This window comes from Helobdella robusta (genome assembly GCF_000326865.2).
Source record: "Helobdella robusta unplaced genomic scaffold HELROscaffold_10, whole genome shotgun sequence".
Classification (NCBI taxonomy): domain Eukaryota; kingdom Metazoa; phylum Annelida; class Clitellata; order Rhynchobdellida; family Glossiphoniidae; genus Helobdella; species Helobdella robusta.
This window is the reverse complement of record NW_008703571.1, coordinates 2,238,887-2,302,298: the sequence shown is the minus strand read 5'-3', so window position 1 is coordinate 2,302,298 and position 63,412 is coordinate 2,238,887. Positions and strand designations below refer to the sequence as shown.

Below are 63,412 nucleotides of genomic sequence, written 5' to 3'. Positions count from 1 at the left end.
TTAAGAAATACATATATGTAGTGCTTTTGGTTTTTTTGAGAAGCATTACAAGAGTTTTTCATTACATGTTAAATTGGATTATAAGGCTGTTAATATTTACAACAAAAATGTAGCGATGATGTTTTGTTGTTGCTTTTTTCTTATTCTTAGTATTAAGCTTGTTGGTCTGTATGCAGTATGATTCCACCATCATCTTCATCATTTTTATCATCATAAAAGTTCTACTCATCTTCACAATTAGCGTTAATCATTCATTATGTTAGCCATTTTTTACTCGTTATCTTATCTTATCATCATCATACCATCGTCGTCATCATCATCATCGTCGTCGTCATCATCACCCATCACCACCACCACCATCATCATCATCATCATCGTCGTTATTGTCATAGTTGTTTTATTCATTGTTATTTGTTGTTTGCTAGCTACTGCGTCCAGGAATTTAATGTAAGTAGAGATTTTTTTGCAGAGTATTATCTATTGCCACCGCGATTAATAACATCGTTAGAGACGGACGAGATGATAATCTATCCATGATTCATCACCATTATTATCCTATTATCATCTTTATTGTCGCCATCTTCATAATCGCCATCTTCATAATCGCCATCTTCATAATCGCCATCTTCTGTTTTTTTTAATCATAATCATCAACGTCATCATCGTCGTCGTCATCATCACCATCATCGTCATACCATCTACTAAATCATCACTATCATTATCATCGCTTCAAAAACTGACAATCTACAATTATTCATCCTATACATGTTTTTTCTTTCTTTTGTTCTTTCTTCTTTCACTTTTTTCTCACTCCTATCTCTCTCTCTCTCTCTCTCTCTCTCTCTCTTACACTCTTTTTCTTTCTCTCTCTTTCTCTCTCTCACTCTACTTTTCTTTTTCACTTGCGACTAAATTTCTCATTCATGTCTTTTTGTTTTTTTTTTATAATTTTTGTTGTTTTATTTTGCTGCTGTTACTCATACTTATTAATTTAGCTAATTTTTCAGTTTATCCAGTTTTGCTTTTGTGCAATCTCTGGCCATCAGCAGGCAAGTAATTTATTTGAATTTCAATTTAATGCTTATTAATGCTCTACATCCGAGTAACATATATATTCATGCTGTGGCAATTACTTCAACGCACAAGCAGGCACGCAGACACACACGCACGCACGCATACACACACGCACGGACACATACATTCACGCGTATATCAATGTTGATCCGCAAGCTCACACACATGCTAGATGCATAAAAATGTCGTTTTTTGAGCAAGTTAGCTTCCGTGTTTTAAATTGCATGCTACTCTGTACAGCTATAGCGTGGTCATTGGGTTCAAACGCTGAATGAACTTTTTTGTCAACATTTTATACAACTATATTCTATACGCCTTATTTTATTAACGGATATTTTACTTTCCACATTCATGAAATTTGTGACATCTTGCATTAACATTAACCTATTAATCAAGATCAGCATTTCGTTTCAGACAACTCCCCGGAATATTCTTCCAATCCAGGTGATCCAGGTGATCCGGGTGATCCAGTTGCATACGTTCTTAAGTGTTTGATTGTTGATCATAGTATTGTAAAGAATAAACCAAGAAAATGAATGAAAACAAAATTAGAACGAATGAGTGCAACAAAACAATAGGCTAAAATTTTGAACATCAAATCCACCTAACATCGTAGCAGCAGCGAAGAAATTACGAAGCACCAACGCCAGTGTGGAAGCAGACATAATTCACGTTGTCACTGCTAACTCCCTGCATAACAAATTAGAGATCACCAGCACCAGCCGGCCGTTAACACCCTATCTCATTTGTTTCTCTAATTCATCATATTTATCCAAGAACACACACACACACACACACACACACACACACGCCTACACACACACACACGCCTAAACACACATATTCACATACACACACAACCACACACATATACACACATAAACTATTATATATACATACATATAATGTATAGAAATATATACATATAAATAGACACTGCGCGAATATATACTTGCTTATAATTTATACCCACAAATGATTTATACATTCGGCTTAGCGTCAGTATTTTTACCAGGATGGTTAAAAACTTCCGGCAGGTCAAAGATTAATTTTAAGACAAGGTAACGATTTTTTGATCGCTAAACATCGAGCTATGATTATGAACTTTACGAGAATTAGTTTGTTTGTGTTCATGTGTGTGTGTTTGTGTGTGTTTGTATGTGTGTTTATGTGTGTGAGCATGTTGTGTGTTCATGCTGAGTGAGTATGAGTGTGTATTTTTGTGTTGTGTTTTGAACATTTAAATAGACGTACATTTTTAAAAAAGCATGTACGATTATGCGTTCATGTTTATTGTTGTATGTATGTGTGCATGCATATTAATTATTTGTATATTTGTGTATATTTGTGTTTGCATATATTATGTATGCTTCTGAGAATGTGTATGCGTGATTAGGTGTTTTTGGTCAGTCTTCGGGTATTCACTATTCACGAGTGTGATATGATGATTGTTGACGTGTCGATTGTTGACGAATAAAGTTGCTCTTACTGAAAAAAGCAACAATAACAATACACTACTACTACTACTACTACTACTACTACTAGTAGTACGACTTCTGTTGATGCTATTGATGCTACTACACTTGCCACTGCTACTATCACTGCGGTTAAAAGTATAAATAAAATAATGAAACAAATGTCTCCTTGCAATTACTTACTCATGTACATTTCTTCGATTAAAGACAATATTTTAACATCTATTAGGATCTTATGAAAATTATAAATAATGAGTACAACGATGAAGACGATGATGATTTGTGATGGTAAAGATGACGACGACGACGAAGTTTGTAAGAGTGACGTCAGCAAAGATGATAATTTACACGTCAGTTCAATTTGTGTCGCAACGGAATCTTAATTATATTCATAGAATGAGTGGAGATAATTTTAGATGCACACACACACACACACACACACACACACACACACACACACGCACACACACACACACACACAAACACGCACACACACACACACACACACACGCACACACACACACGCACGCACGCACAGACACACACACGCACACACACACACACACACACACACATGTATAACACACTCATCTTTTATAAGTACATTAATTTGCCTATTTATTTATAATGTAACTTGAAATGAATGAAACCACAATGTATAATTATTTTTTAAAAAATTTTAAACTCCAAATAGTTTCACTATGGAAAATAGTGATTTTAAAATTAATAGCAATAAAAAGTAATGAAGATTGGCAGAGCAGATTTTGTGAACGTTGAAATAAACGAATAATGGAAAGAAAATTAAAGTTTTCTGACGGGTGTCATCGGATGAACTGCAATGCTTCTACTACAGCAGTTGAAACATTACAAACATCATCAATAACAACAACAACAGCAACGACGACAACAACAATAACAATGACAACAACAACAACAACAACAACGACAGCAACGACAGCAACGACAACAACAACAGCAACGAAAGCAACAATATCAGCAAATTCATCGTCCTCAACAACAACACCATCAACAACAACAACAACAACATCATCTACAACATCAACAACACCATCATCAACAACAAAAATAACACCATCATCAACAACAACAACAACATCATCATCAACAACAACAACAACAACATCATCATCATCATCTACAACATTAATAACAACAACATCAACAACAACAACGACAACTACAACAATAACCGCATCTACAGCACAATCAATAACTTCAGCATCAACATCGGCAGCAACAAGTATCATTGGCCGTCGTTGGAAACAGACAAAAAGAACAAACGCTTGATTAACGCTAATTAAATCGAGGTAAACCCCATAGCGTAGAAACAAACATACAAAAAACACCAAATAATGCAAAAAACGCAATAACAACATAAAAATACAGAAAAATAAACAATGTTTGTATACATAAATAATGCAAAATAGAAACAAACACTGCGTAATGAATGCGCAAACAAAAATAAAAAAAAATATGTATGGATAAAATAGCGAGGAAGAAATTTCTGGTCAGATAGATGGATGGTAAATACGTGTGTGCAACCAATCTTATGCTCATCTGCATATTTTTGCATCACTCCATGTATTAAAAATTTTTGCCAGGAAATTATTTTCGCCAAAAATATAAATGTTAAAATTAAACAATTTATAAAACATTTTTCGTACCTTTTTTTTATAAAATTTAAATTTTTTTAGAAAAAAATGCGTGTGTGCGCATTTAATAACAGCAATTGCATCGTTTTGTTTGTTTTTTTGTTTGTTGGTTGGTTTGTTGGTTGGTCAAGAGGACACGCCATGCTTACAAAACGTTCCATCGAGTTTAATGGCTGCGGGATAAGATGTCTTTTGTTGCTCTGAAGATACAAAGAAGGAATTTGTACTAATGCATGCACTTACTTTGCAATTCTACGCTTTCTTAAGTAGGTTTATTAATTTAATTGCATCTTTTCTTCTCCTATATAGGCAAGCAGGTCATTAACGTTCAGGTCCATCCCGCCCATCTCCTCATCTGCATGCACGCTTCCTCCAAAGGCTCTCTTTTATTAACTCTCTGTTTTTATTCTTCTTTGAAGTATTTAACGTTTTAAAGTTTCGTCTGCCTGCATAGAGAATGTTTGAGTTGTGCTTTGTTTTCATTCTTTTCAGTTTTTTAATAGTTTTGGAGAAGTTTCAGTGGATTATGAAAAAGGAGTTTTGTTGAACTTAAAGCTGATGTATTACATACATTAATAATGATTTTGTACAATGTTTCTAGCTCGCTCCTCGGATTAGCTCACTCTCAATTCTTCTAGTCTGGCAACCGAAACAAAAAAGAAGAAAACTACAACAACAACAACAACGAACGACAACAGCATCAACAACAACAACAGCAACAATAACAACAGTAGCAATGTTATAGACAACAGAAGTAACACGCTGACAAATGAAAATAAAATTAATTTCAATGATAAAAAGACCAAAAACAAATGACGTAAAATAAGAACAATAATAATAACAACAACATTAATAAAAACAACGAGAGTAAGAAGAATAATGAAAATAACAAAGACAGGAAAACTAACGCAGACGCGAACAAACACATTCAGAAGCACAAACGAGCATCATTTCCAAGTCATAACGTTCCGCGAGTTAGCGCCGCAGCTTACGAAATAAAAACAAAAGCAAAAAAAATAAGAAAAAGAATAGAAATATATATAACCAACAAAGTGGAGTAATAATAATAATAATAAACAAAAAAAATAAAATGAAAAAAGTGAAAAAGAAAAATATGGTGACATCCCTTCGGTGGCTCGTCACGACCACCACTCACTAACCATCCGCATAAAAATTCTTCAAAAGTCACATAAAAACGCCGCTAAAATAACACACAGAAACGTTTTACTACCGCGATAATGATAATTTTATGCTACAAACATACATTAAAAGACTTGGATGGGAGCATATGTGCGTGCGTGTGTGTGTGTGCGTGCACGTGTGTGTGTGTGCGGGCATGTACGTGCCTGTGTGTATGTGTTTGTGCATGCATGTATGTGTGCGTGTTTGTGTGTATGTTTACATTGTTAACTTTTTCGCTTATATTTGCAAATTTTTGAGCGGAAAGCAGACAAGATTCTTAAGCTTTGGATTATAATATTAAAAAAGTTGATAATAATCAATGGTTTAAAAAATATATAGGAGGCTAGAGAATGTCCTGATACTGCTTTAATTAGTTAATGCAATTAGAGCTTCCTCAAGGAGGTGACACAACTGTGATTTGTTGCGATTTGTGATTGATTGCATTTTTAGATTTCTAGCTCAGTTCAAAACTAGCAAAAATATCAACATCATGCGAGAGCATTTGATGCTCGTCCAACAAGTGTGGATGTGTGTGTATGTGTGTGTGAGCTCTTTAGGTGCTGTTTATCTAGGTGGACTTGTACATTTATACGGAGATAAAAATGAAAGTATATAATAATGTGCCGGCACGTACATTTGCACGCACTTGTACGCAATAAAGGAATGCGTGTTGTACGCGTTTAAATTTCCATAAAAAATTTTGTGGTTACAAGCGACCCAATGCCACATAACCACTGTGCCTCATGTGCTAGCGTAATTTTTTTAAAAACATTCGAGTAATTTTTTACTTCAAACGAACTAACAAAAACAAACATACAAAGACAAAGCAAATATTAGAATCAAACTGAAAAAGCAGTTAAAGATGCTTGTAAAAAATACGAGCAACCAAACGTACATATAAAGGATATATACATACAAAACCAAACTCGCAAGAAGCAGGTCCATTGTAGACTATATTTCTACAAAAAAAGTCAGACTGCAAGTCTTTAAAATATTGTCACTAGTACGTTCGCGGACACGAGACACATGTGCAAATTCATTCATACATATAAGCTTAAATGGTTGGCGAGCTAGCTGAGTCGGTAAAAGTGCCATGTCTCTTGCAGTTACGAGTTGGCCTGGTTCAAATACGGTCGGTCGAAATCCACAGACTATCATAAGCCATGTGTATGTTCGTCATGTGGTGTTGATAGTACAGTCTTTGTGGCGGAAAAGTTCATACACAGGAATGATATATGAGCGGTTCTGGGTAATGAAAAAAAAGTACATACTGAAAAATGTTCAAGACATCTTTCATACATACATACACATACAAACGTAAGCAACAACAAACATACAAACTTAACAAAACGTACACACATACATACACACACACACACACAAGCAGCTGCCTAGATACACATTCACACAGATATATACAAAACATAAATGTATATGCAAATGTTTACATACATTAGCAAAACAAACAAAAACAGAAACATAAATGGGCGCATACACACAGACAAACCGGAGCAAAATCAAACATATCCAAGCTTTAATATTTTGCAAGCGACAAGGTTAAAATGTCAGCAATACACGATAAATATTTACACACGCACATGCATACAAATTAACCTAGCATTATATGTATTTGAATGTATATATACATTGTATAAGAATTTAAACATTATCATAAAAATATTTCATTTAAATAAATACATAAACATAAAATTTTTATTTTTTATTTAAAGCAAAACTAAAGGCAATAGCAAGAGAAAATGTGATGCGACATGCTAGTGCATGAAGACGTGTTAAAACTACACAAATACATACAATTGACAGATGCAAACACCGTATGAAACGTTCATACAAATACAAATACAGATACAAATACGAATGCTCAGGCAAATGAAAGTGAAAGTGAGGAGGTAAACATGCAAAAAAACATGTTTACAAACTCATACAAAAGCTTACAAACAAACTTACAATCTAAGTGCAAACAGGCATACAAACATACAAACGTAGTACACACAGACATACATACGAAACGAAACGAAATTTTATTTGCTCCATAAATACATACATACATACATACATACATACATACATACATACATACATACATACATACATACATACATACATACATACATACATACATACATACATACATACATACATACATACATACATACATACATACATACATACATACATACATACACACATACATACATACATACATACATACATACATACATACATACATACATACATACATACATACACACATACATACATACACAAAGTTATACAAATCCTACTTTTTATGTAATAATATATCGCCGAGAAAACACGAGATTGTTAGCAAGGCGTTAAGCTTTCTTTACGCCTTCGTAGCTAAGAGGTACTGAAGGATGAATGACTGAATGAATTAAATGAATGAAAGAATGAAAGAGTGAAAGAAAGCGAAAATGAAGAAATGAGTATAAAAATCATCGAGTGAGTAAGCAATTGAATAGACGTTTGAATGAATAGATGAATGAATGAATGAGTGAATGAAAGAATGAATGAATTAATGAATAAGTGAGTGAATGAATGAATGAAAAAATGAGTGAATGAAAGAACAAATAAAGGAATGAATAAATGAATGAATGAACAAGTGTAGGAAGTTTGGAAGATAAATAAAAGTATTAATTAAAAGGTAAAATCAACAATGCAAATAGATGTGTAAAACTGAACATATAGATAGATTATCAGACAGCCAAACAAAAATATAAAAAAGTAATCAAATGTTAAATTATATAGTCGGGTTATTAAATCAAACAAACATAAAAAAATTAGTTGCTATGTGAAATAAAATCCAAAGAAAAATTATCTTTCTAAAAACAAACTTTAATAAAGAACATAACAGAATTTTATATAAAATGGTAAGCAACCCAACAACCATCATCGCTGGAAAATAAACAGACCCAAGATAAAAAAATTTCTCCAAAGATAAACAGACAACACCGGGATATTTTCTTTGGATGTATAAGCGGCCCATCTCTTCCTGGTGGCACCAGCCGATAATAGCTCTGCGCACGCGCCGCGCGGGTCATTGGAGAATTCAACCATTTATCGCTCAATGATTTTGCGCCATGACTGTCTATTGAGTTTCGTTTTGTTTATATGCATGCATGCATCTGCTGCATGCATGCATGTCTACGCTGATGTTGGTGGCGTTTGTGCTGGGTGTGTGCATCGTCGTGGGAAAATGTATGGAAAGTTACAAATTAGTGGTAGTAGTATTAGAAAAGGAAAGGTTAGCAATAAGAAAAGTAGTAGTAGTAGTAGAGGTAATAGTAGCAGCAGCAGCATTGCAAAAGCATTAGCGGTAGTCTCTGCAGTGGCAGTAGATTATGTAATGATGGTGGTAGTAGTAGTAGCAGTAAGTATTAGTATTAGTTGTTGCTGTTGTGAAAGTATGAAGATTTTGTAATAAATGAAGAAAAATGATGAGAAATATAATAAATAATACACATAATATGTACACATATTGGTAATAAATTCAGAATATACGCGTTCCAGCCAGAGTAATATATGATGGAACGTCATTGAAATTAGCTCGCAATAATCCCTAACTCAATTCCATGCATGGAAAGCCAAAAGCGTATTGAGTAAAAGGAAAAGGAAAAATCTTTTTTTTGCGTCCGTGGTGAAAAAGAGAAAAATATGTTTGTGGGCTAGGAAAATGATGACGATGACGAAGAAGATGGTGGTGATAGCAATAATGGTGATAGTAATGGTAATGATGTTGATGATGATTGTTGCGATAATGATGATGATGATTTTAGTGAAGTTGAAAATAATGGTAATGATGATAATGACGTTGACATTTGACAGCATGGAAATGGAAAAGAGAAGAAATTGACTTCATCCTAAGACGCGGTAGATGCATTACGAACTAATAAGTAATTATGACAGTTGGTATAATTTGTAGGGCTATCACTGTTTTGTCTGAGGCACAAATGAGTACAAAATATTAATTTCACCTGGCAACTGCGTATTTATGAGTAGCCACATCACCAACATCATCTCTGCCGTTCGTCATCATCTTCATCAACATGTTTTTGTAATCACTTTTAACACGGCAAACACCATTATCCTCCTCAGAGCAAGAATCATATAAATTATTATCATTATCGCAACTTTCATCATCATCACTAACACCGTTATCATCACCAACGTCTTTATCATTACCATCATCGTCATCATCATCACCACAGACATCATCATTATCATCATCGCCCTGTCGTCATCTTCTTGATAAGCATGTGACGTAACGTAATGAAATCAACATACACAGCGCTCCTTAAGAACCAGACTCACAACAACATCACTCACTCACTCACTCACTTTTGCTCTTTCTCTTTTATTTTTTTTCTGTATTTTCTCATTTTTTCTATTTTTATTTCTATAGCGCTTCATTTCTTAACAGTTTTTCAGTACATCTTTTTTATATTTTTATATTCTTTTCTCCATTTTGATTTTCGTTCTCAAATTTTGTCATATTTTATTACAACACAAAATTTTTCTTCGCAGTCGCATTCATGTTCCTATCTTCAATGCGTTCCAGAAGCTTCCATGATATTTTTTCGGTTTTATTTTATTTTTTTTTTTTTCTTTTTCCCTCTTTCGTTCACGTTTTCATAAGCATCAATTTCCAACGTAATTAAATGCCTTGAGTGGAATAAGAAATATGTGAAATGACTTGATAGATTGAGCGAATAAAGAATGAATGAATGAATGAATGAAAGAATGAATGAATGAATGAATGAATGAATGAATGAATGTATGAATGAATGAATGTATGAATGAATGAACAAATGAATGAATGAATGAATGAATGAATGAAGAAAATTGGTAATTAATGAAAGAATAAATGAAAGATGGATTTAACGAATTAATAATGAACAAACAAACGGATGAATGAAGGAGCGAATGAGGGCAGTAAAAGAAAGAAAGTAGAAGTAAAAACGAGCAAACGAGTGCGTGATTGATTGATAACATGTACCAATCAATCAATCAATCACTTTATCGTTCAATCAATCTATCGGAGGATAGATAAATCGCTTAGGAAATGAATGACTGAATGGAAAAATAAAAGAATGAAGGTAAGTGAAATTTTGACAGAGTTTTTTTTTATAAAACTATTTTTTTCAATCAGTGCAAAAAAATTATTTAATTAAAAAATTGTAGTAGTCATGAAATACTACACATAATAAAAATGCAAAAAATTAAAGCAAAAAATCGACCAAACCTTTGTGGAATCATAATAACTCTATTCATCTGTTCATCTATACTATTCATTCTAACTCATTATCTATCTGTCTATTCGTTCGTTCGTTTGTTGGTTTGTTGGATCGTTCGTTCGTCGTTCATTCATTCATTCATTCGTTCGTTTGTTCGTTTGTTCATTCATTTATTCGTTTGTTCGTTCGTTCGTTCGTTCATTCATTCAATCATGGGTACTCTCTTTCTCTCTCTCTCTCTCTTTCTCTCTCTCTTTCTCTCTCTCTTTCTCTCTCTCTTTCTCTCTCTCTTTTTCTCTCTCTTTCTCTTTTTCTTTCTCGCTCTCTCTCTCTCTCTCGATGGCATTTATAACGAAAGCAGAATATGGAGTGCATCGTGACTTGCACGCCACATGCGGCGACCTCCAAGCATAAAATTTCGCGAAGAAGAAATATGAACAAAATCACGCACACGTACACACGCACGCACACACACGCAAACAAAGTTTTTGATAAAAACAATACACCCTAAGACCACACATAAACACACACACACATAAAAACACACGTGAACATTATTGCAGCCATCATACGCAAATTTAAATACATGCACGCAAACAAATAGTTGAACATATTGATCAACACACATACGCACACACAAACACACACACAAACACACACACACACACAAATAAAACTGTGACACAAACAGACATACATTCGTACATTTGCATAAATGTAAGTGTTACGTTGTTAGTGCGTCATCTTCGTCATACACTGCCTGTATTGTATGAATGAAACATATAAACAGATAAATAAACAAAAGTATGTATATATATATAAACTCATTTGAAATTATTTAAATAATTATTTTTTTCTTAAAAAGAACATTTTCAAAATTTTTTCCCATAAAATATTATGAGTAATGACCATCTGTGACAACCTGTTTCATGGGCATCATAATAAATGAGTATCTTTTTGTATTCAAACCCAGTTTCTGCACATGAAGGGCGAACGCCTTACCCACTACACCACTGCACATAAACAAATACCTCAGTTATGTTATATAAACGTATAGTACATTCAATCGAAGCCTTTGTACTTACGCGCTTGTTTAAGCATTCAAAACACTCATAATTAGAGAAAAAAATATCTATTCAAACACACACGTACATACACACAAACTCACATACACGCAGGCACACACAGACACACTTGTGGACTCACATTTGTCTACAAAAAAAACTCTTAAAAAAGATGTTGAAATGAATGAATGATTGAAGAAGAAAGTGAATGTGGCTCGTTACAAAAAACTTCTCCAGTTTTTTCCATGCAGTCTTTTCAAGATGCCATTTCATAAGCAACACTTGCACTCTTACGCATACACACACACACTTACACACACACACACACGCATACACGTACACACACACACACAAACACACAAGATTTCAAATGTTTGCTTGAGTAAGTACCGTTGTACCAGTATCGCATTATGCGTGAATGCAGACGCTGATGCGTGAAAGCGTATTAACTTTAATACAAAGTGTACTTGGAAAATGTCGGCCCGCGAATCAAAAGTTATAAACGAAATGAATGGGTGTCTTTAAAATGTGTGAATACAGTTTGATGTTATATGAATAATCATTTTTAAATGGCCGTAACGCAATTGGATTATTAGAAATTGTCGTTAGTACAAATTAATATTGCTATTAACTGTGGTATACGTATATACATTTGAAACCAGCCGCAAGATACTCATACAAACAAACAAAAGCACAGATAATCACACAAGCAAACACGTACTTTAAATAATATTCAAATAAAAATTCAATTTTATTTTATTTTTCTGTTAAAACTAATTAAAATCTATTTAAATTTTATAATGTGTATGTACTATATAGTGTATGTTAAAGACATGGTTTGAATTGAAAATGACTAGATGCATGTAGACCAATATATGCTCTATACTATTTTTGTATGTTTGCATATATGTATGTATGTTTGCATTTAAGTATGTGTACAGTACACGTGTGTATTACGTATGTATGCATACGTATAACTTTGCATGCGCAAGTTGTATTTGTGTTTGTAGGTAAAAATGTATATATCTGTGTGAGCATGTACCCATGCTATATGTACGAATGTATAAACCCCAATGCATTTGTATACTCAGTGTCTCTAACGACGCCGGCAAACAAGAGATATGAACGTATTTGGTGAGGGTAGAAGAGCAAATGAGAAATTTAGAGATGATGACGGAGGGAGAGAGTTTGTAGAATAAATTGACGCATTCTAAGAGGACGATTTTATAGGATTTGTGGCTGCTGGAGGTGCTTCTCGTTGTCGCTGATGCAGGTTTGTAGTTGATGTCATCGTTTATGTTGATGACGTCATTGCTTGTGTTGCTGACATTAATGTCTGTACTGTCGATGTTGTCTATTGCAGAAATTGTTGCTTACATTGGGTATATACTTTTGTGTTAATGTTATTGTAACGTTGGTTGAATGTGAAGTGTTTCACACTTTTCTGTACAATTCGTGAAGCCAATGTTTTGTGTTTGACACGCTAAATTATTATTTGATATTTGTTTGTTTGTTTGTACTTAATGTTGGCTGTTGTTTCTTTTCATTGTTGCTACATTGCATAGTTTATAATGTAATGAATTTATCTTCAACGTTTAATGATTCAGCTGTTGTGGTTATCAAATGTTATTTCAAATTTACTAACTTCTACCGATAATTTCTATTGAATTGAATTTAATTTAAAGATACAAAATACTAAATTAATTATAAACACACGCGTAACTAAGACTTAATTTTAGAAACAAAAACGACAATGTCAACGCATTATCATACGTTCATTTAAAATAGGTTTAAACTCGGCCTTCAAATCTTCCTATATAAATATGATCTCATTTCAGTTTATCCATAGGTACAAATGTGTTTTTCTTTCTGTCACATTTTTTGAATCGAATTTTTCAAACTCTATTTCTAAGACAGAAAAAGCACTACTACTACTACTACCACCATCACTACTACTACTACTACTACTACTACTACTACTACTACTACTGCTACTACTACTACTACTACTACAAATACTACTACTACTACTACAAATACTACTACTACTACTGCTGTTACTGCTACTGCTGCTGCTACTGCTACGACTACTACTACTACTACGACTACTACTACTACTACTACTAACAAACAGAACACGAAACACATTGACAACAATATGGCATTATTAATAATAGCATCAACATCCGTAACATAAGCGACACCTTCGACAGCCATGACATTCACAACAGCCATGACATTCACCACAGCCATGACATGACATTCACAACAGCCATGACATCCACAACATCAAGAGAAACAACAGCAGCAACATCAGCAGCATAACAACCAACAATAACATGAAGGAAGACGTGAAAGATTTCTAAGGTTACAGACGAGGCGTGGATTGAAATTAATCATCTTACAATCTTCGCATACAAACAAACGCTTGTTAAAATTTATACCTCGTTATGATCATTATTAGACAAAATGCACTAGAATATATTCAAAATAAATACTTTGTTAATTTGAAAACAACGTTAAATGTAAACTTCTCAGAAACATGAACTCGAAAGGCAAAATTATTTTTTTTATTTCCAACATCTTCGTTATTCAACTTACGTAACAGACAGATAAAAAAATTGTCACAATTAAAAATTAAGTAGAACTACCGAAAATCGCCTTAAAAAAGCTCTCATATAATAAAGAATCGTTGTCAGTAATCATGTTTTATCATAGATTAGGTGATTATTCCTACTAATCCTTAGGTTATAATCATATGCTTTAATGTGTGCATATAAATTACCGACTTCATGTGCTGATGAATTATGAACCGCGGTACAGGTGAGGCAGATAACACTGTTTTGTTCGCTATGTATGTTTTTTTCTGTACTTTTTTGTTTGTTTGTTTGTTTTTGTTTGTTTGTTTATATTGTTTTTTTATATTGGCGTTTGTTTTGTTGTTAATGTTTGTTGATATGTTAATAGTGGTTTGTGTTGTAAAATATTTACTAGCGTCATGTTTGCGTGGTTATGTGGATGTTTTGCTTCAATTTTGTTTCAGTTTGCTGAGTTTTTTGGTTAGTTTTGTAAAAAAAAACATTATTTTTTCTCCTTTCAACAATTTATTTTCGGTGCTTAAAAATGTTTTAATTATACAACATCCCGAGTTGACGGATGCTTACACACGCACGCATGTTGCGCGTGTTTGCGTTTGAAAGGAAATTAAAAATTCTGTGCGTGTTTGCTTATTGTCATGTAAATATAACAGTACAGATGTATGGAAACCTATTTATTTATATTGATTAAATCCTATCAAAAAGTCTTCGTCAACAATCCAAAAAAACAATTAAGGCTTTTTATGAAATTATTTATGCAATCAGCCAACTCGTAATGTTTAAAAGTTGAAATTAGAATTAATAAATTAATTAGATTAATTGATAAATTAAAAATTATTTGAATAATTAAGTTAATAACAAGATTAATAAGGCTTTGTGTATATATTTGATCTTGCAATTATTTTATTTCCACTGTGGTTTTTTGATAAATAATTTTCTTGAAATAATCAAGTTATTTCTGCGTTTTTGTGGACTTTTGTCATTGATTCAATTGGGCATTTAATTGATATTTAATTGATTGTTGTAACCGTTGCTTAACTATTTTTCATAATAAATTGGTTTGTAGGGAAAAAATATGCTGCAAAACATATTGCTAGGCCGACTAATGAAAGAAAGAATGACAAATGAAAGAAATTAAAGAAAGAATGAAGGGATAAATGAATGAATGGTTGAGTGAATGAATGAATAATTAAATGATTAATTGATCAGATCATCAAATGAATAAATAATTTGATCGCCATTCCAAAAACCTTCTCATGAAAAACCTCGGCGTTGTTAATATAACGTCATCGATGTTCTGTTGATTTTATGATCTGTCTATGCGCTTTCATGACGTCATTGTGTTTTGTTTCGCGTTGTTTTATGCATTCTAAATCATTCCATCTATGCATATCACTCTTCCTTTATTGATCTCTCTCTTTCTCCTCTCTCTCTCTCTTTCTTTCTTTTCACCAAAGAGAATTATGCAGGCCAGTCACGTGATACAGAAGCAAAAGAAAAATAACTATTTTTGTTTCTTTGTTTTTATTTCTGTGTTTTTTTAGGTCACTTGTGTTTGATTTTTTATTTTGCAACAAAAACGTTTTGCAGTTTGTGTGTATTTTTATAAGTTGCTTGTGAGTCAGTTTAGGCTATAAAAAATTAAATGCTGCTCTCTTGCCTAAGATGAAAAAAGAAGGTTTCTATTTATTTTTTATTGCTTTTCAATTGTTTTTTTTTATGTGTTTTTGTTTTTTTTCAAATTTGTTTTTAAATGTACTTAAAAAATAAAATTAAAATTAATTGAATTAATAAAAGTAATTAAATTGAAAAGTTTATCAGATTAAACTGTTTTCACAAACATTTATTTTTGAGACAATTTTACTAGATCTGTTTTAACAAAACAACATATATCTTCATTTGTTCAACTGTTTTTAAAATTTGAAACAAAATTAATGCAATGCCAGAAGTGTAGATATATGTACATATGTCCTGATGGCATGCCAAACAACATTACCTCACATGAACATGGATCAGTTGATGTGAAAAAAATTAATTCATACCTATGAAATTTCTACGTGTGTGTTTGTGGTTTGTGTGTGTATATGTTTGTTTGTTTGTGTGTGTATGTATTGTGTGTGTGAGTATGTATGTGTGGTGTGTGTGGTTTTTTTTTGTTAACCAATTTGGTGAATTAGTCGTTATAAATAAAAATAATAAAAATAGATTTCTATTTCGACGAAGACACAAATGATTTTTATGTTTGACAAAGTTATTATGCGAAAACTTCAGAATGGAAAATTCCAAGAAAGATTAAATACTAATCAGATGAAAAACAATTTCTTTAACGGATAATGATAATTGAATTTATTTTCGCATTCCTACATTTAAATATTTAAAATTTTTGTTGGCTTAAATTTTTTTTGGAAATTTAAAATACAGCAAAGAAAATCCAAGATTAGAGAAATGATGCATATTTAAAGCCAAACAATTCAGCAAAGAGGCAGAAAAAATTTTAAATTTTGTAAAAGAAAGTTTGAGAGAAAAAAAAAATCAAAAACATGGTCATCTGTGTGTAAGGAAGATATCTCCTTTCATGTTGAACATACAAAATAGAAAAAAATTGAGGAAAACATTGAGGAACTGAGTGAACAAGGACGAACAAGATGACATTCAAGTTAAATATTTCTTACATTTTCATCTGGTCCCAGCAGGCAAACAGAGTCACGTACGTTTCATCACGTACGAATAAACCAAAAATACACACACAACTACATGTGTATGTTGAGTATACATACATATAACACTTACATATAACACGTACACACCCATAAGTTACCAAGAACATACTGGTTAATTATGAAAGAAGGCAGTTTTTTTAAAACATTTGAAATCCAACATAAATAAATATAAAAGCAGATACTCACACAGGAAGCCCCGACATCTCTAGAAACCAAAGGAAGAAATTTTATTGTATAAACATTAAACACACTCAAGAATGTACAAGTGTAGAAATACATACACATACAAACGTGCATATAAACAAGTACACACACACACGCACACACACACACACACACACACTCCTAGCATCATACGCACGTGTAGAATGCATGGAGGAAAACCCACAACCCACTTCTGTACAGATGTTTTAACGTTGTTGCTAAGGAAACGCAATGCTCACAAACAGTTCACTGGCTATTTGTATGTACTGCACATGTGCACGGACGTGTGCACGCGTATGTTATTAATATTTTGTACTCTTGCATATTCTTTGTCTTCTACGTACACATTCACCCACGTACGTTCTTCTACAAGCATACCTTCTCACACACACATACATCTGTACACACATGCTATAAACACAGTGCACTTATTTTGTCTCATATTTGCTCAAAGAGGATTTGTGTGCTTGCGAATTTGTAAGACATTAAGTGTAACGGTACGTACGTGTGTTTATGTGCCTTGTATTTTTAATAGTTTGCCTGGCATTCTTTTCTCTTGCAAGACGTTAACTTTATGTACGTTTGTGCACGGTTTTGTACCTGGAAATGTTTCCGTCATTGCGATACTTTCTGCATGGATTGGATGATGTGTTTATTTTTACACAAAATGTTCTATTCACATCTTGTCGCATGACTCTACGATAACATTTTTTTAAATTGTAAACCTGTTTGTATATCAGCGCAACTTGTTTTTTTAGCGTTGCGTTGTTGCCCGTGCAGCTGTGTGTTTATCTACATACACAATAGTTAGACGTTTGGTATAGGTAGAGTAGGGTATGGATGTTTTCCTTCTTCCATCTTGGCATGACATCTAATTTTTAGATGAGGCAGATGTTTTCATCAATTTATTTGACTTCAAAGTGCTTGCGAGATGCTTTTCACAAAAACGTTGCACGTGTGTAAGTCTCATGTCATACTTCAGTTTTTTCTTTCATCATAATGCACATCTACGCTTGCATAGTGTGTTCGCAACTGTACGGTGTTGTACGCAGATATGTGTATACGTTTGTTGTACGCATAGATGTGCAGATTTTTGTTGATCGCTTCATGTTTGTAGGCAACTTTTCAATGTGCTCCTCATTGTTTGCGTACTAATTTTCACAAGGGCGACGTTAATCGTTTCTCCTGTCTCACAATGTTTAATATCATTTTTTAAGATATGCACGTGTGTTCCTACGATGCTGAAAAACGCGTTTGTTTTGTTTTTGAAGAAGTTTATTTGTTGAATTGTGAGTGTTGAGCAGGCTCGCTAGTGAGATTTGCACTGAGGAATCGTCCTCTCCGATCGAGTGGTGGGATCAGGTTCATTGAAAATTTAAAATTTCCTCTGCTGATAAAAATATTTGAAGATTTTTTACAAATTGATTGAAATATCGGTCATTTTTCCTGTTACATCCGAGTTTATGGATACTCATTCATTTGGTTTTGACTGACTTGGTGCATGAAAATTTGCTCTCTAATTGCGTTTCTTGTCATTCACATATTTACATGCAATTCAAGTAAATTTGTGAATATTTATAGGCCTGTCTGTACATTTGCATAATTGTATATATGTGTAATCTTATTTGTATTGTTGTACATGTGGTTTATAGGCTGATCTAGTATTGGAGCTTTTTATATGCGAGCCTGTCACAGTATTTAATGCATGCGATGTTGAACAGGTTAAGCTTATGCAGTAGTATTTTATGTTTTGTTTATTCCTCGAGTTTTGCGTTTGCGTCATTGCAACGCTGTCTGTTTGTGGACGTGTTTGTATATATGATTGTTTGTTTCAATGTTTGTGTTTTTGTTTCAATGTTTGCATGCACGTTTTTATTATGTTTGCCCGAATGTTTGTTTGTACGCCCGTCTGTTCTCTTTAACGCATTTGTCTCTGTATATATGTTTGTTTCTTCATCCATTTTTGGCTTACACAAATTAAAACATAACAAAATTACTTAACAACTTTTTGAAATAATTTATTTTAATTTTTTTATGTAAATTTAACGTATTAATAATAATGAATCAAAATTATTGGGCTACTTTCATTACCTAAATACCCTAGATACACAATTAAATACACTTTGCACGTTTAATATTATGGGGAAGGCTTATTTAGCGTTAAGTTTATTTATATTGTAATTTATCTCAGCGCATGCGCTGTGTGTGTGTCTGTGTATGTGTGTGTGTGTCTGTGTCTGTGTATGTGTGTCTGTGCGTGTGTATGTGTGTATCTGTGTCTGTGTGCGTGTGAATCTTGGAAAAAATTCATGTTGTCGTTTTAAGGCCACTGCATTGCACATGTAAGACCTGCTCATTCCCTTTGTGTCACGTGATAAATAGTTTCTTAAGGCGAGGATGACTATGATGATGACGACTATGATGACGACAACTATGATGATGACGACTATGATGATGATGATGATGATGATGATGAGACGACGGCTATGATGATTTTGATGATGAGACGATGATGATGATGATGTTGTTGATGATGATGATGATGTTGTTGATGATGATGATGATGTTGTTGTGATGCTTTTCTTTTCTGATCTCCGTATCATTTTCATTTCTTACAATTGTTTGATTTGAATTGATGAATAAATAAAATATTAAAAAAAATGATGTTGTTGTTGATGATGATGATGATAAGACAATAATGGTGATTAAGTAACGATGATTATGATGATTCTGTGACTATAATTATAATTAAAAATTATCACAATATTATTATTATTATTAATATTGAAAATGTTGCTGACGATGATGATAAGAACAACCAATGATTGTACGACAATGTAAGAAGAAATTTCTTTAGCACAATATCATAATAATAACGATAATGGTTCTGGAGTTGAGGCATGGACTTGAAAACAGTGCCAAAATAGTGTTCAGACTTTTATGACGTCATGGCGTGGGAGAAACATAGAAAGAGTAGTAGCATAGATCTAGATTGTAGTGGTATTAATTAGCAATGTTGAACAAATTGCGAACAGCGTTAGCTGTTCGAATCAGTTCAACTCACAATGTTATTAATTGATTTAAATTTAATCACGTCTATTTAATTACGTCATATCACGTGATATGAGCTATTGTAGTGTCATCATAATCATCGTCCTCATCATCTTCTGAATGCCATTTCAACCACCCACTCACTCACTTCCGGACGCCATATTTGTTTGTCCCTCTGTTTCCATAGACACGAATTGTGGTTGCTGCGGTAGCTCTCTGAAACGGAAGTCACGATTTTGTTGTCACTATCTTTGTTGTCACATCACTATCATCATTGTCGTCGTCCTCATAATTATCACCATCGCCACCCCCACCGTTGCTATCGTCATCATCATCACCATCATTATCATCATTATCATCATCTTCAACATCTTCATCATCATTTAAGTATGGAGTTGATGACGATGATGATGACGACGATGATGACGACGATGATAATAATGACGATGATTATGATTATGATTATGATGGTGATGATTAAGGTGATGATAATTCTCGGCAGAACGTGACAACAGGAATAACGATGTTTGATATTAAAACTCCGTAATAAGAATATATGACGTACTAACGAAATGATGTCATTAAATGACCAAGATGGTGACGATGACGACTAAGAATAAGAATAAGAAGAAGAAGAAGAAGAAGAAGAAGAAGAAGAAGAAGAAGAAGATGCTGCTGCTGATGATGATGGTGATATAGATTACGATGAAAACGATAAGAATAACAATGATGTTTATGATGTTAATTAAAAATGATTATGATAAAGAAAATGATGATGATGACCACAACGATGACAACAATAGAAATATTTAAACTCTGAATAACGATTGTTAGACCAGTTATGAGGACGATGTTAATGATGAAAAGACAATGATAACACAAATTATAGCAGAAACGATGAAAATGATTAACACGACGACAACAACTAAAGAGATGATGAGGATGAAGAAGAAGATGACGATGATGAAGATGATGACGATGATGAAAATGATAGTACAGAGGGTGCTTTATTAAATGCATGCGTGCGCATCATAATATATGCGCGTAAACAAACTGTTTATTTACTTGTTCTTCTGCTTATGTGCGTGTGTAAAAAACTGTGTTTGTGTGTTTGCGATTGTGTGTTTGTGTTTGTATGTTTTCATTTGTATGTTTGTGTTTGAATGTTTGCATATTCTTTCCTTCGTTGTCTAGTTTTTAACATTTGATAGTTTCATAATTGAGAATCCATAATTTGATTTTAAAGGTTTTTTTTACGTATTCTTGGTGTTTGTATTTGGTACATAGGTATGCGTTCGTGGTTGTGTACATACGTATTCGAATACGTTAACGTATTTGTACGGGCATGACGACGTGTGCAAGCAAACACGCTCTGAAATGTTCACCGATGTTTCTTTGAGTGTACGCTTGTGTTTACCTAGGTGCGTGTGAGTACGTACGTACATGTATATAAGGCTTTCTTCACGGATGATTGATTGTTATTATCGTTACCATTGTTGTTGTCCTCGTTGTCTTAATCATCAGCGTCATCATCGTCGTCGTTGTCGTCATCATTATCATCATCGTCGTCATCATCATCGTCGTCATCATCACTGAAATCATCATCATCATCATCATCGTCGTAGTCGTCATCATCATCTCAGGAGAGTTTATTATTAGTTCTGCTTAATTACAATTCAATGCGTGCCATCAATCTTTCTGATGTAGTTGGATGTGAAGTAACGTAAAAAGAAGTATGAATACTGATCAGTAACTACTTGCTACATCATTCTGTTAAGTAACATTAATTATATTTGTCACCATTATTCTTTTAATATGAATAAATATTCAATTACTATTAAATCACTAGGGAAAAATTATTTATTATATACTATTAACAATAAATTATCCTATTTTATTTATTTATTTATTTTATAATTTATTTACTATTACTACTAATATTTATTGCAACGAAAAATACTGTTAAGAAAATACTACTAAAACAAACAAATTGAAAAATTAGTTTTAGTAGAAGCTGTTTAAAGCTAGAAAGTTAATGTATCAATAAAAGTTATCTAATAAACTTCAGTAGCAGTGTAGCGAAAAATGGTGAATCGAAGTTTTAAATAAATAGAAAAATATATAAAAAATTCAAAATACAAAAACAAAAGAGAAACAAAATACAAGATGCAAGATGCAAGATACATTAAAAAATACAAACTACAAATGAAAAATACAAAATACAATATACAATACAAACACTGAAACGTACACCGATTTAACAACTGACAGCACAATCAGAGCCGCAAGCATTAATAATACTCAGTAATCATTTTCAATTACAAGTCTAAGAGATCCAATAAAAACAGGAACGTTACAGAACGTAACGTCCACCCACGCTCGTTGACAGTACGCAACAGACAACGCCACACGACGCCACACGATGCCACACGACGTCACACGACGCCACAAGACGCCACACGACGCGCCGGCCCATGTAATTCAAGTGAATATTGAAACCGCGTAACAACCGAGTTTATACCGACCGGCTCTGTCGAGATCTATATCGATAAATCGTCATTTCATCGCCATTGCTAATGACGTTGGAAATGGTTGTTGTTGTTTGTTTGTTTTGTTGTTGTTTGTTTGTTGTTTTTTGTATCTATTTGTTGTTGTTGATGATGTTGTTTCTGTGGTGTCGTGGTCATTGTCGTTGTGGGTAGGTTGTTATTAATTGCTTTAGTGTTTGTGAAAATTTATTTCATTTTCGTATCTACTCATTAAAAATATCAACAACACAAACAACAATTTTTTTTATCATAGTAACATAGACATAAAAATGCAAACCATGAGCATAGAAAGTCCAGAGCTCGCGAAATTATGGCCTATATACGCTGGGCGATAATGAAGGATTTGTGAGTATTAGTTTTGAAAATTGCCTATACACTATCTATATTAACAATGACGTGGATGCCATGCGTGCGTGTTGTTGTTGTTGCTGTATTGGTTTTGTTGTTGTTGTGTTTGTTGTTGTTGTTGTCTTTGTTCTGTTGTTATTGTCTTTGCAGTGTTGCTGTTATTATTATTATTGTTGTTGCTGTTGTGTTTTTTTATTGTTGTTGTTGTGTTGGTTTTGTTTGTCGTTTTTTCGTTGTTGTTGTTTCACTGTGTTTGGTTGTGTTGTTGAAAATTTTAGGTCTATTCGCTTACGGTCTTATGTTATAAATATAGTTATTACTATTATTGACGTTAATGTTGAGGTTGTGGCTCTGGTTGTGGCAAAACAAGTCACAACATTTTTGATGTTGTGACTTGTTTTGATGTTATTGCAATCAATAACGTTGTTGTAGATGTTGTTATTGTTGTTGTTGCTTCAATTTGTTGATGTGAGTGGTTATAACTGTGTAGTTGTTGAAAGTGGTTGTCGTTTCTAATTTGTTTGAAATTTTGTCAAAAATAGAGTTAACAATGATATCACAGAAAAATTCAATGGAAAAAATTAATGATAATTATGAATGTGATGAAAAGGAAATATTTGTAACAATGAAAACAATGCTGTTTTTGATGATGACGACGATGATGATGTTAGTATTGTTGTGTTGATGATGCTGATGACAATGCTGTTGATGACGATGATGATTAAAAAATGACGTTATTGTTGTTGATGATGACGATGATGATGATGATGAAGAAGAAGATGATGATGGTGAAGATGATGACGATGACGACATTGACGACATTGCTGCTTAATTGCTACATCTGACGAGGCTGCTTCTGACATGCCTTCACACAGCAATGACTCCCTGACGCTCCTGATAATATTAATAATAATAATAACAACAACAATAATGATAATAATAATATTTTTACTTTTACTACTACTACTACTACTACTAATACTACTACTACTACTACTACTATTACTACTACTACTACTACTACCAGTACTACTACTACTACTACTACTACTACTACTACTACTACTACTACTACTACTACTACTACTACTACTATTAGTACTTTTACTTCTACCTCTTCTACTACTACACAACAGCAACAAAACTAATACTTCTACTGCTTATAATAATAATAAAATAATTACATTAATGTTAAAATGATAAAATGTAGAATGAAAAACTTCTTATAATAAAACCGTGCGTTCCATTTAGAAAAATTTCTTAATATGTAACATCACCACATTCCCAATAATGACAACAGCCTCAAGTTTTATTGAGATATACCGTGCAATGCTTACGCTGATTATAGATTCCAAGGCAAACAATATTAAATAGTTGTCCAGTGTAATTCATATTTTGTTAAACACTGTTGCCAGCATTCGAAATACAACTCATACAGTTGTAGCAATTTTTCTAGAGCTGCAGCGAGAGTAGTAGCGGCAGTAGCATCAATAGCAGCAGCAGCAGTCGCGGAAGTAATAGTGGCAGTAATAAAGGCACTAAAGGAAATGACAAACCTTCGTGCTGATTAGAAATGTATGCAACACACTTATGCAGCATATGGGCGGTACTGCTCTGTTCGCTCCTTCCTGCTACTTACTGGTCTGCTTGTTACTCTGCGTTCATTTGCTTGTCTGTGTACTTAGATGTATGCGTGCGTGTGTGTGTGTTTGTTTGCTTTTTTCTCTTTGTTTTCTGACAAACGTACATATGATTGCATTGTTAAATAGCCAACAAACAACGTAAGACATCCAATTAAATAGTTTATAAAGCAAAATATTGATTGTGACCAATATTAAAATTCAATTGAAAACAGAATATAAATCTTCCACCTTTTCATTTGCGCGTAAATTGTTTTTCGTTTCCATTTTGTTGTCTGTTTTGTATGCAGTTTGTGCTAGGTTGGCTAATAAGAAGGCTCATAATTGGTTCATTATGCTATGCATGACGTGAGCCTCTGTTGATTGTTAAAAAGAAAAATAATAAATTGATTTTATCTTCAGAGCAGTGTACGTGCGTCTGTGAGAATGTGCACTTTCAAGTGTATATGTGTGCGCACGTGTGTATATGTGTGCGCACGTGTGTGTGTGTGTGTGTGTGTGTGTGTGTGTGTGTGTGAGAAGTATGAGTGTGTTTATACTTTGTAAGTGTACATGTGTGTCTATCTGTCTGTCTGTCTGTCTGTCTGCGTGCTTGCATGTGAATGCATCTCAAGTGTGCACGTGTGTATGCATTGTGCATTGTCTATGTGCATGTGTATTTGTGTATCTATTTGTGTATCTGTGTATGCATTGTGTATTGTCCATGTGCATGTGTATTTGTGTATCTATGTCTGTATCTGTTTGTTCACAATCCCATTTCCTTATAAAATGTAAGACGCAGAATGTTGGAGTGAAGAGCTCAACATGAAATCGTGACCAATATTTTTTTGAATCTAAAAAAAGCTCTACATGTCGAAGAAATACTACGAAACATTTCACGTTATATTTTAATCATGGAACTGTCTAAAAATATTACTAACCAAAAAGCTAAATTATAAAATTCTTTCTCAAGAACGATGTTCATATGGCCTCAACTTTAAAATCTTTTCAACATCTGAAACATCAAACTCTATTTTTATCATCATTATTTCTTAAAAATTATAAACATTAGCGGGGCACGCCATTATATAGGCTAACATTTTCTTCTAAATAAACATCGGAGTTGGAAAATAACATTACGAACGGCAAAACTATGAACAATGACATTAAAACCAGTAACAACATTACAAACCATATGAAAAAAATCCAGCTTCTACATCAAAAATCTCAATAACATCAATATCAACAAAACAAAAAAAATTCTCAAGAAACAAAACAACATGCCAAACAATCAACAATCAACAACAACTTAAATAAAAACAATTCCATCAACAATGTCTACAAAAAGAAGAAAACAGGCCACAACAGCCACATCAACCACAGCAGCCAGAGTAGCAACAGCTGCTACGACAGCCACATTAACCATAGCAACACACAGCATCTGGAATTCATCGTAAAATTTTCAATTTACCTCGACGAACACAAACGAACAGACATCATTACGTCATTTCTGCATTCATTTATTGACCTACTTTCAATTCATCATTTCTTCATTCACTCCTTGACCTGTTTCCTCCCCAATATTTCTATTCATTACTCAAACTCATTATCTCTCACTCATACACTCATTTTTTTTTATAAAAATCCTTTTTATCTTAATTAACATTGCTATACAAATTTAATCCTGTTATGATTTTTAACGAGAGGTATTTTACTGTTTTTGAAAACTATTCCAAATTATTTATATAAAATTTCATAAAACTATTACAATTAATATTTTTTCCACTTAATTAATGAATAAATAAATTAATAATTAAGTAGAATCAATTAATTGTCTTTAGAATGTGAATGCTAGGGCATAACCTATCACCGCGATTGTATCAATAAAAAAAAGACCGCGTTTTTTGCTTTTTAAGGTCGTTAAATTTATCTATTCAGGCATCCATCATTTTATTCAATTATCCATTTATCTACCTAGTCATTCTTTCTTTTCTTCATTCGTTTCTTCATTTCTTTATTCCTTCCTTTCTTCAGTTTCTTCATTTATCTGTCAGCCGGTCCTTCGATGTAGATATAGTTCGCTTCATTTGAATTATTTTCCTATATTTTATTATTTCATTTGATAAATTGAGTTGTATCATTGTCTTTATTACTTTAAATTTAATTATACTTTAACTTCCATTATCTTTTAGCATTTCCGTTTCATTTGTCGGCGGTTACTAACATAGAAGTTATGGTCATTGCATTGTTTGTTAAAGTTGTTTGTTTGGATGGTTCATTTGTTTTTACATTACTCAGTTCATTTGTTCATTTGTTTGTACAGTGTTCTGTTTATTTGCTTATACAATGTTCAGTTTGTTTGTTCATCCAACCGTCAAAACATGCTTGTTAGTTCCTCAATTATGTTTTCACTTACCCGAACCGAATATGCTGGCAAACATTTCATCCCCTTCACATTGTGTCAGTCTTTTACATCTTTTGTTCACAAAAAATTTTTTATGTTTTTAAAAAAGTTTAAACAATGGAAAACAATAAAGAATAAAAAAAACAAATAATTGAAAAATAAAAAAAATAAACGAAATTGAAAAATGCCTGTTGAATGGAGTGCAGCGTTGGAAACATGGCAGCCAACATGGGAGAGCTCATTTGAAATTGTGCTGCCAACAAGCAAATTATAGAAAGGTTCGTTCAGGTGTCTGCTTGTGTGCGTGCAAGCCACAAATTATCATTTTTATTATTAAAATTAAAAATTTTCATAATAATTATGCAAAAAATTTAATTTAAGACACAACTCGTTCAGACAAAAAGCAGAATTTCCGCATGCAGATAACGTATGAAATCCTACCCTCACGCACTCATTAATATTTCAAATATTACTTTTTCAACTTCTAAATTTATTTCTTTCCTAGACAGGAAAAAAGTTCACACAAAAAACGAACGAAGAAAAAAGGTAGAAAATTAAAACTTGAGACAAGAGAAATAAATTGTTAGGATATTTGTAGCTTTCTGCTGCAACCTGCACTTAAACGATGAAGCGCTAAATAAATTACAGCAAAAGTGAAAAAAAGTGAAAAAAAGGAAATTCATGTGGAAAAACTAGAGAAAAAAATTGAAAAATTGCGAAAGAAAGTTTCAAATATTTAAACTATAAAAAGTGGGATATGTTTTGAAAAAAAAACTTTAAATAATAATTGGATAATTCAAAAATAATTATAATTGAACACACTCAACATAATGTCGTTACAAGCATCTGTAAAATGCAATGGTACATTCTCGCATACACAAATTTCCGTATCATTGTGTTTTGCATACCGGCGTATGTTCGTGTTGTGTACATATCTAAATACCTAATGTAAGAATACGCAAATATATACAATTTGTATACAAATTTTGATTTTTATAAGCATACGTGCGTGTACCAGTACATGTATTTAAAGGCGTACGAACGCTTGTGTAAGTATGTGCGTTTTTGTTGGTAAACAAAAATATGTCTTCTTGTTCTTTCTCTTCGTTTAGAAAATAAATTATGTTACCGCTTGCAGTTAACGCTGTAATTTGCCGTCCGTACCAATGTTGGTTTCATTGCAGGGTTTTGAAGGTCGTTCATGTCTTTTAAATGTTGTTGCTGGTATTGTTGAATAAGTTTTTCGTAGGTTTTCCTATTTCAAATTAATCTCCTATCTATACATGAAAATTTTTGCTTACATAATAACAATGAAGCAACAATATTCTAAAAGATAGTCACAATGTAGTTGTTAATACCAAAAATATTCACCGATCGTTACTGCAAAACACCATACTCATGTGTTCATGCTATTATTTTAGTGAATTTTTCCTTAATTGTTTCACAGATTTATCAACAAAAACAAACTCCGCACATGTAAATACGCATCATCATACACATACATACGCATACAAATCCAGTAACTTCAATAGGCACCATAACCATTAAAAAAACATAAATTAAATGCAATATGCTAAAATGTGGTTACTAAATATCAAGGCCGAGATAGTGTATTAATATGAGTATTATGTATTAATGTATGTATTATGTAATATATGACATATATGTCCGCAATACTAAACATTGTAACGAATAAATAAAATGAAAAAAAAAACGAAAGAAAGAATGAATGAAAGAATGTTGGTATTGATTTTTTGAACAATTGTTGACATTGTGATAGTGCTACGTGTATGGAGAGATGGATTGAACGAGCAGATGAATGATTTAAAGAATGAATATATGAGTAGATAAGTAAATGAATGAGTGACTGAATGAGTGACTGAATGAATGAGTGACTGAACGAATGAACTGATTAATTAATTAATTAATGTATGAATGAACTGCTGAATGAAAAAATGAGCGAATGAAATCAAACGAAAATGCCTTTACAATCCTCAACATACCACACAAGGCAATAAAGCATAGGAAAATAAATTATAAAAGTTACTCATATTATTACATACATTCTTTGACTGAAGGACATGCATTGTGCCTTTCTGAATGCAATATCAAAACTGTCGCCATTATATTTTACTCTACAAACTCGAGTTTGCCATACATTCTCACCATTTATACATTCAGTGAAGATTAATAAAAATATTCTAACATATCAATTTCATTACATCGTCATGGTCATCACCAACGTCATCTTCATTACCATCATCACCACCAACGTCATGATCAACTTCGTCATCACCATCATCATCATCAACTACGTCATCATCGCCATCATCATTAATAAGATGATAATCAATTCAACATCGACAATGACTACAATAATGTCGTGCATTAATCATTAGGTGAAAAACAACTTCATAAATAACAGCATCATCATTCAAAACATATTAAACTTTAAAAATGGGACCGTTATCGTCATCATCATCATTTTAGTCGTCATCATCGTCATCATCATATTCCGCATCATCATCGTTATCACAATCATCATCAACATTACTAACCTTATAAACCTTCACCATTGTCACTATCATAATTGTTATAATTACCATCATCGGTTATTTTCACGAACAGATGTACAAAAAAATTCACATACAAACATTCCTACAAACTAACAAACGCGCAAACAGACAAAACATACATACAAAACATACATACAAACGATCATACAAAAAATATACAAACAGACATACAAGCAAATTCACATACAAACATTCATACAAACTAACAAACGCACAAACATACATACAAACGATCATACAAAAAATATACAAACAGACATACAAACAAACTCACATGCAAACATTCATACAAAGTAACAAACGTGCAAACAGACAAACATACATACATACAAACGATAATGGAAAAAATATACAAACAGACATACAAACAAACATTTGAACAGGTTGTTAGGACTTCAGCAGCGACACAACATCTACCGGCTCCTACCCTACATCAGTCACTCTTCTCTTTCTAATGAATTACAACGAAAACCTAGGACGCCATTAATGTTCCTATCATCATCATCATCTTCCTCATCATCTTCCTTCTCCTCCTCCTCCTCCTCATCATCGCTACCATCATCATCGTCATAACCATTTCTCGTTGATTTTATTTTATCACCATCATCATTATCTTCATTATTGATGATTAGCATCATCATTTCTGTGTTATTAGTGATGTCATCTTCTTAGCATATAATCGTAGACGAAAATATTAACAATGAGTACATAAAAAGTCACTTTTTACATCAAAGAAACTCTACACAACATCATCACTATTACATTATCATTGCCATCATCACTTTCCTCCTCCTCATCATCGTCGTCATCATTCTCAGGACATCATCATCAACGTCATCAGTTTTGACGTCATCGTCAATGTAGCAGTTGTTTAAAAGGACATAACGTTATCTTAGATGTTATTCGGGCTATTAACCATTACTGCAACTGACTCATCTTCATCATCATCATCATCGTCCTCGTCATCGTCATCTTCTTCTTCTTCTCCACCATCATCTTAATCACCATCATCGTCGTCATCATCGTTATTCTTCCCTTCATCTTCAACCTCTTCATCATTGTCCTCACCACAAACAGTTTAAATGCCTCGAAAAGTATTTGGCAGAAGTGACAGACAGGCATCTCAGGAATGATATCATCATCATATGATGAATATGATGAAATGTTAGCACAGATATCTACTTTAAGTAAATAAAAAACCACATCTTACATCAAAGAACTTCTCAACAACATCGCCATCACTATTACGCGACCATTGATATCATCATCAGCGACCTCAGTTTTGACGTCATCGTCATAATTGTCATCATTACCATCATCGCCGTTTCAGTTTTCATCAATTTAATCTCTTTTGTTATTACTTGTATCATTGCCAATATAAGCACTTGCAATAGCATTACTCATTCATTATTATCAGCGTTATCATCGTCATTATCATCGTCATCATCACCATCGTCATCATCACCATCGTCATCGTCATCATCATGTATTCTCGGGCTGGGTTGACGAGATGTACACAGCAGATCAATCTTGTGCTAGCAGGTTTGTATGTGTATGTATGTTTGTATTATGTATTTATATATGTGTGTATGTTTGTTTGTTTATATGTATATACTTGAATATTATATGATAATGATAATGATGATGTTAACAATGATAACAATGAACAGTGTGGTGATAAAAAAATACAATGAATGCAATGATTTCAGTGGTGATGATGAAGATGACCATGAAGAAGATGATGATGAATATGATGATGATGATGACGATGATCCAGGAGACAAAGGTGATAAGCAATAAAATGAAAATTATAGCGGTAAAAAGAATGGTGTGATACCGTCCTATCAATAACTTCATGCTTTGGAAGTCTGTACAATATTCGTACACTGACGTTCAGTGTACATTATGAGCAGATACGTGCACATACACATCGATAAAAATATACTAACGACCATATACAAACTTTATTGTATACAAACATTTTTTGTATGATGTATTTACATACAATAATGTTTAAATAAAATTGTATGTGAATAGTTGTATGAGGAAATGTAGGAGTGAAAATGTTAGTATCTGAATAGAAGAACACATAAAAAAATACAAACAATTGCAAACAAACATAAAAAATATAAACATATATAAACAAACATAAACATACATAAACATATATAGCCACATATAAACACAAATTTAAATATATATGCAAATGTAACGCTGTACACAAAATATACAATACACAGATACATAAAAACAATACAAATACACAGAAAAGCATCGAGTTAATTGAGATAAAAGCTACATGCGTGAAATTTAAGTTTAATCACATTTGCTTCTCTACGAAAGCCTCAATTTGCAACTTACAATTAGCCTGCCATTCTGTGTGTAAGGCACACGTCTATATAATAAAAATAAAATATATATTATTATGCAGATATTTATTATTATGATGATCGCCATCGGTAATAATTATTATGATCATAATTATTTAACAATGATACATATGGGTATTAATATACTGTGTCAATGTCATGTGTCTAATGTGACGTCATTATTATTATCATTATCATCATCATCATCATTATTATTATTATTATTATCATTATTACTACTATGTTTTTTGTCATCATCATCACCAGTTCATCACTAACAATGTGCCATAACCGAGAACATTACCGTGTTAACAAGGTATAATTGGATGAGGAATGTATGTTTAATTTATATCGTCATTATTTTTATCACCAGTGGCTGGTCATTGCATCATAATCATTTTTTAATCATTGTTGTAATTATTATCATTGTCATCTTTTTCTCCTCACCATCATCACTTAGGCTGTCATTGGCGTAAAAACATCATCGTCATCTTTCACATTAACTTCATCATCAACGCCATCATCAACTTCGTCATCATAGAGATCATCATCATTGTTGTCGTCGTCATCATCGTCGTCATCATCATCTCATCTTCAGGTAGCAGGAAATGTATGAGATGTTGTATTCAACCACAGCATAAAGCTTCATTAGCCGCTAATTCACGTTCTAAAATGGACTGAATTACTGACTGACTGACAGAATGGATGGATGAATGAAAAAGTGAATGAGTGAGTGAATGAATGAGAAAATGAACGAACGAATAAATGATGGAAAAATGTATAAATAAATGAATAAATGTATGACTGAATAAAATCAACAAACCAAAAAATTCAACAACTCATAACTTTACAGCATTAAACACTAACTTGAACAAAAAAAATGTGAAAAAAAAATATTTTCTAAATTTTAGAAATAGATTAGAAAGGCAATAGTACAACTTGTAAAATGATACCCCATCATATTATGTATCATTTATTTAATGGTAGCTCTGATGGTAGTGGTGGTGTATGCATGTGCGTATTTAGATTTATCCAACCAAGCAGACATAAACGCATTGACGTATTGATGTGATGTACTGCGGATTACATGGCTTGCTGATGAAAAACTAACAAGCGAGATCAAATAGATTCAGATTGAAAAATTCGCCCTGAGGTCTCAACAACAAAAAAAATGAAAATTTTCAATGAAAAAATTAAGAAATTACAAAATTTTGTGAATTGTTTTGAAGATATAAATATTGAAAAAAGTAAAAAAACAATTTTATGTTAGCTTAATGTTTTTATTTTTGTTTTTCAGAATTGTCATTGTTGTCAACATCCACATCGTCATCATTACATTTATCTTTATATTAATTATTTTCTTATACCCCATCACATCATGTCGTCCCCTTTACAAGCTTAATTCTATAAGTCACCATCATTAAAACTTTTCATTATCAGTTAATCCCAATTTTTCGTATTCAACCCAACAACAGATCGTTATCATTCGACAGTCATGTTTTTTGCAGTAAACATCATTACAGCAGCAACATTATTCGCGACAACAACAGCAACTACCGCTACCACAACAACCGCAACAGCTGCGACAAAATTACCAAATAACGATATAAATATCTATAATGAGAACATAAGAAATATCGACACCATTAGAAACAGTATTATCAAACAGGCTAACTTTCCAGACAACAACGAAAGTAACAACCACAACAATAACAACGGCAACAATATCAGCACCAATACCACAAACAACAACAATATCAACAACAAAAAATCACCTATCACAAACTGGGTGATAAAACCAAAAATAAAACGCAACAGCAAAAACAGCCACACCAGCTACAGCAACAACCACAACAACGACCAACATAACAAATACAGCCACAGCAGCAGCAGTTATCGTCGCAGCCACAACAAAATAGCGAAATCTTGCCTAAGAAGCAGTGATTGCGATACAAGCATCGGCGAATCCTGCTATTTCCTCTACGAAGGATGCTCTGCTGGTCACTGCATGTGTCAAAATGATTACAGACACAATGGAATCATCGATAGATGTCGCAAAAAATTTAGTTAGTTTGGCTTTGTTATCATTTTTTTTATTAATTTCTCACTTGTTGGTAGTTTTTTGAAAATCTATGGTGAGCACCTTTGAGAAAAATATCAGACAATTTTTTTAACATTTAAAAGGAGTTTTTCATATACAACCGTACATTGATCGTGCATCACCAATTCTAAAGGAGTTGCATTGGCTGCGTGTTAAACAAAGAACCATTTTCATTTTGGGTGTAATGGTATTTAAAAGTTTGAATAGTCTGGCTCCAAAATATTTAGAAGATAAATGTAATGGAGTTTAATGTATGTCATCACATGGGCGTCTAAGGTCTGCTGATTCAAACACGCTCTATGTTAGAGATCGGAATCTGAAAACAGCAGATAGAGAATTCGCAGTTGCTGCGCATGTTTTTTGGAACAGCCTACCAATAGAATTACGTTTATTTGGGTTATCATTAACGATTTTTTTTAAATTAAAACCAAAAAATTTTTGTTTATTTTTTTTTAAATCAAAAAAATCATTCAATTTTGGAAAAATTCACGAAAAAAGTTGCCTAAATTAGATTAAAAAATTCAATTGAAAATAAATAACGAATACGTGAATTCATGAAACGCTGCGCTAATTAAAATATTCAAACGCGTTTGTATCAGGGTAAAAAAGGAAAGTAATGAGAAAGAGAGAGAGGCAGATAGACAGAAAGAGAAATGAAGGAAAAAAACTAAGAGTAAGAAATAAAGAGAGGATGACGCAGAAGAAAAAAGAAACAGAACAGAGAAAGAAAGAGAGAGAGAGAGGGAGAAAAAAGTAGAGAGAGAGAAAGAAGGAGAAAGAGAGGGAGAAAGAAGGAAAGAAAGAAAGAAAAGTGAAAGAAGGAAAGAATGAAAAAAAATAGAAAAATGAGAGAGATAGAGAGAAAGAAAGAAAGAAAAATTTAATGTAATTACGAGGCGCATGTTTGTTAATTTAGCCAACATTCACGCTTCCTTTGTGGCTTGATTAACTGAATGTATAAATAGATGGGAGAAGAAAAAATTATCTGAAAAAAAAATAAAATTAAGAAATAAATAAAAAAAGTAGAAAAATGGCAAAAATATCAGGGAAACTTTCAAGATGTAAATAAAAATTGCGTCATAATTATTACATTTTGCTTTTGGCGAACTCTTTGATCAGAATCGACAGTATTACTTTCATTATTAGATTAGTGTCAATGTCACTATGTGAGAAGATGGCTGTTGAAAGTTGATGTAATCACTAATGTCATCACTATTTCATCACTGACTGTGTTTCGTACTTGCTGCAATCATTTGTTTTATTGTAATTGTTACTGTCATCGTTATCATTCCTTGTTCGTCATCATCAACATCAATTTAATCATCATCAATAATATCTTATTTCATCGTCAACACGTCACATATCATCTTTTTCGATCGACACACTCACACACATAACCAGTTAACGAGTCCTGTACTCGCAATGGAGATTGCCACGCCGAAATGATATGTGCACCTGCAACCATCATCAACAACATAAACAGCAACCTAGACAGCAACTTTGACAACAAGTTTCTGGGCAGCAGCAGCAGCAACGACAACAACAACAATAGCCACAACAACAAATTAAACACCATTAACAACTTAAACAACAACAGCAAAGTTTGTCAGTGTCCAGAGAAAACGATAGCGTCAGACGATGGAAGTTTTTGTCTGGTTGGTCAACTGCACAGACTCCTGGGAACAAAATGTCAACCGTCCACTCACGAATGTTTGCAGAAGGCAGGTCTGTCTCTCTCCCTCCCTCTCTTTCTCTCTCTTTCTTTCTCTTTTTCTCTCTGTCTTCTTGTCCATCGATTTCTGCGTCTATCTGTCTATATGTCTCAAAGTTTCTAAGAATGATAGATAGATCGATGCTCATATAAATATGAATATGTATATGAATGAATGAATGAATGAATAAATGAACAAACGAACGAACGAAGGAACGAACGAACGAATGAATGAATGAATAAACGAATGAGTGAATGAATGAACAAATGAGTGAATGAATATCTGGTGGATGAAGATTTTGAATGAGTTTGACAGTTAATTAGGCTGTCCGACTAAAAATATGGACAGATTGATAAATAGATAAACGCTTATGAATATATCGTTTAATATGTATTTATATATATCAATGATATCTCATAAAATTTATATATATATATCATTGATATCTCAAAATTTATACATATATATGTATATCTATATATATATCTTAATAGATACTAATATGTGTATATCAAATAATTTTATGGTTGACCAAATGCGTGGATGATAAGATAGATGTGAAAATATAAACGACTATCATTATCACTATCGGTCAAGTTCATCATCATCATAAACTCCATCATAACATCATAACATCGTTAGCGTCATCACTATCAGAGCCAGCCATCATCATCATTACCAGCAATAACAACATCGTCATCGTTATTATCATCATAGTCATCATCACCATCACTATCATCATCATCATCATTATCAACATCATCATCACCATCAGCATACGGCTATACAAGAACGGACACGGAATGTCATTCGGAGCAGAATATTTGCACGTGTGTGGAAGGGTTCAGGAAGGAGAGAATGGCCTGTCTTAAGAGTTGGTTCTGATGACGGTGACGATGATGATGATGTTTGTACGTTTGCGTGTTTGCATGCGTGTCTGTGTGTCAGTGTATGCCCGTGAGTGTGTGTTCCTGTGATTGTTATGTTGTGTGTGTAATTGTGTGATGAGCATGTGTGTGTGTGTGTGTGTTGTTTGTATGTGTTGTGTGTGCGTGTGTGTTGATTGTGTGTTTGTGTGTGTGTGCGTCGTTCGCTTATAAACAAACACTTGGTATTAAAATGAACGTTTATGACGGGTGTTTAGTCGCATCATTCAACTAAGACATGATCGGATTTAAGCTTCAAGTTGCTTGCGTACAAAGTTTCAGATAACAATGAAGACAATATCAACAAAAACAAAAATACTGATATTACTATGAGAATAATAACAATTCTTATTAGACAGGTTTTGCCAGAAATAATACAACTTATCCAAAAACATCTCCAAAATATTTTACAACATTTATAATTAAACATGTCTTATTTGTCTATTTAGTAATATATATTTGAGTTCAGTGGTTAACAAAAGTTGTAAAATATTTAGAAGATGTAACATATTTTTTGGGAAGTTGTATTATTTCTCGTAAAACTCATTCACAATGAAGATGATTACTGATGACGTTACTGTTGACGTCACCGCTGCTACTAACTATGATAATGATGCTGACGGTCATAACTAAAAGTTTGATGACAATAATATTTTTTTTTTTTAATATTTTATTTATTCATCAATTCAAATCAAACAATTGTAAGAAATGAAAATGATACGGAGATCAGAAAAGAAAAGATCTTATGATAGACCACCGTTAAACAGAAAAATTTCATTTAAAATAAAGAAATAGACATTAATACAAACAGAACTTTAAAATTAGACTTGCGTACAGGCTACAAAAAATATTGGCAATATAATGGATTGAAACAGCATAAAAACATTGACACGTAGTCCAGCGAATAAACCAATAAAAATTCGTTATTGACAAAGTATAAATACAGTTGACAAAGAATACTGTTCAATGATATTATGATGATCGTGTCCACATACAAACACGAGCTTATACATGTTTACATATAAACACATTTATACACATGCACACATATGCGCACATATACACACATTTATACATTCCTAATCCTATAACAACATATATATATAACCCACATATATGTATAATAACATAGCATACCTAAATAGTGATATCATGAATACAGGATAAAAGGAAAGTTTTACAATGATGTTTGAAACAACCCGGTTTGGGGAGAGAAGTGGTAGATTGTGGCAGAAATTTAAACCAAATTTTAAAGGGAATAATGTAAGGAATAAATATGCCGGGTGAAGTTAAAACAATCCGAAGGTTTTTGTATTAAAAAATTAGAAAAGTTAGAAGGTAATCGGTTATTCATAAATTTATACATGAAAAGGGATGCATTAAGAATAAATAATTGAAATATGGTTAGCACGTTTAAAGAGAAAAAGTAATCATCAGCATGGTCAGTTTGTTTAAGATAATATATAAGTTTGATAAATCTTTTTTGCAACTTAAATAATTTTAAAATATAAGTTTTTGGAGAGTGACCACGAATAATATTACAATACGAAAGATGAGGGAAAATAAAAGCGTAGTACAATTGTAAAAACGTAGGAATATTAAGCTTATGCCTAATTTTGTAATACTATCCTAGTGTTTTGCTAATTTGAGACGCCAGCGAATCAATATGTTCAGCCCACGACAAATTATCAGAAACAACGAGACCCAATATTTTGGCACTGGTTTTCCTTTCAATGGAAATGACGATGGAAATGGAAATGACGATAATGACGATGGTGATGTTATGATGACGAGGGTGTTGTTGCTGCTGCTGATGATGATAACAAAGATGAATGAAGATGACGATGACGTCATAAAATATTGACAGGGGACGTTGGAGAGGCGGGCTGCAGGTTTTCATATCAATGCGAGGGCGGGTCGGTGTGCAACGATGGCGTCTGCATATGCCCCACAGGTTTTGAGATCAACAGCAGGTACCCTAACAAGTGTGTCAGTAAGAAAGGTCAGACGATGTGTTGTAATGATGATGTGATGATGATGTGATGGGATGATGTGATGGGATGATGTGATGATGATGTGATGATGTGATGATGATGTTAGGGGATGGTGTAATGATGATGCGATGTGTAATAATAATGCGATGTGATGATGGGAGATAATGAAGGTGATATATTAGTAAAAAAAAGTTAGATAATGATGTGATGTGAAAATGTGATGATGTGTTATTGTGAGTGACAAGTGTAACATGATGCATAATAAACCACACATTATTTCCTACATATTTTTATTTTTCCTCTATTGATGATAAGTTGAAAACGAATTTAAGTTATGACGCACTGAATATAATTTACACGAAACCAATAACATAAAAACTTGAAATCAGACAAACAAGACATCCTAACAAAGAACATTAATAACAACATCGACAAACAAATAAACTACAAACATCATCGGCCAACCATAAAATAATGACGGCGACATCCGTTTCTTAGATCAATCACGTGTCAAGATACGTCACTTCCGCTTTTATGAACCACTTCCGCTTGTGCACGCTCACGTGTTTGAGTAGCGAGGCAGCAATCTAGGACTCATATAAATAGTTTTTTTTGTTTTTTTTCTCGAAATTTATAACAAAACTAATTTTTCTAGCGGAGTTTATGCATGGGTGTTCATAGATTTGATTGAGGGTGTTTGAGTCCAATGGATGAATGGATGTCTGAGTGATTGGTGAAGGAAACATCGCATCTCTTTTCATCAGTCTTTCGTGAACTAGCTGAATATTATATTATGAAACAAATTTTTTTGGAAAGAAATAAAACTTATATTTAACGTTATGACAGATGCAAATGAGCCTATTGAAATAGCGTAACATCATGTGACTCCGTAGTTGTCACCAATAACACACAAAATAATCTCGATAAATTATATGAATATTATTTTTTTGCAATTTGTAATTTAAAATTTTGAAATCATATTAAATTAATAATGATATTAATAGTAATTATTTTACTATTACCTAATAATCAATTTTTTTTATAACCTCAAAATTCACCCAGCTTCAGTAACTGAGGTTATTTTGCACAAATCCATTAAGTCTTTCACTTCGAACTTTGGCACGTCTTTTCATCTTCACCATTTTGCTTTCAATTGGCAGACAATATATATAATTCTTAAAATATTGGCGTCACATAACTTTTCATTTGTACTGTAATCTTTACCGCACGATTTTGTAATGATTGCAGTTCGTTTAAGATCGACTTTGAGCAGCCGCTAAGCAAACTGTGGCAATAATCAACTCAACTGACTACGAAAGCATGTATGAAAGATTTTGTTGCATTCACATCAAGAGAAGTTCTTATGTGGCCAATCTGTCGAAGCTGAAACGAACACTCACCGATGATGCTGATGTTCATTAGTAATAATAATTGCACAAAAAATACATAGACGGTAGGATCGATCATGTATTTTTTTGCTAGTTTGAAAGAAATGGGCGTCTGAGTATGCTGGCGCGTGAGCTAATGAAGAAAAAAAAATGACTTATTGATGGAGTGACGTTGCGGAAAACAAATGGAAAGATGATGGCGATGAAGAGGATGGAAATGGAATGGTGGGAATGATAAGGAAGATGCCGAAGATGATAATACGGTGATGATGGTAATGACGAAGATGAGATGCAGATCATGAAGACGATGATGATGATCAGCAGTACCAGTCAGTCAGAGAGAAAAATAAGACGAAAACAAGCCTAATAATAACAATGATAGCATTGAGATGAGACAGGGCGTGTCATGACGTCACATAATTGACTGATGACGTCATTATTGAGATAGGAACAAGAACTTCGTCGTTGACAGTGACGAAGGTGATGACGTTCCTGATGATAATTATTTTGACGATGATATGATGATGAAGATGACGATAATGATGATGATGACGGTGATAATGAAGATGACTGGGAAGATGAAGATGATGGTGAAGACGACGATGGTGAAGATTACGATGATGATGAAGATGAGTACAATTTATACCGCTCTTTCTACCATAATGATAACGGTGATGAGACAAATGGTGATAGAAGGATGACGCCAGATGATAGAGTGGATGATGAAGAGAGTAACCATCTTGATGTCGTCGTTAAAGTTGTTCCTGCTGGTTTTATTGTCTCAAACAATGCTTACATCTGCTCTCAATGCTGTTGCTGTGATGGCTGTTGCTGTTAATGTAACTGATGTCAGGATTTTGTTGCTATTAATGTTATTGTCGTTGATGTAATTAGTGTTGATGTCATTGGTGTTGATGCCATTAACGTTTTAATCTTTCTTTTGTTCTGGCGTTGATGTTTTCAAATGCTGGAACTTAAATTAACCCATCCATTTGAGTTTGGCGCTAAATGTCAAAGCACTTATTGATATTTCACATTTTGTTGGGTTCTTTATATTTTTTCGTCGTGATTGAATCTAAGAGGCTGTCGTCATCATCATCATCATCATCATCATCATTCTAGTTAACATCATCTTCATCATTATCATCATCATCATCTTTGTTATCATCTCCATTACCATCATCTTTACTATCACCAACAAGCCAGCAACGTCGTAAATGTTGTTCCTGATTTATCTAACAGTTAATCAAAGTCGCCTTTGTTTTTATGTTGTTCAGTTTCTTCTTATTAATGTTTTGCATTTCTTGGCGTTTGTTTGTTGGTCTGTTTGTTTGTTTGTAGTTAGCGTTGTTTAAGTTGTGAATTTGGTTATTTGTTTTGTTGTTTCGGCTGTTGTTTAAGTCGTGGTTTGTGTTGTTGTCTATGAATTGGTTTATGTTGTTGTTTATAAATTGGTTTATGTTGTCGTTTACGTTGTTGTCTTTTTTTTATGCAGGAGTAATTACTTTTATAATTTGTTTTTGTTAAGGCGGTTGGTTGTTGGTTTTACGAGTGGGGTTTCACATTAGGCGCGCAGATTTATGAACAACTGTTGCGTAGTTAAGATTCTCTTCACTGTCTAGCTGCTTTTTTTCAATAAATGAAACTAAAAATCAATAAAAAAAAAAGAAATTAAATCAATCCAAAACGTGTTCATGCGTTTAAAGATGAACTTCGAATTTGAAAAGAAAATCTTGTTGCCACTTTTACATTCTCTAATCATAGGTGGATCCTTAATCAGCCTAATCAACTTCACCATTTTCATTGCAATCATCTTCTTAATCATCGTTATAGTCATCATAATCCTAATAATAATAATAATGAACTTTATTATCTTATGATTTTTATCTTTATAATGTTCACCATCATCATTGTCGCCAAAATTTTAATAAAAAAAAAGAAGTCTGACCATAAAAAGCCGACATATAAAATTAAATATCATTAACATTACTTCTGTAAATTTATTATTATTATCATTATTATTATTATTTCATGTTCATTATTGTTATTGTTGTCAATGATGATGTTATTAATAATGAAGTCTTTTCTTATATACTTACATATTGCCTTAAGGCTTCTATTGTCAACATGAACCATTCATTACCTTAATAAATATCATCTTTGTTTCAAGATCTCAATTGCAATTGGGTATTATTATTATTAATTTTATTCTTATTGCTATTTATGTTGTTATTGTTAGTGCTTTTATTATTATTATTATTGTTGTTGTTGTTTTTGTTATTGTTATTTTTAGTGTTTTTCTAATTAATATAATTGATAGAACACAATTGTTATTATCTGCCCTCTTAATAACGTTGAATTATGCTACCACACAATAGAAATTATAACGATTATATTTTCTTTGTTTCGTAATAATAATAATAATAATAATAACAATGATAAAAATAATAATTATAGATGAAACATCATTGAATTTTGAAAACCAAGAAAGGTTAATGACACAATAGGGGGCCTAAAAAAAAATTTTTTTTTCAAAAATTTTTTTTGGTTGTTATCAATATTTTATTTTTTTCGTATTTATTTTTTGCTATTAATGACGTTATTATATAATTATTTTTCCTTGATATCGTTGATATAGATGATGGATAACAATGACGTAAAACGGATAGATATCTCAAATTTTGTCAGGATATCATATATATGTATAGAAATTGTTAAAAAATTAATATTGAAAAAAGAAAAAAAAAACCAATAATATGTACAAATGTCATATTTTTCATAAAAAATTATTTTTTCCAGTTTCTCATTTCAGCAATGTTTGCCGATTATTATTTTTCTTGTTTGTTTATCTTGAAATACGAGATCTAGTATTTGTAATTATTTCTTTTTTTCGTCCTGGAAAATTGGAAAAAAATTGTTTTAATGTCCTTTCTTGAAAATATTCATTGGTATGTTTTCAAAAAAAATACTAAAAAAACTAACAATCATGTGTTATTTTCTAAGTATGTAGCAATGGTAACAGTATTATATCAATCCCACTTCATTGGTTGCTTTGTTCATGTATTTAAAAATTATAAATGCAACAAACCACTTGTTGGCTAATGTTATTCGCATTGTCTTCTACAGTTACAAAGATAAAATAGTATCAGTCTTATAAAATGTTTTTGATAACAAGGAAATAACATTTTGATGACGTTGATTACTAAAAATATATTTATTTGTATTATTGTTATTATTATTATTAAATTTATTTCTATTTTCATTATTTTTTAATTAAAATAAATCAATCTGTCCTCTATAGAAAAATAATGAAAAGATGAAAGCAATTACTTTTATCTTCCCATCAAAGTACAAAACGATAATGCATCATACATAGTATAATATTAAATGGAGAACTAACAAAGCGGAAAAAAATGGAAAGCCACTTATCTTTAGATAAGCTAAACAAATATTTAAAAAAATCGAATACATACACACAATCATACATACGTACATACACACAATCATACATACGCACACAGATACGAATACACTCATACGTACACACGTACAAAACTGATTAAATATCTGACGATGACAACAGTATACAGTGATGTTAATTGGTTTGTTCTGCTCGTGACGTTTGCGTTTTGTTTATGTTCATATTGTTCATAACCAAATTTATATTGCTCGCATTATGTTTATATTGTTTGCCTCTAAGTTTATACTGTTCTTAGCTACGTTTTTTATTGTTTATATCTGTGTTTATATTGTTTGTATCAAAGTTTATATTGTTTGCGCTGTTCGCATTTTATATGTATTATTGTAATCTTTAAATGTTCCTTATGTATTTTGTTCATGTTATATGTCTTATGTTTCTGTTCATTACGTTCCCACCTCATGGCCATGTCTATTCTGATTATCGCATATATATACGTATATAATGCTTATTTAGTATATTAAGGTTTTCAATGTTTATATATTTTGTTTGTTTATATTGTTCATAATTCTTTGTTTATGCTGATACACAGTTCATATCGTATCTTTTTTTTATGATTTACACTCACGTGCTTTTTGTCGAGTTTTTGTATGTTCTTTTTAGTGTCATTTTTGTATCTGCTTGTAAGTTTTATTTCGCAAATTGGTTTATGCATTTGTTGAGTTTTTTTTCACCTACAACTCTAGTTTGCGAGCAGCATGTGCTGTGTTGGACATGAAACGTGGCTGGCTGTGTAATGAAAATTTCGTGTTAACATATCAGCGCATGTTTGCTTGTACCCAGCTTTTGAGTTGGTTCATATTGCAAATAAAATGTTGGAAATAACGAAAGACAAATGTTATTGAGGGCTGAAGTGATGATGAAAATGGCGTTATTGGCAATGATGATGATGTTTGTGACAATGATGGTGATAATGATGGTGATGTTGATGATGATGGTGATAACGATGGTGATGTTGATGATGATGGTGCTGATGGTGATAATGAGGATGATGGTGATAACGATGGTGATCACAATGACATCATTGAAATGGAATATTGGCGTCTGACATTTCCATTGTTGATGGTTTCTTTATCGTCTTTTTTCCCTGCTATTAGTTTTATGCTGCGTGTTTTGTTTGCATTTTGTATTTGCTGTTTAGGTTAAATATTTGTGGTTTATCTCGAGTATTCATTGTTTTTGATGAACATTTGTTATTTGCGTTGTTATCACATTCTGTTTATGTTGCTGGTCAAGTTTTATATATGACATGATTGTTGTTGCGGTTTATTTTAAGGTTTAACATCTGGGGTTCAATCGTTTATGTTGTTTGTGTTTAACATTCGATGTTTAGCCATTTATTGTTGTTGTTGTTGATGTTGTTGGTATTGCCTGGACTACTTCCCGCCATAAATTAAGGAGACAGCAAATTGAATTCTCATGTTCTCGTGAAGAGACATGCTTATTGTCGCTACTGTTGTTGTTGTTGTTGTTGTTGATGATGTTGTTGCTGTTGTGGTTGATGATGATGTTGTTGTTGTTGTTATTTGTGAAGTGCTGATTTTGTTCTGTTATATTTATTTTATTTATTGCCACTTCATTTTGGAAATTTTGTTATAAACATAAAATTTTTTATATGGTACAACACGTTGTTGTGGTCATTTGTGTCCATTTTATTTGTTTTTGTTTTTCCAGCGTCGTCAAAATTTTGTCGTTGTGGTTGGTGTGATGTATCATTTTCATGTTGTTGATGTTTCAGTTGAAATCATGATGCGTCGCAAAGGTTACAACTTTTGTTTTAGTTTTTGCTATAATGACTTTTATTGAATTTAACCAGTTAAAATAAAATAAATATTTACTACTATTTTAATGAAAGAATTGAAAACACACTTCGACAGAAATGTATGAAAATAAGAATTACGACGTGAGATGGTTAAAAATAATTACTCCAATTACATTCACTGCCCGACTAACAAACGCTTTTAAAAATTCTTCCTACACAAACATCCTTCATTCCTGTCAATAATTCATATGCAAAAAATCTGTCATAAACATTTTTTTCGGCAAATCTTTTTTCAATCTTCGTATCAATCTATACGTTTATACATTTGTTCGCTTATATTTGGTTGTATGTATGAATGAGTTCTCCTCGAATGATTTCTCCGATTTTTTTATTTCATTTTCGTTCATTGTTTTGTTATAATTCATTTGCTACTAGACATCTGCGTCTTTTTTATAAAATATGCACTTGCTATTCAATTTTTTTTTAAATTTATTATCAATTTAATATTTTAAATTTCACTAATAGTTACATGGAGAATTAGAAATTGGAGATTAGTATTGAAAATCCCACCATTGAGGACATAAAAAGAACAAAAGTAAAAAATACACACGCAGCGAATATGAGAAAGTGGCGGTACGTCTGTATTTTTTCTCTGAGCAGTCAGGCTGGATTTTTGAGTGACCAAGGCAAATTTTGAATGACCGGCTGGACTCGATGGAGATTTAAAATTTTATCAATCAATTAATCACGATCAAAAAAATCATTTTATTAACCGGCAATTCTTCAATCGAATCTCTATTACTAACTCATATGACGACTCAACAAAATTCACGTGATGATCCTATGAGAGGACACCACACGACACAGCAATACACCACACCAAACGACGACACCGTACCACACAACGACCACACAACGCCACACAGCGACCACACGACACTAAACCACATGAAGAACACACGAAGAACACACTATACATACCACTGCACCACAGCCAACAACAACGCAACCACACCACACGACATAAACAGCTGTGAAGAACTTGAAGTTGGGGATGAGATGCAACGAGATAGACAGCGTGAGTTACTGTGAGAAAAGTCTCATATGCCACAGGTGTCAACCGTCACATCCGTATACCTGTGTTAGATGTAAGTTTTACGTGAACATGTGCGTGTGCGTGTGAGAGAGCTTGTGTTTAGAAAAAAGAGTGTGTATATTTGAATGTGTGTGTGTGTGTGTGTGGGGGGGGGGTGCGTGTGTATACGTACATGTCTATGTGTACGTGTAGCGGTGATGTACGTTATTTTGAGTGTTATTCCATTTTGAAATCATAATTTATTCATTTAGTTTACTTCAGTGTGTGAGTGCGTGCATTAATTGTTGCAACAGTTGCGAATCAGTGTTACTGTGTGGCCGTAGGAGCAATGCGTATATTTTAGCGTGTGTCTGAATGTTGAACTAGCTTGCAAGTAAATCATTTGACGCGTAGCAAATTAAGTACTACTTATAAATAAAAATGTGTCTTTGTACTCTTGCATATTTTATGTTTAGTTAATTATGTGGGTTCTGAAAAGAGGAGTGTAAAGAAAGACAAAAAATAAAGAACAATTGAGGTGAAGAGAAAAAAAGAAAAAGAGAGAGAGGGAAAGAGAAAGAGAGAGAAATGGGGAGAGAAACAGAAAAATAGAAAGAGGGAGAAAAATATGAAAAAGTTTTTTCTTTTCGCTTTTCACTTTCAAATTTTTTTTTATATATAAAACGAATAAAAATTGAAAGCGAAAGTGAAAATGTAAAAGAAAATGAATAAAAACCGCAATTTAAGAAAGTTGAGATCCTTTTCATGTCAATAAACCAAATTTATATAGGTATATATATATATAATTATCAATATTAATCCCAACCAAACATTAATCAAACTAATTGCATCCTGACTTATTTTGTGTTGATATTGTATTTGGGTATTTCAACATTTTATCAATTTGATTTAAATGTTTCAGGGTTTATTTATTTTTTGGTAAATTCTGTTCTTCTTTTTTTATGATATTAAATCCACGTTGTATATATTTTTAGTCGGAGCAAGGAGTTTCTTTCAAGGTCTTATTCTCATAAATAAGTTAATAAATATTTCTCCCAGGCGAGCAACAAACTTATGGTAGAAGGAACGTCATATATTAATTGCTCGTAGTCTCACTGTTGAGAAATAACATTCAGTGGAGCAGAGGTGCACAAACGTATGAGCAAACATATGCACACACATACACACGCACGCACACATACACACACACACGCACACACACACGCGTGCACATGTTATAGACGCACTTGGAAATGAGGATGAACAGAAAAAGCAGTCTCGATACGTTCTACTTGCTCCATCATAAAAGCCTTACGTGTTGATAAGCGTTTGAAACACCTGATGCCTTCCATTGATGATGATGTGATGACGACGACGAAGATGATCACGATGTGGATGATGATGATAATGATGACCGAGAAGATGAGGAAGCTGATGTTTATAAAACTGAAGATGATAACAAACACAATGATAATGAAAAAACTGGAGATGATTACGATGGCTGTAATGTTGGAATAATGAAAATGCAGATGACTACGATGATGAAGATCAAATAACGATGATGATTATATTATTGGCGGTGATGACAACCACATTAATTGTAATTATATTTATAATCAAGATATATTTTTAAAATAATTATAGCTATAATTATAAAATAATTATGTTTTCAATGAAAACAACTTTCTAAAATGTGATTAAGTTAACCAACTCGGTAGACACATTTTGATTTCGTTTAACATATTGCTTCTTTTGTTTTGTTTTGCATTAGCATTATTTTATTATTTCACTATATATATATATATATATATATAAATATTTTGGTAATAGACCATAATTTTTACAATATTCTATAAATTCTACCGAATGTTTGGCGTTAATATGTTTGTAGTTCGTTTTTTTAAATTTTAGTTTTGTTTGTAAACGAACTACAAACATATTAACGCCAAACATTCGGCAGAATTTATAGAATATTGTAAATATATATATATATATATATGTATATGCATCATGCATACACAGAATGGTGCCATTAAGGACCATATGGAACGGGTACATCATCAACCGCTTACGAGGAACATATTGGATCCCAACACAACGATCCTTGATTATGAACCCGATCCAGTTCGCCTTAAAATTAAAGAAGCCCTTCATATCAACAAGCATAAACCCTCACTCAATAAACAATATAACAGCTTTGATCACACTTTGCAATTGTTTTCTCAATATCACGATCTCACACTTACTGTTGCCATTGGGGTTGATCCACAGGATCTGCGTGTACCACAACGATATGAATATCATCCTACGTTGAATACATTTCAACCCATCAACACGCAGTTTGTTACCCAGCGTCATCCGACAACCGTCATCGCGTCGTTGGATGTATTATGTGATACCTAATACTTGATCTATACATAGATATGTATCTTGCATGTACATATATGTATTTATATTTAACTATGTATCCGTAGGTCTGATGTGGAAACTCGTATCACACATATTCAACCGCAATAGTTGTATTTACAACGCATACACAGCAATATTATATATCTGGCGCACATGTCATTCGTAATTAGTTTTCACTAACGTTTCTCAACCATGTTAAAACTTTTATAAAATTTCTATATTTTAATTATTTTACTAAACATTTTATTTAAATTACATCATTTTATTTATATAATCTACATAAACTTTAGTTATTATGATATTTACAACAAGGTTAATTTATTTCACAATTTAATACATATTTTATTTTCTATATTTTCACATTTTACATTAGGCATTTACTTTAATTAAATTATATGTTTAAACAATATTTAGGCTCTGAAGATGGCATTACGCCGAAACAGCGCTGTTAGCTTTATTCCAGTTTTAGATAAATATGAACTCAAACAATACCGCCTCGTTGAATGTCTTATATAGAAGTTAATTAATGCAAAATGGGCAAACAATTTCAATGAAATTTGCATATATATATATATATATATATATATATATATATATATATATATATATATATATATATATATATATACTAGAATAAAATAAATGACAATAATTTATAATGCAAATAATAATAAAATAATAATAATTGAATTCTCCCCACAATTAGTTTCTCCCCAGAGCCACTTTTCATACTTGAAGAGCGTAGCAGCCAGCGACCATTCGCAACACGGCCGGCCAGCCATCATCGCCACTGTCCCAACCACCATAATTATTATCATCATCATCACTCTATATAACCACGTGACGTCAAGTATCGTGACGTCATCGTCTGCGGATGACACGTGATCGGCTGTTGCTGCTCTCTGATTGGCTGGTGTACCATCGTGAAGGAGAGGATGGAGGGAATATGTATAATTATTTTTGTAACGCAGAGTATAATGATTAAATTGTCGTTGTTTGTTTGTTGTTGAAAATTTGTCTGATTATATCGTTTTATAATTTATGAAGTAAATTAATTTAATTTAATTTTTTGATTAATTTGAATGTTTGTTTAATGATGAAAAATATCAGTGATAATGTTTATAGATGTTAATAAACTGCAAAATTTGTACTAATGGAAATTTATATAGATATGTAAATATAATGATGTTGCTTTAATTTAACATATATTGAAACATTTCAATACTATCATTGTCTATATAATCATTATCATCATCATCATCATCATCGTCGTTGTCGTCATCACTATTATTATCATTTTTATCATCATCATCATCGTCGTCGTCATAATAATCATCGTCCCCATCAATAGTTATGTTAGACAAACAAACACATACATTTTTCTGATCATCACACACATTCACACACACACACACTCACGCACATACGCACGCAAAGAAAATACTTTAACCATTGTTACTTGAATAGGTAAGTATAAGTTAAAAATTACTGTTTTTACTGTTGTTCATGTATAATAATTGTTATACATATTTTTATACAGGTACAAACACTTTCATACTAAATTCAGACATATCAAAATTGTCACAAACAAGCACACATACGCGCGCACACACTACACACTTTCATTCAATACATTCACAATATACACACAAACAAGAAGTATGTGTAAGCATGTGAAAATTATCAAACAAGCACTGTATTGATTTTATGATTTAATTAAAGAAGCATTATTTTTTATGTGAGCTAAATAATTAGATTCATGAAATTTATTTTTTATTATTTGTTGTTTTTACAAAAAAAATTGCTTTTAAATAAAGTTGAAATAATCTACCCAGAAATTTCATTCAATTGAATATCAAAATGGGAAAAAACAATTTATGTAATAAAAGTTTTTATCCATCTAAGTTTCATAGCCAATCAAAAAAGGGACAAAGAGATCACATGATCATGAACGTGACCAATCAACGAAAAGAGATTAGCATGGAAGATAAAACGATAAGGTTTGATGAGGAGAAGGAAGATGAAGATGATGAAGATAATGATGAAGATGATAACGATGTGATGATGAAGACGATGTAGATGTGATTGTGATGATGGCAATGACGATTAAAATGACATCATTAACTGAAAAAAAATTATTTTACAATTTTGAAAAAAGGACTAATAGAATTTTGCAATTCTTAGAATTAAATTAATTTTCTACAAAAAGTGTTTTGTAATGAAAATTTTTTGATCTTTCGGGCATAAACAAATTGTTGTTATCATAAAAATTTTTGTTGCTATCGTCATCATTGTCAACACTGTCATCATCATTGTCATCATCATCGTCATCATCATCGTCATCATCATCGTCGTCCTCATCACTAATGTTCTCACAAAAATGGATGTCATCTTTTTTAAACGAGAAAAATTTTCACATTTTAATCAATCAATCATCACGCTTAAAAATTGCAAAACATATGAATGTACTTGTCATAAATTTGTATGAAAAGCAATAAATAAATTTATATATTTAGGGATGAAAATTCAGCCAAAGCTGGTAGAAACCAGAAGCTCATACGAGCTTGTATAGAAAATTACACATGTTCAGTGTAAGTTAGCTTCCTGTTTAATTTTTCGATTTTTCTAACGGTAGATCGTAAATCATTGTCAAGTTTCTTGAGTTCAAAACCAACATTTTTATTTATTATAAGTATGATAGAACAAAGAAGCTTTTTATCGGTCTTCCTATGTTCGAATTGATACGACGTGTACGTCACAGATTGCTCAAGTATGTTTAGTATATACTGTATCTCTACAATGTTAATTTTTTATATAACGTGAATACATAACGATCATCTAATTAGTTATTACAATTTTCAACTTTGTACAACATGACACTTTTACGTGTCAGCATTATTGATGGTTTCTCTGTTTTTAAATTTATTGGTGGGAAGGATTCCAATTGCCCGTTGTTGAATATTTATCATTTTTTAACTTTGTTCGGCTAGTCGTAAATTATAATGGATGTTATTGTAATGAAAAATTTCAATATTGTGGTCCAAAATTTGTTTAGTAAATTTAGTTTTGTGTTTCTCTTTCATGTGATTCCTTATAGAACCAGTTTGTACGTGCATCGTGAGTCTTCTCAATAACTTGGTCGTCATTATAACAATTTAGTTGGAATTATGGTGTCCACACCCACCTACATTACATTTGAACAAATATATTAGATGGCTATTATCCATTATCAATTCTGGCTTGCTAGTGCATTTGTTTTTCATCACAAGAGAATGCCACGTTCTTTGGTTGGAGTAATATATGAAATTATATATATATATATATGTATATATATATATATATATATATATATATATATATATATATATATATATATATATATATATATATTCTTTTCATACCTATATATATATGTATATAAATATATATATATATATATATATCCATAAAACACTGGCGAATAATCTTGAGCAAATTTTACCCAGAGGTTGAAAAGGAAAGAAAAATAATGTGGCTAATAAATAAATTGTTTCAAACAGGAGAAGCAATATGAAAGAAAATCCTAATAAAATATTTATCGTTCTGTGTGAAAATATATTTTTATTTACAAGGAATAAGTGGTTTTGTATATTCTGCTAATTATAATTGATATTAATTTATATAAATGAAGATTAATTTATTTGAGATCATTTATTTTTTTATGTAAATTAATAATATTCGAATAGTACGGTTTATATATTTTTTTTGCCTATAAAATGTAACTGAATCCATTTTTACATTATAATTTTTATTGGCACTAAACTTTTTGATAATAAGATATTAAGAAGTGAAAAACGAACGTTCTTAAAATTTAACGACTCTCATTGTTAATAGAAGAAAAAAAATTAACATTTAAAAAATGAAAATAATCTCAATGACGTCAAAATGACATCATAAATTATTCAATTTGAAAAAGAATTCGATAGCGCTATAATAAGAAAAGTTTCTTCGAACAAAAATAATGACCTTGACTTTGTAAACGGCATTAATAAGGTCGCCTGCCCTTGAAGAATAAATTAATAAATTATGCAAAACTTTTTTAACATAATAAATATTATAGTAAAATAAAATGTAACTTTGGGGTTAGTATATTTTTTTAATTATTTTTTCCAATGTTTACATCATCATAATAATAACACTCGTCTTCATCATTATGATCATTTTAATCATTGTAACCAACGGAAGAGATGTAATATGACGTCATTCTTGTCATTGTTATCACTATCACCATAGTCATTATCATTATTATTATATCATCATCATCGTCAACGTCATTAACAACAAATAACAACAACCATCCCAACAACGACAGCAATTACAACAAAAACAACACCAAAAACAACAACAAAAAAAACAACAATAATAATAATAACAACAAACAACAATAATAACAAAGCAGCAACAATAATAACAACTAAACAGGACAGCCAAAAGATCGGTCGCCAGAGATTATTAAAGTGCGAGAGCGCCAGAGAGCGTTAAAGTGGGAAATAAATAACCAATTAATACTGTTAATGTTGTTAACAGTAGTATTGATAGTATTATTATTATTATTATTATTAGTAGTAGTAGTATAGTAGTACTGATAGTATTATTATTATTATTATTATTATTAGTAGTAGTAGTATAGTAGTTGTTGTTGTTGTAATAGTACTATTAGTAGTAGTTGTAGTAGTAGCTGTACTAGTAGTAGTAGTTGTAGTAGTAATAACAGTAGTAATAGTAGTTACAGTAACAGTAGAAGTAGTAATTATACTAAAAACCGTACTAAGAAATTTTGTTAGTATAGTTGTAGTTATGTTGTAAAATCAACATTACGTGCCATTAATGTAAATGATCTTTGTTGTTATCACTGCATTTAATTACATTATCAAAAACAACAACAATAGCAGCACTCATAGCATTAATAATAATAATAACAACAACAACAATAAAACAATTATCAGTAACGATAAATATTGTTACAATAATAACAAAAAAAAAACAGCAATTAAAATAGAAAAAAAAAACATGAAAATAGTAACAATATTACCAACAATTCTAAACGAAAGAAATTAATAACAACAACAACAACATCAACATCAACAACATCAACAACAACAACAACAACATCAACAACAACATCAACAACAACATCAACAACAACAACGACAACAACAGTTATACAATTGTGGTAACAATAACAATAATAACAACCGGAAAACCATCCATTCTCGTTACCACGGCAACCGTGAAGTCATAATGAGGCGGGCGCTTACGCATTTACTTTGCCATAAAAGTTGACGAATACTGCTACTGACGATGACGACAACGATGACGATGATGAAGTTGGTGACGTAGAAGATGACTGAAGTGAAGTGTTAATGATCGAAAAACTTCCTTTTCATTGTCATCATTTATGACATCATCATCGTCGTCATCGCCGTCATGAGGTCATTTTATTATTGTTATCATTATCCTTTTAACGTTATTGAAACCATCCTTTTGTCATCATTGGTAGTTAAATTGCGGAGTTATGCCTGTGTATATTTAGTTCAATAGTTTCAAATAAATATTATTTAAAAAATTTATTACTACATTGAGTGTGTATGCATCTTTGATTGGCAAGGTGCTATAGTGCTAAAAATGTTTACTCCATGAATGAACTGACATGGGTGTTTTTTTTCTGTCAGCATGTCTTACGAAGCTTGTTGGATGATTTTTAGAGGGTCGACATCAGTGTAATGTACTGCTGAAGTAAATTTCTATTTGATGGGTAGAATTTTTTCAACTGTTTTAGTATTTATCTCCGTTTCTTTTCTTCGTAAGTCCGTTTTTGTTTTCTCTTCCCACAATTAATTATATCAAAATTATTTAATTAGTTAAAGTGCATTTAAGTGCAAAGTTGTTTTTTTCACAAATCTAGAAAAATGTAGCAGGCTGTACATGCGTACATATGGTCACATGTGCTTTCGTTTGATTAATTTGCTCACTTCCATTCTTGAGTGGGTTGAAAAAATAAGAGGCATATGAGCCTGATCATACCTGGAAAGACTTTTTTGTCGCTGTTGACGTATTTGTGTTTGTCTGCCTGGTTTGTTTGCTCTAATGACTTGTTAGTCTGAGGTATGAACTACGGTTTAAAGCAGTTGTATTCATCTATCAGAAATCTTGAACCTAAGGAATAACGAACGCTGCTTGACGATCGTTTGAAGCCACAACACTGATGTTGGAAATATAGAAATCTTTTAAGTTACAATATTGGTGTTGGTATTTACGAGAATCAACGGTTACAACAATATGAACAAAATATTTATAACAATGAAAATTGATAGAACTAAAATTAACTTTCCAAAAATAAATATTATCACAATGAAGAATCATTCTTCAAATTTCATCAATTTTCAATGTAATTATTTTTGAGTGAATTAAAACAACATAAAATCAAATCAAGGAAAAAAAGTTGAACACTCAAGCATCACCATTATTTACACACAGATACGCACTTTGAAATGAACTCAAAATCTATAAAAACAGCTTAAAAAAAAGAATAAATTTTTAATCTCCTATAGAAAAAAATTTGCAAGAAAAAAAAAGAAAAAAAACGAAATCACGTGATCTCGTCTGTTATCACGTGACACACCCAAAAATGAGTGACACCTATTGAGCGAATTGTGAAAAATTATTTATGCAACTTAACGCACCCTTCTTCGTCGTCTTTCAGATATTTTTCTTTTTTTTTCATTTTTTATGACGTCATATTTTTTCTAAAACAATTATCTTTAATGAATTCGTCCGTTTATGTTGATTTAAAATTAATAAAATTATATTTTAAACGGAGTTTAATATTTTAAAGATGGTTTGGGACATTTTTGTTTGCATTCCTTTCAAATAAATTTTTATTGATGATCTTTCTACATTAGAAATTTTATGATGTTTCTCAATGTACAGGGAGATTGTTTTTTATTTGGCGTGCGATCATTACAAACACTCCTACTTGCCAGTCGGTCGTGAGAAACTGAACACATGTGTTTATGTAAATATGAATAAGATGAATTTGATGTTTGCCTGTCTGTTTATGTATGTTATGTTGTGTTTGTGTATTTATGTATGTTTGTATGCTTTGTCTGTTTGTTTGTTTGTTGTATGTAAGTATAGCGACATGTTTGTATGTTCATTTGTTTGTTTGATTGTACAAGAAACATACTATTGTTCACGCAAAGTTTTTAGGCAAATGTTCATACACATCATGAAAGTTGTATATAGTTGTAGTTTTGTGTACAACATTGCATACAGAATTGATAATGAGGGAAAAGATTAGAGTAGGAAACGACGGCAGATAATGATGATAAGAGAAGAATTATCATTTTATCATTAGGTTCTCGCTTCAATGCAATCTTAAAAATATGCAAATAAATGTTGATCCTACTTGTTCCAGTAGTACGTACTTACATGGTACACGCACATGCATCTATGCAAATGAATACGAACGTACGCCAAAGATATTTGTAGATTTGCAGAACTTTGGAAAATAAACTAAATGATACTCGAGTACTTACATTGTACTATATTGTTTGATTCATACAATTAACGCATAAATGAATAGCTATATAACCGTACCCGATTCATTTGGCGGACTCACACACACGCACGCACACACGCACATAGAAGAGTAAACTTCATTATGTTTGAGTTTGCATGAGATAGACCATGTGCACCGAAGAACGGGCACCTAGATGAACAGAAGAATGTATCTGAATGAAAATGCAAATGGCTTTGCGTCACACAATAAGAAACTGAAGCAGTACACTTAGATAAGGCGACGAACCAAGTACAAACACATAAACACGTACACTTAATACGCACGTGCAAGCGTTTAATACAAATATGCATGTAATTACGTTAATACTGATCATACAAACTTTTTTTGTCAGTATATACAACTCAAACCCATGAAAAACACGAAAGCAAGACCACACTAACAAAAGAATGAACGCATGGACACTGTCAACATCACATGTTCTATTTCGAGGTTGTTACGTAAAAAGGCGTCGTGTCATTTTTCAAAGGTTTCATGATAGAAACGTACATACACTTCGCATAACATCAGCTCGTGTGTACGTGCATTGTGCACACATTATCTGTCTGTTACGTGTTGTTTTGCAATAAATAATGAAATAAATGAGGTTTAGCAGGAAAAATGCTTCAATTTGATATAAAATTTTTATTCATCATTCGGATAATATTCAAACAAAAACAGACTAAAACGAGGGTGAATTAACGTTATCACTAAATAAATCCTTTCAAATAAAAACACTAGTCAGTCGTTGTGTGATTGATTGATAGATCGATAGATTGATTAACTGATTGATTGAATGATTGACTAATAGATTGATTGACTAATTAAATGACTGGTTGAATAAATTATTTGTAACTTTGCTCAATTCTTTAGCTGATTGATAATTTTTTTTTGTCTGTCAATTCACAAATCAATCAATTTGATAGTCAACTACTTCATCACTTAATTGATACTTTAGGACAAAATTTTCTCGGTCTGGTTATTTATTGGCAGAAATTTAAAATAATTAATTAACAAAAGAAAAAGTAATGAATGCGTAAGAAAATGAGCAGGTAAATGTTTGAATGACTGGCTGCAACGATCGAACGAACGAGCAAACGAACGAACGAATAAATGAACGTATGGATGACTAAATTGAGAAAAATACAAAATTATTTAAAATTTTTATCTGCCAAATAAAAAATAACCAAAAAAATTATGAAAAAACTGAATGAAACTAAAAAAATTTGAAAAATGAAAGCTTCTTCACTTTCAATAGCCTTGACTGAAAAACGACAGTTTTAAAATGAAAAAAAATTAAAAAAAGTCATCCTATGGTAAGAATTAATAAAAAAAACAGTGTAAATGAACAATAAAAAAACCCAGAACAGCAATATTTGACCAACTATTGTATAATAAAACGCCATAGTACAATTAAAACATGTTAAAATACAGCAATGACATCAAATGAATCACACAAAAATGAGCAAACGACTGGAAAATAAAAACGTACAAAAAAACGAAGCAAAAAGCAAGAAAAAAGTAATGAATGAATGTCGGCACATATCTTTAACAAAGAAATGAAATACTATTGCATAGTAATGCGCCTGGGTGATAATGTAAAAGATGATGACCCTCCACGTTCTTTATGACGCTGCGTTTTTTTCTCCGCGTTGTTGTAGTTGATGTAGTAGCTGCACTGGCTCTAATAAATATGTTTGTTGTAATAGTGGTAGTGGCAGCAGCAGTAGTAGAAATAGCAGCAGCGTTAGTAGTAGCAGCATTAGTAGTAGAATTTGCAGTAGTAGTGATGGTAGTAGGAGTAGTAGTAGTAACAGTAAAAGCAGCAGTTGTAGTAATTGAAGAGGTAATAGTAGCAGCTGTCGTGTTAGTGACAAAAGTAGAATGACATATTCAATATTACTTAAATATTAATACTAAATACAGTAATATTGACTGAAGCACTATACGGACAAAACAACACACATAGGCATGTTAAATTTAATGCAAGTCAGGATATTAAAAACGCTGTTTGATTTCTTAATTAAATAGTCAGATGTACAATACGTAAATAATTTCATATGTATGTGCTCATACGCGCGCGCACACCCACGCACACACACAAACGTACACACGCAAACACACACACACGCGCAAACACACAAACATATATGTAGTATATACCGAACATTCTATATAGATGTACGGGCTTTTATATTTATACTGCCTTTCCTAATTTTGTTAAAGTCAGTGTGAAGTGACGTCATAATGACGTGAATCACTTTATAACGAGTTTGCTACGCTTCAGTTCTTTTCGTATGGCTGACGACGACGTCATGGCAGAAACGACGCTGATGGAAAGAATGATGATGATGAGGATGATGGTGGCAATGATGATGGTGGCAATGATGATGGTGAAAATGATGATGGTGGAAATGATGATGACTAAGATAATGGTGGAGATGATGACGAAAATGACGGCGAAGAAGATGATGTTGATGGTGAATATGATGGTGAAGATGACGAAGATGTCGTTGATGATGATGGATTATAACAGCTATAGGGATGCTGTTAATAGCGTTGATGAATTCTCTAACAAAAATAAAATAAAATAATGGTGAAACAAATGATGCAAATGATTTCAAAAGTGAATGACGACGAAAGATGTTTTCATGATGATGGAGTTGATATTCGAGAAGTTAAAAAAATACTGATGATGATAATGTGTTTGTGATTATGATTCTGGTGATGATGACGATGAAGATGACGCCAGTGATGACAAAGACAATAACTTGACGACGACGACGACGATGATGATGATGATGAGAATGATAACGATGACGTCGATGATAACGAATGTTATGATGACAAAACTCATCACGATTATGTGAATGATGATAATGATGCGACTGTATTGATGATGATGACGATAATGATCATGACTATAATGATGATGAAGATTAAAAAAAATGATAATGATGATGATATTGTTGTTGTTGGTGATGATGGTGTTGTTGTTGTTGTTGATGATGATGATGAAATTGACTTTTCTAAAATATTTTTCTCACGTCTTTCTAATTGCTCTTCATTGTCAATCATTATTGATATTTTTAAATAAAAAAAAACAACAAAAACCAAAAAAATAGAATAAAATATAGTATAAACAAAAAACAATAAAAATACCAAAAATTTTTACAGTTTTTAGTATAAACAAAAAAACAATAAAAAGACCAAAAATTATAACAGTTTTTTCCCAAAAATAATCTAAAAAACAAAACTAAATAATTAATAATATATAAACAAAAGTTGGAGCTACAAATTGTATTAGTTCGATCTACTTAATTGAATGAACGAGACCAAATTAACAACAACCACAACAACAACAGCAACAACAGCCATCAAAACAACAATAACAGCAACAACAAGAACAACAACAACTTTAAAAACATCAACAACAACAAACAACAGCAAACAAACACCAGCACGGACAGGCACAGAGACACGACATATTCATAAAGAGAAGTCAGCCAAAAGACGTTGCTCATAAAACCTGGCGCTCAACTCAATTAAATGAACAGACGATACACTCAACTGCGGAAGAGGAACGAGATTAAAAAGCAAAAGGGCAAATTTCATTGGTCACCAGCTGTCGCTTTTGACCAATCCTGGATCGCCCTCGTCGTAGCAATGACCTTGAACTTTGACGTCACGTTACTTTTGAGTCCGATGTCAAATTTTCTAAAAGCAATTAAGACAAATGATTGTAATGACGATAAATATGATTATAAATGTTGCTAAAAATAACCCAATGAGACTGAAAATAAAATAAAATCTATGTTGAGAAAAGTGAAAAAGTTACCAACAAGTTAGATAGAAACTTAACCAACGTAATAACACTAACGCCAGATAATAACACACACGAAGGGAAAGAAAGATAAGATAAAAAAGAAAGATATTATTTAAATGGAGATTGCAAATTAGGACGAACATGGTGATCCATCTAATGGGTTAAGTGTTGAAGTGAGTGATGAGTATGATCGATTGATAGATGATGGTATGTTGTTGGACGTTGTTTAGGATGGGGATGATGATGATGAAGATGATGAAGAAGAAGATGATAATGGTGATGATGATGAATGAAGATTTCGGTTTTAAGATGGTATTGAATGATGTGAAACGTAAGATGACAAAAATCAAGCCAAACATTGCAACAAATAATGATGATAATGATAAGAATGATGATGTAATGTGATGGCGGAAAGTTAAGTATGGCGTTGGTGATAGTGATGATGATGACAGAGGAGTAAAAAAGTTAATGATGATAATGATGGTGGTGGAAGATGATGATATAAATGATGATGGATGGATGAGTGATAATGGATGGATGGATGAGTATGTGTCAACTACGATGTCTTAAGGATTAGCCGGGCTAGAGATGTTCTTTTTCTCTCGCCTTTGTACAAACACTGAAAACGTTTTAGCGTATGAACAAACAAATAAACAAACAAACAAACGAACAAACGAACGAACGAACAAACGGACGAACAAACGAGCAAGTAAACCACGTTTGACTTCAATGTCACATACGAACAATTGATAAGAGAAGAACATAAAGATAACTCCTCGTTACAAACGAGACAATGTAAAATGTAAAACCTCATACCATTCATTATTTGTATCACGTTTTTAAAATGATAAAAATTGAATCAAACAAAATACATTAAAAAAATACAAATACCAACACATTCAAAAAGCATACATAACAAGTATACACGCATACACACACAAATGTGCAAACATACAACGTAAGTATGCAGAACAATACTTATTAGAACTAAGTACACCACGTCACTGTATTTAATTAGTAAAATACTGTGGGTGCTAAGGTAAAAGATGATGACACCACACACGCGCGCGCGCACACACACACATACATATAAACGTACATTCGTACAAAAAATCATACAACCGCAGTATTTAAGTTTGTATAACACATACACACACGCAAACACGCACACAAGCAAACACACACACACATACATATACATTCGTACAAAGAAACATACAACTAAGCACACCGCAGTACTTAATTAGTGACTCACACACATACACAAACACACATACACACACACATATACACACATACATACAAACATACAAACAAACAAACATACAAAGAAACATACAACTAAGCACATCGCTGTATTTAATTAGTGACACACACACACAAACACACACACGTGTGAAAAGATTGCAGTTGCAGTCAGTCGTCTATAGAGTTCCATTGTATGTTCTTGCTCCGGCTAATATTTCTTCCCTATGTTTTATTGCCAGCATTTGTGTCGTCGTTGACGCTGATGACGCGATGATGAGGATAATGATGACGACGATGATGTTGGGAGTGATGATGATGATGATGGTAATAAAGGCAATGATGATTATGATGACAATAGTTGTGATGATAATGATGACGATGACGGTTATGGTGACGATGGTGACGCCATCATCGTCACCATCTTTATCATCATCGCCATCACCATTAAGATGTTGGTGTTAATGGTGATGGCGATGATGATAAAGATGATGAATGGTGGTGATGATGACGATGACGCGCGTAGTGACGTCATCAAATTGATACAAACCAAAATAAAAGTTTTATTCGCCGACAATAATCATTAATCACGGTTAACAGACAGCCATAATAACAACAACGATAACAATAACAACAACAATAATAACAATAATAATGATAATAATAACAACAACAGCAAAACAATGAAACCAACAACAACAACGTAGATTATAACTACAGTAACATCACTTGTGATGTAACATCGACATAAAAACAGAGTAAACAAGACTGTTAAGAATGTTCATAATAATAACATGCAAATAAAATAAATTGATACGACAATTACGACAACAAAAAAACAACAACAACACTGACTAAAATTACAACAACAACGACAGTAAAACAACAACAACAACAACGCTTAGACAATAAAAAATAAATCAACACTTTCATTGAGACGCAGCAAAAACATTAATCACAGAATGAAAAATAAAGTCGCAGGGAGCAACTGCACCAAATAAAATAAAAACAGTTGCAATTATTTCTTCCAAGAAAATTCATCATCGACACCAACAGCCAGCCACACCGACTACAACAGCCTCGCCACCAACAACAGCCGGCCACACGGACAAGACAATTTATGATTTCACGCATCGTCATTACGTTAACGCGCAATTACGCAATGCAACCGTTTGCGTTTAGGTTTGCGTTTGCGTCTGCCCACACAAACACACACACACACACATGTACTCACACACACATTCACACACAAATACAAATACACACCCACATACACATACACACATATATAAATATATATACACTCACAAACATATACACACATACATACGCACACATACCTATACACACACATACATAAACACACACACACACAAGAATAATGTTCACTGCGGCAATGAGCTATGCGTTGCATCACTTACCTTCACGTTTCAACGAGTAGCGCTGTTTGAATTTTATTTAAAGTCATTTCTTCTTTGAAATCTCTTGGCTGGCTAAACAATGTTCTTGTTGACATTTGCTTTGAAAATTTTTTTCGGCTGCATTTGTATCTACGCGTGTTTGTTTGTTTGTTTTAAAATCGGCGTTGTTGCTTTGCTTTTAATAATTTTTTCATTAATAACAATAACCTGTTTTGATTAATGATAATAATTTTTTCGAAAAAACCCGCGGGAAATGAGCCCGTATATTTTGGTAGGGGGAGGTAGTCCGCGGTTGTTTTC

At 32.3% G+C, this 63,412-nt stretch overlaps 4 protein-coding genes across 4 annotated transcripts; 3 read left to right on the top strand and 1 right to left on the bottom strand.

Moving 5' to 3' along the window:
• Positions 1 to 7,372: 7,372 nt before the first annotated feature.
• Positions 7,373 to 30,137, bottom strand: HELRODRAFT_71618 (hypothetical protein; the record flags this gene model as incomplete). Its single annotated transcript, XM_009011913.1, has 2 exons — positions 7,373 to 7,703; positions 30,064 to 30,137. 2 exons carry the CDS (start codon positions 30,135 to 30,137, stop codon positions 7,373 to 7,375), a joined length of 405 nt encoding a protein of 134 aa, XP_009010161.1.
• Positions 30,138 to 31,293: 1,156 nt separating this feature from the next.
• Positions 31,294 to 36,876, top strand: HELRODRAFT_166688 (hypothetical protein; the record flags this gene model as incomplete). Its single annotated transcript, XM_009011912.1, has 5 exons — positions 31,294 to 31,351; positions 33,759 to 34,244; positions 35,681 to 35,789; positions 35,877 to 36,004; positions 36,767 to 36,876. The coding sequence occupies 5 exons, from the start codon at positions 31,294 to 31,296 to the stop codon at positions 36,874 to 36,876; spliced, it is 891 nt and encodes a 296-aa protein (XP_009010160.1).
• Positions 36,877 to 38,583: 1,707 nt separating this feature from the next.
• Positions 38,584 to 39,486, top strand: HELRODRAFT_166687 (hypothetical protein; the record flags this gene model as incomplete). The annotated part of the gene is made up of 3 exons (XM_009011911.1): positions 38,584 to 38,692; positions 38,785 to 38,919; positions 39,410 to 39,486. 3 exons carry the CDS (start codon positions 38,584 to 38,586, stop codon positions 39,484 to 39,486), a joined length of 321 nt encoding a protein of 106 aa, XP_009010159.1.
• A 6,863-nt stretch (positions 39,487 to 46,349) lies between these two features.
• On the top strand, positions 46,350 to 49,017 carry HELRODRAFT_166686 (hypothetical protein; the record flags this gene model as incomplete). Its single annotated transcript, XM_009011910.1, has 3 exons — positions 46,350 to 46,617; positions 47,995 to 48,122; positions 48,637 to 49,017. The coding sequence occupies 3 exons, from the start codon at positions 46,350 to 46,352 to the stop codon at positions 49,015 to 49,017; spliced, it is 777 nt and encodes a 258-aa protein (XP_009010158.1).
• Positions 49,018 to 63,412: the final 14,395 nt, after the last annotated feature.